General features: G+C 37.5%; 4 protein-coding genes and 1 pseudogene across 4 annotated transcripts; all 5 read right to left on the bottom strand.

The window, feature by feature from the left end:
* Positions 1–3,859: 3,859 nt before the first annotated feature.
* LOC110576489 (olfactory receptor 52A1) lies at positions 3,860–4,798 on the bottom strand. The gene has a single exon (XM_021685678.1). The coding sequence runs from the start codon at positions 4,796–4,798 to the stop codon at positions 3,860–3,862; it is 939 nt and encodes a 312-aa protein (XP_021541353.1).
* A 16,942-nt stretch (positions 4,799–21,740) lies between these two features.
* On the bottom strand, positions 21,741–22,676 carry LOC110576422 (olfactory receptor 52A1-like). The gene has a single exon (XM_021685626.1). It carries the CDS (start codon positions 22,674–22,676, stop codon positions 21,741–21,743), a length of 936 nt encoding a protein of 311 aa, XP_021541301.1.
* A 10,101-nt stretch (positions 22,677–32,777) lies between these two features.
* Positions 32,778–33,738, bottom strand: LOC110576423 (annotated as a pseudogene).
* A 7,666-nt stretch (positions 33,739–41,404) lies between these two features.
* Positions 41,405–42,363, bottom strand: LOC110576424 (olfactory receptor 52Z1-like). Its single transcript, XM_021685627.2, is given in 4 exon segments — positions 41,405–41,766; positions 41,769–42,118; positions 42,120–42,327; positions 42,330–42,363. Coding segments are annotated over 4 exon segments (954 nt in total).
* An 18,792-nt stretch (positions 42,364–61,155) lies between these two features.
* Positions 61,156–62,121, bottom strand: LOC110576426 (olfactory receptor 51V1). Its single transcript, XM_021685628.2, is given in 1 exon segment — positions 61,156–62,121. A coding segment is annotated over 1 exon segment (963 nt). The 5' UTR covers positions 62,119–62,121.
* Between the last annotated feature and the right edge of the window lie 9,968 nt (positions 62,122–72,089).

Below are 72,089 nucleotides of genomic sequence, written 5' to 3'. Positions count from 1 at the left end.
AGCTGAACTTGAAAACTTTATGCTATGTGAAAGAACCCAGACATAAAATGCCATGTATTATATGATATATTTTCTTGAAATGTCCAGACTAGTCAAATCCATAGAGTCAGAAGGTAGATGTGTGGTTTTCATAAACTGCGGATAGGATGAGTAGCTAGTGCCTGGTGATGGAATGAGGTATCTTTATGGGATCACAAAAATGTTATGGAATTAGAGAAGAGAGAGTAACACAATTTTTTGAATATACTAAAAACCAATGTCTTGTACACGTTAAAGGGTGAATTTTACAGTAGTCCATGGACACTTTTCTACCAAGAAGAAGAAGGGTGGAGAGGAGCCAATGTTGCAAGTTATTCTGCCTAAATTGAACATTTAGATAAGGGCCTGCAAAAAGCCAAAAGGGTCAATACATTATTGCTCCTTCATCTGAAAGCAACACCAAGAGTGAAAGTCAATTCCAGCACCTGATGTGTCAAAACTCAATATTATGAAGACCCCTTTCTGCTTCTGAAATCACTCTTGAGGAATAAAGCCCTTGAAAATATTAATTCAATATATTTTTATCAGATTTTAAACACACAATAAAAAATGAACACAAATCAGAAAATGATCTAATGACGAACCATGAGAGACGATGGACTCTGAAAAACAAACAGGGTTCTAGAGGGGAGGGGGGTGGGAGGATGGGTTAGCCTGGTGGTGGGTATTGAGGAGGGCACATTCTGCATGGAGCACTGGGTGTTATGCACAAACAATGAATCATGGAACACTACATCTAAAACTAATGATGTAATGTATGGGGATTAACATAAGAATAAAAAAAAAGAAAATGATCTAATGAAACAATAAAGTAATTCAACAAAAGGATATACAAGTGGAAAAAAGCTGTAGTTATTGCACTCTTTATTAATGTTAATTATAAAGAGAATCATATTTCACCCAGCAGACCATCAAAAGCTTAAAAATCTCAATCACAACCAGTGTTTGAGGATTCAGACATATAAGTGTTATTAGTCATTGTTATAATTGATGCAATCTCTTTGAAGGATCATTTTGAAGTTTCTAGAAATCATTAAAATTACCAATACAAAATATATTTTTCTTTTTCAGGCAATTTCCCATTCGAGAATGTATTCTATAATTGTCTCAGCCCATGTGTGGGAGGATAGAGAGTCCTGGTTATCCTCTTGTCCTTGCAATGACCCATTTGTTTTCCTTTTTTCCCCTTTTAAGGTCTCAGATTGGAGCTGGTCCTGATAATTTGAAGGCCACAATAATGGGACAATCTGGACTCTAGACCAGATATTTTATGCCATATTGACAATTGAGGGTGGAAGAAATAATTTCCAGTTTCACATTCTGTCTCCCCATTGGTTTCCTATTCCCACTATTTTTAGGATCACCATCAGGACTAGTAATTGTTAGATATATTTCAAACTTCTCCAGATAAGCTTGGAATTAGAGTGGACCACCTATCCTGGCCTGCTGTTTGTTTTTGGATAGCCCACTAGCTGAGAACAGTTTTTACAGATGAACTCTTGAGATCAATGTGGTGATGAGGAAAGTCTAACTTTCGGTCCCACTTAAGCAGAGTGTTATCCCCCAGAAAAAAAAAAAAAAATGAATTCCATTCTTCTACTTTAGACTAAATTATGGAAAAACTACCCAATTAGGATTATCATTACCCATATAAGATTTTGAATATCATTAAAATTTTTGTGCAAATATGCTTTCTCTCTTGCTATCCAAATACCTACTTAGTAGTTTTGAAATGCCTCTTTGCCCACAAAGCTTAAGTTATGTATTTGTTTCTTTTCATAGAAGGTTGCTGAACCCTGGCTAAAACATTAAGAAATTACGTCTGATACTATCTCAGTTTTATTCCTAAAGAAACTATGTTATCTAAAAACAACAATCCTATTGACAATCCATTATAATAATATCATACATTAATCATATAACAAATATTGACATTGAAAACATTTTTCAAAAGATGTCCCAAGACATCCCCTAGATTTACAAATAGTAATCCTCTGCAGTCATTGATATGTGATGAACCTGAATCCATTAAACAAGCCAGAGTATCACCCATTTATATGACATGCAGTCTATTTTATAGATGCATTGATTTTAATGCCATAAATCAAATTATGGATATCTGCACACATATGCATATTTTCCATCATTGTTCAGTATATGATCTATGATCTGGAGTTTTCAGGAATAGTCCACTAGCCTTAAGCTCTGAAATTGTTAATCTTAGTTAAAATACCCCATATCTTCATTAATTTAGTACCCTTACCTGATTAAAAAGCATGATGCCTTATATCTACCGAGAAGATATGCCATCACATGCCTGATAGATACACACACACACACAGACACAGACATTTACATTTATACATGCACACAAAAAACATGTGCTTACCTTATGGAGAAAACCTTTAATGACACATAATACTTTCAGAATAAAGTTCAACATCTTTGCAGAGTGTCCTTGGTCATTCCATTTTTTTTTTTTTACTTGGAGTATAGCTAACACACATGTTACATTATTTCCAGGGGTACAGAATGGTGATTCAGCAAGTCTAAACCTTATGGTGTACTCACAGCAAGTGTAGCTACCATCTGTCACCATACAAAGCTGTTAGAATACCCTTGACTCTGTTCCTAATGCTGTACTTTTTAAGCCCGTGACTTATTCATCCCATAAGTAGGAGCTGTATCTCCTGCTCCCCTTTACCCAGTTTGCCCTCCATGACCATGTTTGATATCATAGTATCTGTGTCTCTCCTAATCGTATCTTACATTGAAAAAAAAATCTGTGTTGTTACATTAAGCACATTCTCTAGTTCATGTCTCCTCTATCATCTACATGGCATGGTGTGTCCTTCCTTACTGGGCCAACCATTCATTATTTCTCAGGAACCAGGCTTCCTAATTAAAAACCAAAAAACATAATTTTAACTCTCCTGCTGCTGCTTTCAGTTGGATTTCAATGTTCCCTTACCTCTCACTCAGTGCATACAATTACAACTTCTTGTTCCTTTCCCTCTCTCTTTGTTTCTCTCTTCTTCCCTCCCAAAAATACAAGAAAAATCCATGAAACTTAAGCATTGTGTCAAATTTACCATTCTGCCACTATTCCCTCTTACAATATTTAATATACTGTGCTTTAATAACACTTGACAAAGTAATAAAGAAAGAACTGGTGTAGATAACAGAAAAGTATGGATGTGCAAAATGGAGCACTTGATTTCTCATGATTTTTGCATCTAGAAATTCCTGAATGACTCTAGAGATATACTGAAATTTTTATATTATTATCTCATTACATCTATAAAGGTTTGGTTTTTGTTTTTACATTTGTTTGTTTGTTTTGACACAACATACTTAAAATACACTTCCTCAAAAAAATTTTTTAGAGGACTAAAACATTCAAGACATACCAACACCTTGTTTTTATTGAGTACATGGACACTGTAGAACAATGGGTTTGGGTGCACTTAATTCAGTAATAGATGCATATTTGTAAATTCTTTGGGAGAAGAATCCATAGAAGAGGAAGCTGAACTAGGGACTAAAAAATAGAAGAGAAAAGGAAACATCATATCTTCACTATTTTGTCTTTGTGTTTCTCTTCTCATTATGCAGTAGCATCCAGAAACCCACTGAGTGATAGTTGTCACAGAGTATGATGATGTGAAAACAATCTAAAATGCAGACAAATTTCACAAAAGAATTAAACAGAAAACTAAGCCACCTCAATTAATGTTGTTTTTGAAATATTTTATGAAGTTTTGGGATATTGTTACTATTGCATGAAGGGGAAAGCTGCTGGTGTTAATCACAGTAGATTTTATGAACACAACATCTTTACCACATGAATGTGGATCTGCTTGGTCTTGGCACCATAGACAAGTGGATTGAGAAATGGGGGGACCAGCAAGTAGAGGCTAGAAAAGAGGATATGGATATAAGGGGGAACATGAGCACCAAACCTATGTGTGAAGAAGGAGAAGAAGGCGAGGAGGTAGAACTGGAGGAAGACACAGATGTGGGCGATGCAGGTATTGAATGCTTTCCACCGAGCCTTCTTCTGGGGCAAACGAAAAACTGTGATAAATATCTGTATATAGGACAAAGTGATGAAGGTGAGGTCGAACCCAGCAACAGCAAGTGCCACAAACAAACCATAGATTTTGTTGACCCGCACATTTTCTGCAGCCAGTTTCACGATGGCCATATGCTCACAGTAGGAGTGGGAGATGATGGTTGTATGGTAAAATTGAAACCGGCACTTTATGAGTACTAGGCATGGGGCTACCAGAATGGCAGCCCTGAGTGTTACCACAGCCCCTATTTGGGTGATCAGCTGGTGGGTGAAGATGGTACCATGTCTTAGTGGATAACAGATGGCCACATAACGGTCCAGGGCCATGGCCAGGAGGATGCCTGACTCTATGCACTGAAATGAGTGGATGAGCCACATTTGAAGCAAGCAAGAATCAAAATAAATCTCTGGCACATGAAACCAGAATATGCCAAGCATCTTGGGCATAATGGTGGTTGCAAGTGCAATATCTGTGACTTCTAGCATGCCTACGAAAATGTACATGGGCTCATGGAGACTGCGCTCTGACTTGATGATGATCAGAAGCATGGAATTTCCAATCATAGCAATGAAATATATGGCACAGAATGGAATCCCGATCCAGCACTGCACAGACTCTAGACCTGGGATTCCTATTAGTGTCAATACAGAAGGCATGAAGACTGTAATATTGGAGATGGGCATAATGTCTTTGCGTCTCCAGAAGCAAATGAAAGAAGTATCTTAGTCAGTGGTGCTTTCTCTTCTACTCCTATTTTTTATCCAAAGTCATCATAGTGAGTCTCTCTGATTTTGGCTGAACTCTAAGATTATATCATCCATATCATTTATATTATTGAAGGAAAAATATCCATAGATAAACCCCACTGTTTTCAGGAAGGACATCCAGAAGCACTGTAGCACAATAGTGATTATGTGCATGGCAGGCGAACTGCATTAGAACCAGCCAGGTCACATGGGTAATGGGACTAAACTGATGACATGTTATGTCATTCTGGACTGTGGACAAAATAATTACACTTGTTTATTTTGCTTGGAAAGGGCATTTGAGTCAGAGTTTGATGAATTTCTCCATATCCCACATTCCGGCTACCTAATAGTACTGTTATTTCCCACTGTCTCTGGGTCTGGAACTGACACTTTGGACCAGCAAATCCTACTCTGACCAGTACATTAGTAGAAAAAACTGCCTATGAAAAGAAGAGAGAAACAGCTGACACCTAAGAGCACAATATATTTAGATATCTTTATCTATTTATATCATTTGTACCTATGTAATATTGGATGTCCTTTCAAAAGAAAGTAAAGGAACAACTTTGGAAAAGATCATCCAAACCCACGCAGTTTTGACGAGAATGGGTCAAAATTTCATGCCATTTTTACATCTCTAGTATGACTACATTTTATTTTTCCCATATACAAAGAACTGAATTCCTGAAAATTTGTTGTGTGCTTAAAATACCTGACATTCTGTAAAACACATTTCCGAACACCTAGAGGGGAAGAAGAATCTCTAGAAAGCAAGGAAGTTCAGAGTGACAAAATATACAGGCAAGAGAACTCATTCTTGATGACTACAGGGTATAGGAAAATGAATAAATTGGTTATTCATGGAATAGAGGCTGGATCTTGGGTTTGAACTGTTCAGAGCTACAATTAGTGTGAAATTGGCCAAATTAGGTTTATTCATTCTTAATGAAATATAGATCATTTGAACACTTATATCATTTTGTGAGCTCAGTCACAAGAAATGAATAGAAAGTAAAGGGGTGAAAGGATAGGTTCCCCAACAGGAGTCATATATAGAAGTACAAATACAAGACAGAGAGTGGATTTGGGATAGTAGAAAGATTCAGGAGAGGGCTGTAGAGCAACTAATGAAAATTTAATCACCTCAATTGATGACTGAATTTTCTGAAAACTGGGCTCTTAGTCCTTATATGAGAGTTCTTCTCTGATAAAGATCAGTATTGCATGGAGCACTGGGTGTTATACGAAAACAATGAATCATGGAACATTACATCAAGAACTAATGATGTGCTGTATGGTGACTAACATAACATAATAAAATAAAATAAAATTTTAAAAAGATAAAAAATAAATTAAAAAAATTACGTATCTGGGGCACCTGGGTGGCTCAGTCAATTAAGCATCTGCCTTTGGCTCAGGTCATGATGTTGGGGTCCTGGGATCAAGTTCCATATCAGGCTCCCTGCTCAGCAGGGAGTCTGCTTCTCCCTCTGCCACTCCCCACCCCGCTGTGCTCTCTCTCACAAATAAATAAATAAATAAGCTTTAAAATTTACCAATCTAAAATCATGAAATTCTCAAGTTGTACAGTAGAAATATTTGCTACCCTGTAAAAAACAGGGTTCAGTTCTGTCATTCTTTCCTAGACTCTCCAACAGTGTTGCTTTATTTCAGCAAGCTCATGATCACCTAACCTTATACTGAATGTCACCAAATATGCCAGTTATTCAAGAATAGCTGTGGTTTTTGCAGCTAAAACTCTAGTGAAGGGTCATAGTCAGAGTGATCATTTATGAAAAAAGGTTGTATTCAGCCAACATGTATTTAGGATAGACTAATCAGTCAGTCAGCTAAGTTTTGATTTCCACTGTTTTGCTCTCCAGTGCTTCATTCTACACATCTATAGATCACAGATTGTTTCTCATAGGATTGACTTTTTCCTTTCTCCTAGTTAATCAGATTTAGAATAGGAATCCTTTAGTAACAATCCCATTGTCTGACTTATTCAAGAGAAAGGAGCTGCCATGGGAGCATTACCTGATAGGTACAGATGGTACAGACAGTGGGAAGGCAGGTGGGAGAGGACGTGAGTACAGGGCAGATGGGAAAGAGTGCTTATCTTTAGAAATGCTGGTAGTGAAACATTAAGGGGTAAACTTCCTCTCCCTTTGTTGTTGGGAATGAGTTATGCTCTTACCAGACACCTGAAGACCATCGTCAATCTTCATAGCATCATCACTCATTGCTCAGCTGTCATCCACTCTTCCTCCTCCTGAGATTCCCATCTCATTCCCTTGTATTTGTGCTGGTAATGCCCCTTTCTTCTATCTGCACCTTCTAGAACAGCCCCTTGTAAACATCATGATCTCTGATCCATTTGCTACTGGGACTATCTACCAATATGTGGATGTCTCTGGGATAGCCTTTCCTGCTTTTTTTCTGTCCCTGCAAAGCAGACCTGCTCTTTCTTCTGTAAGTCTGTCTGAGATCATGTGGGTGAGTTCATCCTCCAACAAAACTCAAAGCAAGGTCTGTAATTTGCTAGACACAGCATAAATTTATTAAGCTTAAATTGGCCACAAATTATAATGTTTCCCAGTGAATGTGGAGAAGGAGGAGGGCTGAACATGAGATTTCCTAACCACTAGCCCAAGCCACCAAGGACCCACTAGCTCAGAATGAAGCTCTCTTGGGTCCATCCACAGTTAATATCTCTGAAGTCAATTTAACAACTTGCAGAGTCATCTTGGTTTCCTCATTTCTTTTTCCCCACAAGGTAAATGCAGAGAAATTAATATACTCAATTTATATTTTTTAAGTTTCTTACAAGATAAGGAGATGTGTAGAAAGTAAGTAATAAAACTTAACTTTTGTCAGTTTTTTTGCTGTTGTCCTCATTTGGAAAAAAATCTAAAGAACATTTAAATGTGTAGGCTGTTCCTATGCCAATGAATTCTATATAAATAAGTATCCTTGTGACCCTTCTTTCACTGAGACATTTCTGGAAAGGAAATCTGCATCCACAATGGCTCTTTACCACACATTTAACTCTCATTCTCCTGCAGTCTCATTCGTTGGATTTTTATCTTATTGAAGCTATTTTTGTGAATTCAGTAATATTCTCAGAATGACCAGTTATGATGGACATTTCTAAATCCTCCTGTACTGAGCTCTGAGCCAATTATTGCACATTTGATGAAATTTTTCTCCATCCCTCCCTTTGTGACTTTCTCCTTCTTTTCTTCCACTCTTCCTTCAGAATGCAGGTGTTTTATGCCTCATAGATATGGAGGAATCATGCCATTTGCTCTTGTTGCAAGTAAAAAGAAGATATGATAAATGCATTATAAATTTTAGAAACTTGGGGAGAAGAATTCATATATCTTTTATCATGAGAACAAATGATGAATTCAAAGAAACACTTATGCACATAGTACCTTTCTCCTTGACATGATTCACCTGGTTTCTAGACTTGTATGTTGCTAACCTTAAGAGGTACTTGAGGTAATGTTGAAATGCTGGCAAATTTAGGAAGTAAATACTTTCATCAATTACTGATTCAATTTCTTTGCTAGTTTTGAGTCTGTTCAAGTTTTCTATTTCTTCCTGTTTCAGTTTTGGTAGTTTATATGTTTCTAGGAATTTATACATTTCTTCCAGGTTGTCCGATTTGTTGGCATATAGTTTTTCATATTTTCATAATATTCTCATATAATTATTTGTATTTCTGTGGTGTTGGTTGTTATATCTCCTCTCTTGTTTGTGAATTTATTTATTTGGGTCCTTTCTCCTTTCTTTTTGATAAGTCTGGCTAGAGGTTTATCAATATTATTAATTTTTTTCAAAGAACAAACTCCTGGTTTCATTGATGTGTTCTATTGTTTTCTTAGTTTCTATATCATTTATTTATGCTCTAATTTGTATTATTTCCTTCCTTCTGCTGGTTTTAGGCTTCATCTGTTGTCCTTTTTCTAGCTCCTTTAGGTATAAGAATAGGTTGTTGGAGATTTTTCTGGCTTCTTGAGGATAGGCCAAATACTTTCCTCTTATGACCACTTTTACTGCATCCCAAAGGTTTTGGGCCATTGTGTTTTCATTTTCATTTGTTTTTATGTATTTTTTTTATTTCTTCTTTGATTTCCTGGCTGACCCATTCATTTTTTTATTCTGTTCTGTTAGCCAACATATAATGCAGCATTAGTTTTTCATGTAGTGTTCAACAATTGATTTGTTGCGTATAACACTCAGTGCTCATCACATGTGCCCTCCTTAATACCCATCACCCGGTTACCCCATCCCCCATCCCTATCCCTTCTGTAGCCCTCAGCTTGTTTCCCAGAGTCCAGAGTCTCTCACGGTTTGTCTCCCTCTCTAATTTCTTCCCATTCAGTTTTCCCTCCCTTCCCTCATTGTCCTCTGTGCTATTCCTTATGTTCAACATATTAGTGAAACCATATGATAATTGTCTTTCTCTGCTTGACTTATTTCACTTAGCCAATCCCCTCCAGTTCCATCCATGTCGATGCAAATGGTGGGTATTCATCCTTTCTCATGGCTGAGTAATTATCCATTGTATATGTGGTTCATACCACATTCAATTTTTAGTAGCATATTGTTTAACCTCTGTGTATATGTGGTTTTCCCAATTTTTTTCTTCTGGTTGACTTTTAGTTTTAAGCATGGTGGTCAGAAAAGGTGCATGGTATGATCTCAATCTTTTTTGCATTTGTTGAGGTCTGTTTTTTGACCTAATATGTGATCTATTCTGGAGAATGTTGCAGGTGCACTCAAAAAGAATGTGTATTCTCCTGTTTTAAGATGGAATGTTCTGAATATATCTATTAAGTCTGTCTGGTCAGTAGGATGGAGGAGAGCATTTGTAATTTCAGGTAAAATAAGGGATGGAGACAAAAGGGTAACGGACCTTAAAAGCTTTTTCCAGAATTTTCTATGTGAAGGAGAGAGATACAATGGTACTGATTCTTGTTGAATGGAATTGATTCAGAGGTCAGATTGACATGTGAGCTAATAATCACCTTATTCTTGAGTCACCAATGAATAATTTAGACTAGTTTATCATTTCCTACCTTATTTTTCTCTTCTATGGATTTTATTTAAATTTTGACACTCTCCAAAGTTTTATCCTCGGTTCTTTTTACCCTCAAACTAATTTGCTTGTAATTCTATCTACTCCATATAATGTAGTTATCAACTTCCTTATAGCAACTTCTATAACAATATTTCCAACATGAATTTTCTCACTCCATTTATTTTGTACCAGAGACATAGGTTCAGTATATATTATCCAACTTCAATTTATGCTGCATATACTTTGAAAAACTATCCCTGATCACCTCATTTAGCATCACAGTGGGTAAAAAATACTTTTCCACTTTATCATAATTTTTGGAAGTAACTTGAAACTTAGATCAATACTTAATATATTTTTGCTTCTTTCCTTCTCTTTTTTCTTTCTTTCTTTCTCTTTCTTTCTTTCTTTCTTTCTTTCTTTCTTTCTTTCTTTCTTTCTTTCTTTCTTTCTTCTTCTTCTTCCTATCTTTCCTCTTTCTTCCTTTCTTCCTTTTTTGGTTAGGCTAGTGAATATTATCCTAAGTAAAAGGTCATCATCATATCTTGTTTACCAAAAATGTATATAAGTATTTATTATGAGTGCCATATCAATGTGGCAATCCATGTCTTCAGCAGAGTAAAATCAATTAGACCCAATATAAGTTCATCTCTTCTTTTAACAAAACTGCAGTCAACAAAAGACTCATATTGCCAAAATCACTAACAGATTATATGGAATATAGTCAACAAAATAACTTTAATGTTACTTTCCATAAATTAAAAGGTGATGATTTTATTCAATACACTACTTAAGTACTCACTATGTTCCAGTTATTTTTTGGAAGCAATTGAAGAATAAGTAAAATATATTTATTCCATATTTTGAAAAATCTAGATTGTGGTGAGAGCTTGAAATTCAAAACTAATATTTGCCATTTATAGACTATGTACTATATCATTCACCTTCATAAAATCTTTAGACATTTTAGGGTATTTTATCTTCTTTAACATATGGTATTCGCATTATTAGCATATACTATATTAATGAAAAACTAACATTTTTGTTGTAATAGGTGAATCTACTTGGATCCAATTCCATGGCATACTGATTCAGAAAGAACCAAAAATAATTTTTGTCATCTGAGATTTTACAATTGTACAAGGATATGGGATATACATCAGTGGGTAACTATACCAGGCAGAGTTGTACAGAAGCATACAGCAAATTTCAAACAGTTTGGGGGCACTTGGTTGACTCAGTTGGTTAAGCTTCTGCCTTTGGCTAAGGTCATGGTCTCAGAGTCCTGTGATTGAGCTCCATGTCATCGGGCTCCTGCTCAGCAGGGAGTCTGCTTCTCCTTCTCCCTCTGCTCTTCCCCACAGCTTGTGCTCACTTTCTCTCTCAAATAAATAAATAAAATATTTAAAAAGTGTTTAAACCAGTTTGTGTCTGTTTAAATTCTGATGGGAAAAAACTCCCATATACCCTCCATATTTTTACCAAATAATTATAATACATACATTACACACATTTACAGTATGTTACATGTCTGATATAAAATCACATTTTCAATGCCATATCATCCACATACTGGCTAACACTCTCTGCAGTTTGGCTCAAAAGTGTATGCTACTGTCTTTATCAGCAACATTCATTTGGGAGACTTAACACGGCCATGTGGGTCAGAGTTGTCCTAGAGAATCCTTACAGGATAGTGTGCAAACTGAAGCTCAATAGCAGTATGTATCATGAATAATCAGAAAAAGAGAAAGAAAATGAAGAAGGTAGAAAATAAACAAAGGGAGCTGGTAAATAAAATGGAAAAGCATGCCTTCAACCTAACAGACGAAAAATCATGTGAAAAAGGTAGTTACTTTTCTTCCTGATGGTTTTATAACTCCAACTTCAGAGGCCTAATTGATATTCTTCTAAAGCAGGTTTTTTCCTTCTCAGCACAACTGGCATTTTTAGTCAGATAAATTTTGTGTCCTGGGGTAATTCTCTATATTGTAGGAGGCTTAGCAGCATCCCTGACTCCCACCCACTAGATGCCAGTTGTTCTTTCTTGTCATGAAAATAAAAAATGTCCCAGGCATTGCCAAATGTCACCTGCGTGTATGGGGAGGGACACAACATACCTGGTTACTAACCATTGTTCTAGAGTTTTATACTGGAGAGGAATAATCTTTAATTAAATGAGAATCAATGTTTTGTACCTTTATTCAAAATAGGCAGAATAAATCTGGCTAGCAAGGGGACTCATTCTTCAATAGGTCTTAGCCAGATAAAAGAGATGGAAGGGCATACCCAGAGGAAATATTTTGGACAAAATCAAAGGAACATAAAACATACAGTGGGATTGCAAATCAATAAGTAATTTTCACATGTCAATTGTTTCATAAACAGAGATGATGGTTGTTGAGGCTAAGAAAAAGGGACGAATAACAAGTGTAAGGTTCCAATTTCTAATAATAATTTCAAAAACTTAGGTGGAATAACAAGGTTTTTTTTTTTTCCTTTAAAAATCCACTCTGCCCTTCAACAGATGAATGGATAAAGAAGATGTGGTTCATATATACAATGGAATATTACTCAGCCATCAGAAAGGATTAGTACCAACCATTTGCATTGACATGAATGGAACTGGAGAGGATTAGGCTAAGTGAAATAAGTCAAGCAGAGAAAGACAGTTATCATATGGTTTCACTCACATGTGGAACATAAGGAATAGTGCGGAGGACCACAGGGGAAGAGAAGGAAAACTGAATGGGAAGAAATCAGAGAGCGAGATAAACCATGAAAGACTCTGGACTCTGGGAAACAAACTGAGGATTACAGAAGGGATAGGGATGAAGGGATGGGGTAATCAGGTGATGGGTATTAAGGAAGGCACATTTGGTGATGAGCACTGGGTGTTATATGGAACTAATGAGTTATTGAACACTACATCAAAAACTAATGATGTGTTTTATGTTGACTAATTGAACATAATAAAAAATAAAATAAAATAAAAAATAAAAATCCACTCTTCTAGTAGATTGGTAAGTAGCTTAAAAGATGAGAGCTGGCATAGAGAGATGAAGTTAGAAGGATACTTGTCATAGTCCAGATGGGATAGGATGAAGTGAACTGCACACATTAGAGGAGTAACATGGAAACAATATTTGTGCTGCTTGATGACTTCGTGGATGGAAATCATGGGAGGTGAGACTAAGATGTCCCTGGGTTGAGGGTAACAGTACTGGATGAGAAAGACAAGCTGGAAGCAATCGTGTGTGTACAAATATGTACATGTTTAGAAGAGGGAGGACACATCTTCAACCCTTGAAATTCAGGGGCCAGGAAAACAATCAGGGGTCTCATTTTCAGAATGAGCTCTGAATCATTAGTGTTACTTACAACTCCAATTCTGACTCAGGCTGATTCCCAGAACCTAAAAGAATGAAAGGATTAAGGTCTAAATCCACTCTCCCTACAATCTCTGGAAATTGGTCCCTCTACATGGTCTCTAACATTCACCCTTTGATCTCTGCCTCAAGCCCCCAGGGATAGATTCTCTTTGTTTCTGAGATAGGTTGTCCAGTGCAGGACAGCTCCAAATGTCAGGTAGCTTTTCTTCCTAGTGAGCCTCCCTCTTCATTTCTCATAAAAGTCCTCAATCCACCTTCCAAAGATGCACATCACCGGTGGGACATGGTGGTTAACTGAGTGTATCTGAAGTCAGTCAGGACAGTTTAAATCCTTAGGATACTCCTTAGCTTTGCATGCTCTTCAGGCAGTTCTAAAACTTGTCATTGTTTCAATTCTTTATTACTGAGGAAAAGTTAACAAGTAGAAACACACTATATGGTGACTGTGAGGATGAAATGATGCAAAACATTTAAAATACTTAGAAAGGAACATATTGTTCCTAATACAGGAAATGTATTATTCTTTCTGAATGCCAGCGATTCATTCATAGAAATTACTCTGTCCTTCCCATGACTAACTTCAGATACTTGATGAGCATGTCACTAGATGAGATTTACCCTGAATGACTTGAGGGCATCATTTCTATTGAATCTTTCCCAGTCTAAACAGGTATAATTTCCTGACCTTTACCCAAGAAGCTTTCTGTGCATTGATCAACCCTGATCCTTCTCTATGATCCTCCTATATGTCAGACTCGCTTTAAAATTTGTCACCCATTGGGTGATTAACTGACTCAAAAATATTCTGAACAGCCTGAGGAAAAATCTTCTTCACATTTGAACAGTCAGCTACTGTAAGATTCCATTGCTTTTTTTTTTTTATCATCCTGGCATCTTCTTGGATCACATGGGTTATATGTTCTCTTTGAAACCAATGTTCCATTTCCCCACATTCAGTGCAGAATCTCAAGCCCAAAGACTTACCAAGGATCATCTGTGGTATCATACACAGAAGTCCTAAAGTGGGAATCTTGGCAGTTCAGATAGTGAGGATGGCTGTTTTGTACTAAAGGAAACAGCTGGGTGATTGGTTTTCACCAATGGCTGGTGAACCTTTAGGATGGTGAAAAAGGAGGAACAATATGGCTCAGAACTTAGAAGATTGATTGTCTGAATGCAATTCTGCATCTTTAAAATTCTCAAACTGGTCTCTCTTTGGGACTGGGAACCAAAATGACCCTCCTTTTAAAGATTCCTAAAGAAGACAGTGCCCCAAGACAATACAAAACAAGATAATGATACTTATTTATAAAAACAATGAGCCAATAAAAATAAATTGAAACATCCTGAGATATTTAGACATCACTTTAGAAAAGCTGACAGAATTTAAATAAATATTTCTGTAATCTAATTACAGTCAGAGAAATACTGATTTCTTATTTAGGCTTCATAAAAGGGGTTGACTTAGGAAAGTTCACCTCAGAGCTTCAATAATCTTTTACTTTCTGAGTTTCTCCCACATGAACTTTGGTGACACAAATCTTTCCTTTATCAAATGAGCTCATTAAATTGTCCCAGTAATGTTCAAAATTCTAATTAAATGATGATACTCATTTTCAAAAATTGTAGTGTCATTCACAATATCTATATCAACTTCCCAGCTGGGAACTCTAATTCATGGCCAGTATCTACTTAGCTGAAAGATGTTTATGCCTGACAAAAGGGATATAATTTTCATTGTCAAATAGAAGGAGGGAAAAGATTCAATTTCTCTGCATAGTACCAGAGCAAGTATCACAACACTGCATTACATGCATCTGCTTGAAAGACTTCATAGCCTTACTTGGAGTCAGACTGTTTTTGTCTTGTGTCATTGGGTCTGGCCCTATTTAGTAGAGCTGTTCTTTTTGCACTGAAAGAATCTCTGCCTCCTAACTTGTCTTTAAGCTGCCACAAAATTATATTCATCCTAGAAAAATAAATGGTATAGACTGAGGGCATTGTGTGCTGGGTCAGCTTACACTGGCTTAAGAGAGCTGGTTGTGTGCATCTCTTCCCAGTTCTGGAATCAGTGATGTCATGTGGTTGTTTGAAATCATCCATAGCTTAATTAGTTACACTAGAAAAAAGAACAAACAATGTGTGTCTGGGTGCCAACCACCCAACAGAGTAGCAACACATGGGCTCAAAATAAAATAAGATGTTTTCAGAGAAAATCAAATGAATAATTTTCAGATGGATTATGAAGTATGTTGAGGTGTGGTCAGCAGGTTCATGAACACTGTATACCACTCTTCATATAGAGTGTAGTTAACAATGTAGACTTATTGAGTGACTGCCAAGGTACTTTTGGAATAATGCAAAAAAAAACCCCTTAAACCTCATAGAATCACAATGTTGTTGAATTTTAGGGACAAAAACTTGTTAGATACTACTTTGTAAAGACCACTGGGGCTCTAGGGGAATGAGATGTTTTAGAAACAATGCAACTCCTTATTTCTGGCAGATATGGTTCCTTAAAACTCCCAATATATGAAATAGAAATAATTACCTTTGTAAGCATTTTAATATAACTCTATTTCTCCAAGAAATGCAGTAGAAATAAAGAAATAAAATGTTCAGAAGAAGCTCTTATTTCTGCATGTCATCCAGAGAAAACCAGAAACAAAACACTTAAGCTTTTAAAATAACAGTTAAAAATCCAAATTGAATAACTTTTACTATGCTGATTGATAAAATTAATCAAGTGAGAAGAGATAAGTGTACATAAAAAATGGAAAATAGAAAATAAAAGGGGCCTGGTCATGATATTATTTGTGGAATGTCTGACTTAAGATGAGAGTCCTTACCACACAGAGAGGGGAGGGGTCACGGAAAAGCTTGTGTGGCCAGAGTTTTGTGCTGCCAGGTGCCAAGAGTAGACTTGGGTACATTCATGCAATGGAATTTCATTCAGAAGTAAAAAAGAAGTGAATTTCTGATTGATGCTACAACACGGATGAACCTTGAAAACTTCATACTATATGAAAGAAGCTAGACATAAAATAATACCATGTAACTTATGATGTACTTACTTGAAATGTCCAGAATAGTCAAATTCATAAGGACAGAAAGTAGAAAAGTGGTTGCTAGAGACTGAGGATAGGATGAGTGGGAAGTGACTGCCAATCAGAATGGGGTATCTTTATCGGGGTGATGAGAACGTTCCAGAATTAGTGTGATAGTTACACAATTTTTGAATGTACTAAAAACCAGTGCCTTGTGTGCTTTGAAGGGTGAGTTTGATGGTATTAAGTTATATCTCAATTAAAAAAGAAAAACCTATTTTTTAGTTCAATGATTTTCTCTTTTTCTTGATCAAGTTTCATGTTGAATTCCTATAGAGAATTTTTTCAATTCAATTATTGTATTCTTCAGCTCCAAAATTTGTTTGATTTTTTAAGCTGTTTTTTGTCACTGTTTATATTGTCATTTTGTTCACAGGACATCTTTATGATGGTTATTTTTGGGTTTTTTTGTTTTTGTTTTTTACTTATTTTTAAGTTTTTAAATTCCAGTTAATTAACATACAGTGCAACATTAGTTTCAGGTGTACAATATAGTGATTCAACATTTCCATACATGTGCTGCTTTTTTTCAATTCTTTGTCAGTTAATTCATATAATTCTGTTTCTTTAAGATTATTCTGACTATTTATTTTGTTCTGATTGAGCCAAGTTTTCACGTTTTTCCATGAGCCTTGTGACTTTGTGCTAGGATCTACACCCCAATGTTCACAGCAGCTACACATTTGAAAGAATAGCCACCTCTTCCAGTTTTCTACTGTGAACAGCCTTCATCATTTAACCTGGCTAGAGATTCTAATATTATAATCTATGATCATTATTACTATTATGATTTTTCTACACTGGGCTTGACAGAGTTTTTTTCAGACTAGTTTGTGGGTCTTTTTGATATGTCCCAATCACATTTTGAACAGTTTCTTACTTTCTGGCACAGCATTATTATTCTAACTTATATTATGCTTTCCCAGTTCAGGATCCCCAAAACAAGGGTTTTCCTTGCTACTGATTTATCATGCTATTAGTTCTCTTCAGTGGACAGAGCTAAGGAAATATATTTATAAAAATAAATGTACATACACACAAATATATAATTATATAATTGTGTTTATATGTACATATTTATGTATCTCTCTATTAAAAATAATTACCATGCTTATAATTCCAATCAGGATCCAAATCTTCAATGTTCATTCTAGACCCATCTCTTTGCATGTCAGTAACTGTCAATACTTCCATACACACCTGCTGCTCATCATGACAAGTACCCTCCTTAATCCCCATCACCTATTCAACCCATCCCCCCACCCACTTCCCCTCTGATAACCATCAGTTTGTTCTCTATAGTGAAGTGTCTGTTTCTTAGTTTCCTGCTCTTTTTTTCCTTTGTTCATTTGTTTTGTTTTTTAAATTCTACATATGAGTGAAATCATGTGGTATTTGTCTTTCTCTGACTGACTTATTTCACTTAGCATAGTACTCTCTAGCTCTATCCACATCATTACAAATGGCAAGATTTCATTCTTTTAGATGGCTGAGTAATATTCCTTTATATATATATATGTATATATATATATATATAGGAGGTGTGTGTGTGTGTGTGTATATATATATATATATATACCACCTTTTCTTTATCCATTCATCAGTCAATGGATATTTGGGCTTTTTCCATAATTTGGTTATGTTGATAATGCTACTATAAACATTGGGGTGCATGTATCCCTTCAAATTAGTATTTTTGTATCCTTTGGGTAAATACCTAATAGTACAATTGCTGGATCATAGTGTAGTTCTTTTTTTAACTTTTGAGGAAACTTCATACTGTTTTTTAGAGTGGCTGCACCAGTTTGCATTCCCCTTCTTCTGGATCCTCACCAGTATCTCTTGTTTCTTGTCTTATGTTGTTAATTTTAGCCATTCTGACAGGTGTGAAGTTATATCTCATTGTAGTTTTGATTTGTATTTCTCTGATGATGAATGATGTTGAGAATTTAAGCTTATCTTTTGATACATGTGCTACCTACAACTCCATCAAGATATAGAACATTTCCATCACTTCAGAAATTTCCCTTTTCAAGCTCCTTCCCAATCAATGTCTACTACCTCCCACCCTTGCAGAAGAAACCACTACTTTATTTTTTCTGTTATATTAATTTTGCCTGCTCCAGATCACCTATAAATAGAATCATAAAAATATGAGCTGTTTGTCTTATTTACTCAAAAACTTTTTTTTTTGTATTTAGATGTTATTGGGTGTGTTAGTCTGATCAAGAATTGTGTCCACTTTTGTGTTTTTATTATGGAGTTGTAAGACTTATTTCTGTAATTTAGACTCAAGTGTTTTGTTAGTATATATCATATGTATATTCATATATATTCATATATATATTAAACAATCTCACAATCTGGGTATTGCTTATTAATTTTTTCAAACTATGCTTTTCTTGAAGTAAAGATTATTAAAAAGATGGTAGCTTATAGCTTTCTGTGTCCTAATAAGGAAATCTTTGCCTATCCTCCAGTCATCTAGATATTCTATTTTTTTCTAGAAGCTCTATTTTTTTTTAAAGATTTTTATTTATTTATTCATGAGAGACAGAGAGAGAGAGAGGCAGAGGGAGAAGCAGGCTCCCAAGGAGCAGAGACCCCGATGCGGGACTCGATCCCAGGACCCTGGGATCATGACCTGAGCCGAAGGCAGACGCTCAACCATCTAGAGCCACCCTGCTCCCTAGAAGCTCTATTTTTAATTTATCACTACTTTGTATGGGTATAAGACAATCAAGATATTATACCATATTATATATATAATATACAAAAATATATTTATATATATAACATAAAAATTTATATATATGTATTTAATAATTGTTGCAGTTCCATTTGTTGAAAAGGCTTTCTATATTCCATTGAATTGATTTAGCATCTCTGTAGAAAGTCAATTGACTATACAAATGTGGGTTAGGTTGAAGATTATTCTGTTTCATTAACCTATGTCCTTATCCTTATGCTGATACTACACTGTCTTGATTATTATAGTTTTATAGTAAATACTAATTTCAGGTATTATAAATGCTCAAAATATATTCTGCTTTTTAAGATTGCTTTGTGTATAGCCCCTTTGTATACCTGTAGAGTATATAGAATTAGTTTCTCAATCATGACAAAAAAGTTTGCTAAAATTCTCTTCAGGATTCCTGAATCTTTATTTTTTAAATAACTTATTTTATTTAAATTCAATTAGTTAATGTATAGTGTATCATTAGTTTCAGATGTAGAGTTCAGTTATTCATCAGTTGCATATAACACTTAGTGCTCATTACATCATGTACCCTCCTTAATGACCATCACCCAGTTATCTCATCCCCCTACCCACCTCCCCTTCAGCAACCCTCAGTTTGTTTCTTATACTTAAGAGTCTCTTATGGTTTGTCTCCCTCTCTGATTTCTTCTTATTTTTCCCTTCCTCTTATGATCCTCTGTTTTTTTTTTCTTAAATTCCACATATCAAAAGATGCCTCAGAATAGCCTCTAGATTTATAAAGTAATCATCTTCAACAGTCATCTGATAAAGCCCAGTCCATAAAACAAAGCCAGAATATCCACACCCATGTGACATGCAACTATCTAATATTTTTATATATACATTGATTTTAATGTCATAAATCAAAGTATGGACATCTGCACATATGTGAATATTTTCCATAATTTTTAAAAAGGTGATCTATGAGCTGAGGTTTTCAGGAACAGCCAACAAGCCTTAAGTTCTCAAGCCATTAATTTAGAGAGAACACTCTATATACTCATTAATACAATAGTCTTGAGTGATTAAAAAGCATAATGTTTTATATCCACTGAGAAGATATGCTGCCAAATGCCAAGTAGGTACACACCACACACACACACAAACACACACACACACACACACCTGCCTTTCTTATAGTAAAAGCACACCAATGACATATGATAGCTTTCAAAATAAAGTTCAACAAGTTGGCACAATGTCCATAATCATTCTTGATATTTGTATTTGTCTTATCTCTACAAAATGTACATAACACTGAAAAAAACCTGTGCAGTTTCTTGATTCTCTATTTAATCTCCAATATCATCTACCTGTCATGAATGCCTTACCTGCTTAGCCATTCATTTGTCTTTCCTTAAGAATCAGACTCCTTACAGAGAAAGACAAATACCATATGATTTCATTCATATGTGGAACTTAAGGAAAAAAACAAGCAAAAGGAAAAAATAAGAGAGAGAGAGAACTCAAGAAAGAGACTCAACTACAGAGAACAAACTGATGGTTACCAGAGGGGAGGTGGGTGGGGGGATGGGTGAAATAGCTGATGGGGAGTAGGAGTACACTTGCTGAGATGAGCAAGGTGATGTATACAAATGTTGAATACCATATTGTATACCTGAAGCTATAACACTGTATGTTAAATAACTGGAATTAAAATTTAAAAAAAAGAAGAATCAGACTCCCTAATTAAAAAAAACAAAGAAAATAAAAATAACTCTACAGACTGCTGCTTTCAGTTGAATTCCAGTGCTTCACTCTTTGCTAACCCACATTCCATTGGTACCTCTACTACTTTTCTCTCATTTTCCTCTCTCTGTCTCTCTCTTTCTCCCAGAAATATAAAGCTATGGTGGCTATAAAATAAAAAAATGTAAACACTATGTCAAATTTACCATTATGCCTCTATTCTTTAGTATAGCATTTACAATATTGTAGGTTTTTTATAACACTTGATGAATTAAGAAATAAGTAATGGTGAGGGTGCAGAAAAAGTAGTGAAGTGTTAAAAGGAAAACTGGATTGCTCAGGATTTTTGTATCTTAATGCCCTGAATGACACTGCAAATGTTGAAATTTGAAGACTATGTCTCATCAGATACATAGAGTTTTTACTTCTTTGTTTGGGTTTTTTTGTTTGAGTAAGAATTAAAAAAAAAAAAAACTGAGTCATGGATGCATTTAAATTCATTGAGAGATACATATCTGTTAATCCTTCTGGAGAAGGATACTTAAAGGAGAAAGGTCAAGCAGGAACTAAAAATTAAGAAAAAAGGAAATGATACATGTTCACTATTTTGCTCTTTCTACATTACTTAATCTCATTACCCAGTAGGATCTAAATCCCATGACCAATAGGTATCATGGGCTATGATGTAACAACCATCTAAAAGGCAGGCAAATTTCACAAAAGAAATAGAAAACTCAAGCATCACAATTAGCATGCATTTTTTGCTGTTTTATTTAGTTTTGAGAGATTGTTACTATTGCATAAAGGGGAAGGCTGTGGGTGTTAATCACAGTGGATTTTATGAACACAACTTTACCACATGAATGTGGATCTGCTTGGTCTTGGCACCACAGACAAGTGGATTGAGAAATGGGGGGACCAGCAAATAGAGGCTAGAAGAGAGGATATGGATATAAAGGGGAACATGAGCACCAAACCTATGTGTGCAGAAGGAGAAGAAGGCAAGGAAGTAGAGCTGGAGGAAGACACAGATGTGGGCGATGCAGGTAGTGAATGCTTTCCACTGAGCCTCCTTTTGGGGCAAACGAAAAACTGTGATAAATATCTGTATATAGGACAAAGTGACAAAGATGAGGTCGAACCCTGCAACAGCAAATGCCACAAACAAACCATAGATTTTGTTGACCCACACATTTTCTGCAACCAGTTTCACGATGGCCATATGCTCACAGTAGGAGTGGGAGATGATGGTTGTATGGTAAAATTGAAACTGGAACTTTATCAGTACTAGGCATGGGGCTACCAGAATGGCAGCCCTGAGCATTACCACAGCCCCTATTTGGGTGACCAGCTGGTGAGTGAAAATGGCAGTATATCTTAGTGGATAACAGATGGCCACATAATGGTCCAGAGCCATGGCCAGGAGGATGCCTGACTCTATGCACTCAAACGTGTGGATGAACCCCATTTGAAGCAAGCAAGAATCAAAATAAATCTCTGGTACATGAAACCAGAATATGCCAAGCATCTTGGGCACAATGCTTGTGCCAAGTACAATATCTGTGACTCCTAGCATGCTTAGGAAAATGTACATGAGCTCATGGAGACTACGCTCTGAAATGATGATGATGAGAAGCAAGGAATTTCCAATCAAAGCAAAGAGATACATGGCACAGAATGGAATCCCGATCCAGCACTGCACAGACTCTAGACCTGGGATTCCTATTAGTGTCAATACAGAAGGCATGAAGACTGTAATGTTGGAGATGGACATAATGTCTTTGGATCTCCAGAAGAAAATGAAAGAAGTATCTCAGTCAGTGGTACCCTTCTTCTCTACTCCTTTTTTCATCCAAAGTCATCATAGTGAGTCTCTCTGATTTGGGCTGAAGTCTAAGACCATATCATCCATTTCACATATATTATTGATGGAAAAAAACTGACCCATAGATGCATATCACTGTTTGGACAAGGACATCCCCACGCACTAGTCCATAAGAAAAGGTTATGTGCATGGCAGGCCAAATGCATTAGAACCACCAGATCATCTGAGTAAGGCAATCAACTGCTGACCTTTCTATATGTCCTTCTGGACCTGTGGACAAAATAATAATGCTTGTTTATTTTGTTTGTAAATTGTACATTAATCAGATTTTCATAAATCTCTCCCTATCCAAAATTGCAGCTAATCCTTAGTGCTCTATTTGTTTTCCACTGTCCCTGAGTCAGGAACTGTTAGTTTAGACAAGCAACTAATCAGACTCTAACCTGTATACTGGTATGAAAAGCTTCTTATGGAAGAGAAGAATGATAGAAACAGCTTCACCCAAGAGCATAATACACTTAGATATCTATGTCTATATATTACATATCTGCATAAGAATGGGTGTCCTTTTAAAATAATGTGATGTAGAGCTTGAGAAAAGATGATTCAAATACATGTAATTTTTACAACCTGGATCAAAGTTTCGTGCTATTTTTTACATTACTAGTAAAACTATTTTATTTTGTCTCTATTACTAACATGGAATTCCTTACAATGAGTGGCATGCTTAAAATAGCAGAAATTCTGTAATACACATTTCACAATTACTAGAGGCAAGAAATATCTAGGAGGCAAGGAAAATCTGAGACACAATGTAGAGGCAAGTGGACTCATTCTTGCTTACTAAAGGACATAGGTAAATGGGTAACCTAGCCAGAATAGAGGTTAGTTTCTAGGGTTTAAAGTGTTCAGAGTTATCATTAGCAATGATAATTTGGTAATTATCATTACCAAAGATTGGTAAATTTAAGCTTGTTGATGTTTAAGAATATACATATCATTTGAATGCTTCGATCATTTTGGAGCTCAAGCTTCAAAAAGGAATAGAAAATAAAGGGGTGAAAAGATAGTTTCCTTAAAAGGGAGTCCAATCTAGAAGTAGAAAAGGAAGACAGAGGGCAGAACTTGGGACACCAGAAATGATTCAGGAAAGGGCTGTAAAGCAACTAAAGATAATTTGATTACCACAATTCACTGATGACTGAATATTCTAAAAATTTGGGCTCTAAGTCCCCAAATGAGAGTTCTTCTCTGATAAAGATCATTGCTTTGAAAAATTGCATATCTAGAATCATGAAATTCTCAAGTTGTACAATAGAAAAATATTTGCTATCCTTTAAAAAACAGGGTTCAGTTATGTCATGCTTTCCTAGACTCTCCAACACTGTTGCTTTTTTTTTTTTTTTAAGATTTTATTTATTTGCGAGAGAGAGAATGAGAGACAGAGAGCATGAGAGGGAGGAGCGTCAGAGGGAGAAGCAGACTCCCCGCTGAGCAGGGAGCCCGATGTGGGAATCGATCCTGGAACTCCAGGATCATGACCTGAGCCGAAGGCAGGCGCTCAACCAACTGAGCCACCCAGGCGCCCTCCAACACTGTTGCTTTATGTCAGCAAGATCACAATCACCTAACCATATACTGAATGTCACCAAATATGCCAGTTATTCAAGAACAGCTGTGGTTTGTGCAGCTAAAACTCTAGTGAGGGATCATAGTCAGAGTGATCATTTATGAAGAAAGGTTGTATTCAGCCAACATGTATTTAGGATAGATTAGTCAGTCAGCTAAGTCCTTGATTTCCACAGCTTTGCTCTCCAGTGCTTCATATTACAAATCCATAGGTCACAGATTGTTTCTCATAAGGTTGACTTTTTCTTTCCTCATAGTTAATCAGAATTAGAATAGGAATCCTTTAGTAACAATCTCATTGTCTGGCTTATTCAAGAGAAAGGAGCTGCCATGGGAGCATTACCTGATAGGTACAGACGGTGGGAAGGCAGGTGGGAGAGGACATAAGTGAGTACAGGGCAGGTGGGAAGGAGTGCTTATCATTGGAAAAGCCAGTAGTGAAGCATTATGAGGTAAATTTGGGGATAGTGAGACTTCCTTGCCCTTTGTTGTTGGGAACCAGTTCTGCTCTTATCAGACACCTGAAGACCATCATCAGTCTTCATAGCACTATCCCTCTTTACTTACCTCTTATCCATCTTTCTTCCCCCTGAGATTCTGGTCTCATTCCCTGGTATCATGTGCTGGACAGTGCCTCTTCTGTCTGCACCCTCAGTAACAGAACTTCGTCAATGTCATGAACTCTGATCCATTTGCTGCTGGTGCTATATCCAATATATGGACATCTCTGGGATAGCCTTTCCTGCTTTTGTTCTGTCCCTGCAAAACAAATTTGACCCTATTCTGTAAGTCTGTCTGAGATCATGTTGGTAGATTCATCCTCCAACAGAACTCACAGCAAGGTCTGTTTCATGCTGAGGCAGCAGCATAAATTTATTGAGCTTGAATTATAGAAGAAAGCTGCTGACTACCAATTAAAATGTTCCCCAGTGAATGTGGGGAAGGAGGAGTTCTGAATATGAACTGAGATATTTCCTTACCACTAGCCCAGTCCAGGAGGGGCCCAGCAGCTCAAAATGATACACTTTTGGGTCCATCCACACCTAATGCCTCTGAAATCATTTCTATAACTTGCAGAATCTCATTGCTCTTCTCTCTTCTCTTTCCCCAAAGGGTAAATTAATATACACAAGTTGTATTTTTATGAGTTCAGTTCCTTTTTTGTTGTCCTCATTTGCAAAAGACATCTATTTATAAATGACATATAAGATAAAGGGCTAGTATCTAAAATCTATAAAGAACATATCAAAATCAACAGCCAAAGAACAAATAATCCAATCAAGAAATGGGCAGAAGACATGAACAGACCTTTCTCCAAAGAAGACATATAAATGGCCAACAAACACATGAAAAAATTTTTGCTCAAGGTCACTCAGCATCAGGGAAATACAAATCAAAACCACAATGAGATACTACCTCACACCAATCAGAATGGCTAAAATTAACAAGTCAGGAAACAACAGATGTTGGCGAAAATGGGGAGAAAAGGGAATCCTCTTACACTATTGGTGGAAATGCAAGCTGGTGCAGCCACTCTGGAAAACAACATGGAAGTTTCTCAAAATGTTGAAAATAGAGGTAACCTATGACCCAGCAATTGCACTACTGGGTATTTATCCCAAAGATACAAACATAGTGATTGGAAGGTGCACCTGCACCCCAATGTTTATAGCAACAATGTCCACAATAGCCAAACTAAGGAAAGAGCCCATAGAGTGTGCACACACACAAAATGGAATACTTCTCAGCCACCAAAAAATGAAGTCCTGCCATTTGCAATGATTGGATGGAACTAGAGGGTTTTATGCTAAGTGAAATAAGTTAATCAGAGAAAGACAATTATATGATATCACTGGTATGTGGAATTTAAGAAACATAGGATCATAATGGAAGAGAGGAAAAAATAAAACAAGACGAATACAGAGAGGGAGACAAACCATAAGGGATGCTTAATCATAGGAAACAAACTGAGGGTTGCTGAAGGGGATGGGGTGATGGGGTAATTGGGTGTTGGACATTAAGGAAGGCACGTGATGTAATGAGCACTGAGTGTCATATAAGACTGATGAATCACTGACTTCTACCTCTGAAACCAATAATACATTATATGTTAATTAATTGAATTTAAATTTAAAAAATGGAAAACAATTAAAAATAAAGTAAAACATAAAAAATAAATCTAAAAAAACAAACTAAAAAACAAAGAAACAAAAACAAAGTGGTTATACCATTTTACACTCTCATTAGTAATATATGGAAAAACATCCAAAGAACACTTAGATGTGGGCATGTTCCTATTGCATGAATTCTATAAATATCCTTATGACCCTTCTTTCACTGAGACACTTCCGGGGAAAAAATCTGTATCTACAATGGCTCTTTACCATATATTTAATTCTCATTCTCTTGTAGTCTCATTCCTCAGATTTTTATTTTGTTGAAGCTAAGTTTGTAAATTCAGTAATATTTTCAGAATGTCCAGCTATGATGGACAGTTCTAAATCCTTCTGTACTGAGCTCTGAGCCGGTTGTTGCCCATTTGATGAAATTTTTCTCCATCCCTCCCTTTCTACCTTCCTCCCTCTTTTCTTCCACTCTTCCCTCAGAATGCAGGTGTTTTGTACCTCATAGATATGGAGGAATCATGTCATCTGCTCTTGATGCAAGTAAAAAGAAGATATCATATATACTTTCAATGTTTTAGAAATATGGGAAGAAGGATGGATATATTTTTCATCATTAGAACAAATTATGAATTCTAAGAAATACTTATGCACATGGTACCTTTCTCCTTGACATGATTCACCTGGTTTCTAGACTTTCTTGTATGTTGCTAACTTAAGAGGTACTTGAGGTAAATGTTAAAACACTGGTGAATTTAGGAAGAATCCTTTCAGGAGGATGGAGGAGGCATTCACAGTGGATTTCAGGGAGAAGAAGAGATAGAGGTAAAAGGGCAAGGGACTTTAAATGCTCTTTCTAGAATTTCGTCTGTGAAGGAGACAGATACAATGGTACTGATTCATGTTGAATAGAATTGATTCAGAGGTCGGACTGGCACATATTAACTAATCATTAGCTCATTCTTGAGTCACTAAAGAACAATTCAGGCTAGTGTATCATTTTGTTTCCCTCCTCTTCTTCTCTTCTACTGATTTTATTTAAATTTTGGTCCCCCGCCCCCAATATTCTATCCTGGGTCCCTTTCACTCTCAAACTATACATTATTGCTTGTAATTTAATCTCTCAAAATAACTGAGGTATCAATTTTATTATGCCAGCTCTTATAACAATATTTTCAGCACATATCCTGATTCTCTGCCTGGTTTGGCATGTCATATCCAAATTTCAGTTCATGTTAAACATATTTTGAAAGACAGTCCTGACCATTTCCTTTGCCTGAAGAAGGGAAACAACTTTTTTCCACTTTGTTGTAATACCTGGAAATACCTTCACAAATAGATCAATACCTATTTATTTTCCTTTTTGCCTGAATTTCATGGGTTTTTTTTTGGGGGGGGGGGGTAGGCTAATGAACAATCTCTAAAGGATCATCATTCAAAATTTTTTCTTAAAAAAATTGATATGTATTCATTTTGAAGCATACACCATTATGACAATACAGTTTTTTAGCAGAGTAAAATCAATTACATCTATTTCCTGTCCATCTTTTTTTTTAAAGTAATCTAGTCAATAAGTGATTCATATTGTCAAAATCACTGATAAATCATATGGAATACAGAATCAAGAAATTAATGTCTATCTATGAGGTCAGTTGATTCTCAAAAACAATATCAAGGCTGTTCAATAGAGAAAGACTAGTCTTCTCTACAAATAATACTGAAACAACTGGATATCCATATCAAAAAAATCAACTTTTTTTCTATACAACAATTAACTTGAAATGGATTATAAACCTAAACGAAATATCTAAAATTATAAAATTGCGAGAAGAATCCAGAACAGTTTTTGTGACCTTATAATTATGCAAACATTTCTTAGAAAGGACCAAAAAGCATAAACTAAGAGAAATAAATGATAAATTAGACTTCATTACAATTTAAAAATACGTTGTCCTGGGGCGCCTGGGTGGCTCAGTCATTATGCGTCTGCCTTCGGCTCAGGTCATGATCCCGGGGTCCTGGGATCGAGCCCCACATCGGGCTCCCTGCTCCGCGGGAAGCCTGCTTCTCCCTCTCCCACTCCCCCTGCTTGTGTTCCCTCTCTCACTGTGTCCCTCTCTGTCAAATAAATAAAAAAAAAAATACGTTGTCCTTTCAAAGATGCTATTAAGAAGATTAAAACAAGCCATGGACTGGAGAAAGCACTTGTAAAACACATATCTAATCAATTATTTGTACCTAGGATAGATAAAAACATTTTCAATAAAAAAGACAAAGTCAATTTTTCTCTAAAATTTTTCTTTAGTAACTCTTTAAATCTATTTTCTCATTATACCGTGATATCGGTGGCACAGCAGAGAGCATATTGCTAAGACAGGTTATCACCTCAAAATGAAAAATCTAGAGGCAAATTACCTTAAATTTTATTTATGGAGCTAGAAATATTTAGTCTATTTAGATATATTTAGGAATATTTATTAAGCTATGCCCAAAAGATTTGAAGTTACTGTACATACACACACAAAAAGATAATGAATCGGTCATAAGCTCATGAAAAGAGTCTCAGCATATTCAGTCATTAGAGAATGCTAATGAAAATCACAATGAGGTGGGGCACCTCGGTGGCTCAGTCGGTTAAGGGTCTGCCTTTGGTTCAGGTCATGATCTCAGGGTCCTGGGATAGAGCCCCGCATCCAAAGGGCTCCCTGCTCAGCAGGGAGTCTGTTTCTCCCTCTGCCCCTTCTCACCACCTGTGCTCTCTTTCTCTCTCTCTCAAATAAATAACAAAATCTTTAAAAAAAAATCACAGAGAGATGTATCTACACACCAGCTACGACAGATGAAATTAAAGACCGGTTTTGCTGAGTACTGGTGATAATGTGGAACATCTGGAACTCTCACATACTGCTGATGGGAATGTAAAATTGTAGAGCCACTTAGAAAGTGGTTTGAAATTTGTTTTAAAAGTTATCCTTACACATAGCATAAGACTCAGCATTCCCACTCCTGGTACTTACCCAAGAGCCATAAAAATGCTAGCTTGTGCAGGATTTCTACCCAAATTATCATAACAATATTGTTCATAGCAGCCTAAAATGTTGGACGTGTGGTTTCTTTTCAAAAATGTGTTAACATTGGGCTTTTATTCCTAAAAGGTAAAAGTCGTCTGGAACTGAGTAGTAGCGCCTTCTTCATAAAGGGAAATGCCTCTTCTTTATGCTTCAGTCCTCACTAGTTTCTAATCTGTTTCATTTTTGTGATGTTTCTGGGCTTGTTAGTATTTTAGTTTTTTTTTTTTCCTCCTGGCTTTTCAGATTGATAAATATAATTTTGGCATCATGTTCCCTCTGTGCCACTGACAGCATCTTATGCTGCAAACAAGGCCAGTGAACTTCTGACATAGTTATATCCTCTTTTCCTGTCAGAACTTGATGGCCTGTTTGCACTCACACACTCAAGCTGTTTACCAGTATTTCTTGGTTTCCTTCTCTTCTCTGCTCATCTATAAATTTGTGGCTTTTCAACTTCCTCTACATAAGTGAATATGAGCCCAACTGATGTGTCACTTACAGATGAAAGCATTAGCATTCTGGTGTTTACTCACCATCTTTTCATTCTCCTGCAGCGTCTATTCTAAGAGCTTTGATTGAAATGTTAAGAGGTTCCATCAACTTCTCTTACTGATACTTATTTGGTGCATAAATTCACCCTCCACCCTCTACCCACATTGTAAATGTAGCTGAGAGAGAGAGAAATTTTATGTTTAGTCCCTTGAGATTTGGGGGCTATTTGTTACTGTAGCATAAATTAGCCTAAGCTGATTTGTACAACAATGAGATGAGGCAGATTCTTGGTGCGATCCTCAGAGTAAATTAAGTAGGTCACCTGCAAGAACTAAACTCACAATGAATGACATGTAATAAAACATTACAAATAAAATTGAGTTGCTGTTTTCAACATTTCTCTATCATCAGTGTAAGAATGGAAGTTTGACCCACAGGATCATGGGTGATGTTTCTGGTGGTAACGGGATTGAAGAAGAAGAAGAGAATCCCTCGGAAGCCAGACTGGTTTAAGTGGAGACCCACTATATAAAGATCCTCTTGAAGAAATATTTAGGGGTCATCATTACAGGTTATAATTAATCATAATTAATTATATTATATTTGAATTTTAAGATATGGAACTACTCATAATATGATTGGTTGAAAAATTTAGTTTTTTGTTTGTCTAGTTTAGAATCCAGATTCTGCCACAGGCTAACTGTGATTTGGAGCATTACACTTGACTTTGCTATGTTTCTATTTCCATATCTGCATGATGGAGAAAATACTGAAAATGGTTTTATATATCTATTCTATGGATTAAATGATCTTCATCTATGTAAATCACTTAGTATGGTACCCCATATAGAGCTTCTGTCAAATAAATGCAGGACTTTAATTATGATGGTTTTGAACTTAAAATTAGGATATAGAGCTACTATCGGGCAGTGTGAAATTTAGCGGGGTGTTTCATACATTTCTATCAGGTATTGTGAGAAAGTAATGACTAATAAAATCTAAGTACTTATGGAGAAAATTCTACCAGGAACTTTACTAATTGCTTTATTCACATCATTGTATTTAATTTTTAAACCCTCAAAATGAAACTCTATTTTATTCCCCTATTTACAAATGAGGAAATTTAATTCAAACAGGTCAAATCACAGAAAAGTCCCACACATATTGAGTTAAATAGCTAGAGTTTGGACTTAACTATATCTGATTCAATCATCCAACTTCAAATTACAGACTTAGTTCTTGCAAGTACCACCTTTTCACTGTGTGTCTTCAATCAAGTTACATAAATTCTCTCAACTTCTTAATTTATATAATGAGAATAATAATACTAATGAATTCACAGGATTGTCATGGAGATCACCACTAATTATTATTATGGAATGGCTTCTGAACTACCTTGAAAAATTAAGAACTAGGTCAGTAAAAAATATCCTTGTCCATTTTCATGATTCCACTGAATTGAGTACTTTCAAAGATAGATACCTAAAAAATGGAAGAGAACTCAATAAATCGAGTGAATTGGTTAAAAACTGAAAAATAAATGATATAAATAATGCCACCCATCACCTTATATACTTATCACTTGGTTCTAAGACAGGGATCTGTCTTAAATCCTTGGCTGACTGGTAATTAGCCAAGACTCTGTTTATGAAAATATTCATTCTGGTTTGTGAAAAGTCAAAACCATGTGGAAAAAGAAGTTGAATCTTGCAGACCCTGTCTAGGAAGTTTACCTCAAGTTGTTCCTTCCCTCCCTGCCTTCCTGTTGATCACAAGCATGTCTACTAATGTCTACTACTGAGTGATTCATGTTAACCAAAGCTATTACAAAAGTTAAGGAAGGCACGTGATGTCATGAGCACTGGGTGTTACATGCAACTAATGTATCATTGAACATTATATCAAAAACTAATGATGTACTATATGCTGGATATTTGAATTTAAATTAAAAAAAGTAGAGGCTTATTTTTTTGAGTCATTTCCTACTGAAACCACTATTTTCGGGTCATTGTTTTTTGAAGCCATTGGCTAATTAAATATAAAATGGTTTCTTAAAGTCAATTCTTTTTACTTTATATATTTGTTGTGTGGATTAAATTATCTTAATCTATGTAAATCACTTAGTAAGCTACCAGTTGAAAGTTATCTCTGCTTCATGACACACATTCAATGAATACTTAATATCAGCACAGTATGTTTTTAAAATTTTTTATTGCAAAAGCTTTGAACATGCACAAAACCAACATTATAATTAAACTCCATCTACCCGTCATCCAGCTTCTATAATTGGCAACTTTATGCTATTCTTCTATCTCCCACACTCCATATACTCCCATACTGTACACACTCTTTTATGTCCTCACAAAATGTATCACAAATATGTATCACTAAATTGTGTGTATTTGGAAATACAAACCTCCCTAGGATCCATTCTACCTATTCCCAAGGGGAAAAACAAGTGAATCAAGTATTTAAGGTTTGAATAGTCAAACAGTGTCCTCACCGGGGTAAAACCTGGGGACTGTGCCTCCTTCTATAAGCTTACATCAAAGTAATGACATTCTGTGTTTTCAGGGAGAAAGGGTGAGGCTATTTTTCTTTTCTCCATCTACTAAAGCTCACAACTTTCTTATAAACAATAATAAAGTATGAATTTGTTCCCATTTGGTGGACTAATATCCAGGCAATAAGGTCTGATCCAAATTCCTACGTTCTTAGGGTATTACTTGTCTGGATTAGACCCCACGCCTCTTTCTAGGCAGTGTACGAACAATGCTATTGCGAATTTCCTTGGTTTTCATACTATAGACAATGGGGTTGACCACAGGTGGGAAGAAGAGGTAGGCATTGGCCATGACAGTCTGGAGAAGTGGAGGTAAGTGCCGTCCAAAGTGATGCAGCAAGGAGAGGCTGATCATGGGCACATAGTACACAAGAACAGCACAGATGTGTGACACACATGTGTTGAGTACCCTCCACTGCTCAGCCCCAGAGGCTATTCCCCATACCGTGTGAAGAATCAACACATAAGAAACCACAATGAGCAATGAGTCCAGCCCAAATGTGGCGGTAACGACAAACAGACCCAGGATGCTATTGGGGTGGGTGTCTCCACAGGGCAATTTGATTAGATCCGAATGGAGACAGTAAGAGTGTGTGAGGGTATTGTGGCAACAGAAAGGCAGGCTCTTCAGGGGGAAGAGCAGTGGGAACATGAGCACCAAACTTCAAAAGGCAATGGTGGCACCCATCCCAATGATGCAGGGAATTGTCAAGATGGTTGTGTAGTGCAGTGGGCTGCAGATGGCCACAAAACGGTCTACAGACATAGCCAGGAGGACACCTGACTCCATGATGGTAAAAGTGCATGGAAAACATCTGGAGCAGACAACCACCAAAACTGATATTAATTCCATAGAGGAAAATTCCTAGCACAGTGGGCATAGTGGAAGCAGAGACCCCAAGTTCAACAAAGGCTAGCATGCCCAAAAAGAAGTACATGGGTTGATGCAAACCAGGGTCAATCTGGATGATATGAAGAATGATGCAGTTTCCTAGGAAGATGATGATGTACATCAGGCAGAAAGGGATGGATACCCAGACGTGCTCTGCCTCTAGCCCTGGAATGCCAACAAGAGTGGATGTCGCAGGTGTGAATGCAATAGACCCATTGAAAATGTCATGGTGAGACTTCATTCAAAGACACAGGGAAGCACATGGGGAGTGGAGAATATAAATCTCTGGTCAGTTATTATACATGAAATTTCAAGCTCTTGATAGTCTTATTTAAAACATTTCCTTACCAAAGAGATGGAAAACTTATTTCTGAAACAAGGACACATGGAAACCACCCTTTGTGGAAGAGAAATCTGTTTAGATATGTGGAAGAGTATTTCTCCATGGGCTACATGCCAAACACAAAAGGCATGAACAGAAATCTCCACTGGGCCATTTGTGGCAGTGAAAGGCAGTGATAATAAGCATGGAAATGACAGTTTTCCATGGAAATTGAAGACTGAAGAAGGATCTGGTAATTTTCTGCAGTTTGTACAGGAGTGAGTGTAAGTAGCAAAAGGAATATAACACAGTAATAAAGAGAATTCATTGTTCTAACACTTAATAGACTTGTGATCTTGGGAGAGCCACTTAAGTGAGATCCAGGTATTTGATATAAACACAATAATAGTTACATAGGATAATGTATGTAAATTGTTTGTCATTATATTTGGAACAGTAAATACTCAACACAGGAAATAAAAGGAACAATTAAGTATTAGAAAACAGGGCTAGTTTCTCCCAGTTTTTAGTATTTTCCAATGTCTTTTTTTTTTAACTTACCAGTTCACTCTTTCTCCACCTACTATCCATGGATGATGGTGAAAGCTTCTCTGTCTCCTGCTGGAACCTGGGGTCCAAAGCCTTCAGGATCTCACAAGCTGAATATGATGGCAAGGATGGAGGTTAGGGCTATAGTTCTTTATCTGGGAATAAGTTCATTAACACTAAACTCTACTCATCTGTAACAGAGCCTTGGGTGTGAAATGAGGAACCAGAGGTAGAATTCAGGATGAAGCTTGGGATAGAGATGGTGCATGAAGTTGAAGTCTTTTTCTCATACTGGGCTGGTGCTCTTGGTTAGGTATAACCAGTGGAGTGCTAATAAATGTTTAAAAACCAGCTCTCTCAGTAAAATGACCTGATGTGTACCAGTTACCAATTTCTTTAGTTTAAACAATCACACTGTGAGCAATTGCAAGCTATCTATGTGATGCCACCAAATGGAGACCTGAGATATTTATAAGCAGCTTTCCCAACTTGGTGCAAGGCAGTTACCAGGATAACATTAAACATAACTCAACTGATCCTAGATATCAGATACTTTCTTACCAGGTGAACTGGCAGCAAGCATATCAATCCATGCCTCCCTTTTCTTGCTGTTTCCTTCTAACCAGGCCATAAGCATAGTTACTACTTTCCTTTATATGCACTTAGCTGATCAGCATGGGAGGCAGGATGAGACAGAATCCCTCAGGGAGCAATTAACCAAGAATAATTATCCTTGGAAATTTCATCTGGATTCCAGAGAAGGGAAGAGAACAAGTCCTGCTGACAGGCTTGCCAAGAAATATATGTTAAGGGTATATAGATACAAAAGAAGAAAAAGAAACAACAAATAATTAATTTTATCATTAATTATTATTTAAATAGAATATTTGTTTGCATTTTTAATTTTTTTTTCTGTTGTCTTTTGATTTTTTGTCCTCTAAAATATATATAGCATATGTAATTTTATGTAGTAAACATTTTTCTTTATGACAAATACTTTTTATTCTTAAATATATTTTTTATTCTTAAATAGCTATTCCATACACAAATTCAAAATAGATACAATTATGAAGATACAAAGATAGAACTGCAGATGGAGATGGGAAGTGATCTAGACAGTTGATAGAGTGACAGTAACAGTGATAGAGACTTTAATAGAATTGAGAGAAAGTGAGGAGAGAGGAGAGAACTTTAATTCCATCTGGAATTTGTTTAGGAGACATGGGTAACTAAAGATTTCATTTAGTTATTCACAAATATAGAAACCATTTTAACACATGTATTAATAGATAATCTGGTGTTTCCTCAACCAGTTTGCAGGAATATATGTTTTATTTTAAATTTGTATATTAATATGGATCTATGTCTTGACTCTGTATTCTGCCTTTGGCTCTAAACATCTATTATGTCATATTCACACTGCTGCAATTATTCTTTTTATAATGTATAAGTTCATATCTAACTGGTCAAGTAATTTTTAAAAAATTTCTTACTAATGCCTATGTTTCTTCTTTTAAATAAACAGTACAGGGCGCCTGGGTGGCTCAGTCGTTGGGCATCTGTGTTCGGCTCAGGTCATGATCCCAGGGTCCTGGGATGGAGCCCGGCATCGGGCTCCCTGCTCCGCAGGAAGCCTGCTTCTCCCTCTCTTACTCCCCCTGCTTGTGTTCCCTCTCTTGCTGTGTCTCCCTCTGTCAAATAAATAAATAAAATCTTTATAAATAAATAAGTAAATAAATAAACAGTACAACCCAGCATGTATAAAAATAGAGCAATGGCACATATATAAACATTAAAACCATAAAATTCTTAGGAGAAAACATAGAGGTAAACTGTCATGACCTTCGATTGGACAATAGATTCTCAAATGTGACACCAAAGCATGAACAACAAAATAAAAACCATAGATAAATTGGATTTCATCAGAATTAAAAATTTTGACATTATCAGGTGACAGTATCAAAAAATAAAATGATAACCTACAAAATGGGAGAAATATGTGCAAATGATATATCTGATAAGGGTTTAATACCCAGAGTATATAAAGAACTCAAACAACTCAAAACCAAGAAGACAAACAACCCAATTTAAAAATAGGCAGAGGACTTGGATCAGTATTTTGCTAAAGAAAATATAGAAATGATCAATGACACATGAAATAAAAATTAAAACCACAATGAAATACTACTTCACACTTACTAAAATGTCTAGAATTTAAAAAATTAAAAACTAGTAAGTTGTGGCAAAGATAGGGAAAATTGGAACCATCATACATTGCTGGTGGGAATGTAAAATGATGCAAATTCTGTGGGAAACTGCCTGGCAGGTTCTTTTTTTTTTTTTTTTTAAAGATTTTATTTATTTATTTGACAGAGAGAGACATAGCGAGAGCAGGAACACAAGCAGGGGGAGCGGGAGAGGGAGAAGCAGGCTTCCCGCAGAGCAGGGAGCCCGACGCGGGGCTCGATCCCAGGACCCTGGGATCACGATCTGAGCCGAAGGCAGACGCTTAACGACTGAGCCACCCAGGCGCCCCTGCCTGGCAGGTTCTAAAAAAATTAGGCATAAAATTACATATAATGTAGTAATTCCACTCCTAAGTATGTACCCCCAAATTAAAAAGAGGTACTCAAACAAATACTTTTATATGGTTGTTCACTGTAGCATTATTTACAATAGCCATATGGTGGAAATAACCAAAGTGTACATCAACAGATTAATGTATAAAACAATGTATATACATACAAATGGAACATTTTTCATCCATATAATGGAATACAGTTATGGATACATGCTACAAGATGGTTGAACTTTGAAAACATTATGTTGAGTGAAATAAGCCAGACACAAAACATAAATATTATATTATTCCACTTATACAAGTAAGCAAATTCATAAAAATGTAAAGTAGATTAGAGGTTACCAGGGGGATGAGGAGTTATTGATTAAAAGGTATAGTTTCTCGAAGCAATCTGATCTGTCAATCAAAGAAAGACAAATAGCATATGATTTCACCGGTATATGGAATTTAGGAAACAAAACAGATGAACATGTGGGTAGGGAAAAAAAAAAAAAGAAAGGAGAGAGGGGGAGACAAAGTATAAGAGACTCTCAATGATAGGTAACAAACTGAGGGTTGATGGAGGAAGGTAGGTGGGGATGGGCTGGATGGGTGATGGGTATCGAAGAGGGCACTTGTTGTGATGAGCCCTGGGTGTTATATGTAAGTGATGAATCACTGAATTCTACTCCTGAAACCAATATTGCAGTGTATGTTAACTAGAATTTAAGTAAAAATTTGGAAGAAAAAAAAGAAAAAAAATGTGTGTTTCTTTGTTTTAATAAAAATATATTTCTTCCCCCCAGCCCTGAAAAAAGAAAAAGAGATACAGAGTTTCTATTTTGGGTGATGAAATATTTTGGAATTGGTGGTGATAGTTATATAACATTGTAAATATTATTAATTTCACTGAATTGTACACTTAAAAATTAGAGGGGATGGGGTGGGGGGCGGGTTAGCCTTGTGATGGGTATTAAAGAGGGCATGTACTGAAAGAAGCAAACAATGAATCATGGAACACTACATCAAAAACTAATGATGTAATGTATGGTGATTAATGTAACATAATAAAAAAACAAATAAAAAAAGAAGGAAAAATTATCATAACAAATGTTATGGCACATATATTTCACCACAATAAAAAAAATTTTTAAAAATCAGGATGCAAGCAATAAAATAGATTAGCACTTAATTGGAATTATGTTGAATTTACAGGTTTCTTTGGAGTCAATATTATTACAATAAACAATATGCAATGAACATTTCCTACATTTATTTCAAACACACATACATTTTTGCTTACTAATTTATTTATTTATTTTTTATTTTTTAAGATTTTATTTATTTATTTGAGAGAGAGAGAGTGGGCAAGAGCAAGAACATGAGTGGGGGGGGGGACAAAGGGAGAGGGAGAAGCAGACTCCCTGCTGAGCGGGGAGCTCTGACACAGGGCTGGATCCCAGGACCCTGGGATCATGACCTGACTTGAAAACAGACACTTAACCAACTGAGCCACCAGGCATCCCTTGTTTACCATTTTAAATGACATCATTTTCTATTTAATTTTTCCATTCATCATAGCTGCTGTAAAACATTATTGACTTTCCCCCAGCTTTGTTGAGGATAATTGACAATAAAAAATCGCTTATATTGGATGTGTGTAACTGATGACCCAATATAGGTATACATTATGAAATATTCATCAAAACCAAGCCAATCAACATATCCATCACTTCAGACCTGTACCATTTCCTATCTTTTTCTCTTTTGTGATGAGAATGTCCAAGATCTACCCTCTCAGCAAATTTCAAGTACACAATACAGTATAAAAATTTATGGATTTGTATGCTGCTTTTGTGGAACTCCATTGACTTTCCTATGCTTTATAAAGACTAGGAAAATAAGTAAATAAATAAACAAATAAAAATCAATTGATAAAATCTAGAATTTGTTTTTTTTTTCTTCCCCAATTCTTATATTTCTTTAACTTGTATTAGCTAAAACCCCAATTATAATACGATATTCTGCAACAGTCTTGACACTGGGTATACTAGCCTATTTAGCCTCTTCACACTTTGGGATACATTTTCTTAACGCCCTATTCTTTATGTCACTGAATTTCACCATAGCTGAGACCACTTAGGGCAGAGCAAAAACCATAAGAAGGAAGATTTATTCTTCTGACTCTGTAGTCTCTCTAAATCTACCTCTGGGGAAAGCTATTGCTCAGCCACCCAGATGACATATTCTTTAATTCCCTGGGTCTCAAAGTCTGATATTAAATTACCCAGCCTCCTCCTTTTATGAAAGACTGTTCTCACTTTAACAATCTCTTAGTGCCCTGTTTTGTTTAATTGCATCTGCAAGAGTATGTCAGTTTTCTTTAAGTTCCTCCAGAGCTCTCCATTTCTATCTTGTGTGGTATTCCATCTTTCTTAGTCATTGTTATCCAGCTGAAGATTTAGTGGTCAGGAGACAGTAGGATACAGAGCATCACCTTCAAAATTTCCAGGGCAATAACTCAGTAATGGTGCCTCCAGCAGCTAAGCAGAGACAGAGGTCTCCTAACTCCTTCAGCATCTACACATCCCTGAGCCCTCAACCTGAAAGTTTCTTAAAATTAAGGCTGTCAAGAACCATGAGAGACTATGGACTCTGAGAAACAAAATGAGGGTTCTAGAGGGGAGGGGAGTGGGGGGATGGGTTAGCCTAGTAATGGGTATTAAAGAGGGCACGTACTGAATAGAGCACTGGGTGTTATATGCAAACAATGAATCATGGAACACTACATCAAAAACTAATGATGTAATGTGGTGATTAACATAACATAATAAAAAAAATAATGATGATGATAAAAAAAATTAAGACTGTCAATTCAATCATTGTTTATCCTATCATATTTCATACATTCTGGGTGGGAAATTGGCATTTTCTTAATTCCCCACTGCCAAAATCAATCATTAAAAAGTCTTCTTCTCTAAGGCTCACTTAAACCACTCATTTAAGCAAATATTTTGTCAGCACATTATAATCTATTTACTCTCCAACTACCCTTCATTCCTTGGAGAATTTGTCCCTGAACCAGAATCTTATTTGCTGCAACTTTTTGTCAACATTTTATGTGACTTCCATATCTATGATGACGACCCATTCCGACCATTTTTCTACGACTTATTGTTAGTAAGGCTAGGTTCAGTTTGGTGGGTTGGGTTCTTTAGAGTTTCTGTTCATAAAAATTACCATCATCATCAAAATAAAATTTATATTTATTAAATGCCAAGTACATCATATGTCATATTTCATTTAATTATCAATCCAATAAAGAAGGTACTAAAATAATTCCATTTTATCAGTCAAAAACCAATAGTTACATAATAGGACAATTTTATACAGTTAGTGTGGGACAGGCAAACAAGGATTTCTAATATCAGAATATTTTTTAACTCCTAAAATAGATTTCCTTACTGAAATTCAAGTGAATATAGCATATATTTCAATCCAAGATAATTATCCAGGATTCCAAGGGTCAGATTTCACATTCTCACAGCATGTGATACGCCTTGAAAAGGAGAGATTATAAAAATATTTACTTACTTTTTCAGATTGTGAGAATATCTTCTTGAATGAAGAAATTACGATACAGTCTGGAGACAAATTGTAGAAAATTATATGTGGTGTGATAAGATGATAAGAGCCTTTTTATGTAAGATTAAGTGTAAACATCCTATTCAATCTTTTATTGCCTTTTAATTTTGGCTTGGGTATGGCATTTTTAATCTTTTACTTTCTCCCTCAGTGATGCTTCATTGATGATTTAGGCCTGAAGTCCCCAAAATATATGGAAGAAAGTGTTAACTTTTAAGGTGTCTACATTGTCTCAGATGGGTTCATTTAATTTATTATTTGTTTTAATTCAGTATTATCTGTTCATACAATAAACCTATACTCTGTACCTATTTCATTGAGTAGACTTTATATAAATGGCTCAGAAAATATCTCATTTTAGAACTCACATTTTAATTTGAGAAAACCGTGCAGATAATTATAGTTTAGTAGCTTCATGCTACTGGCCCAAGTGTTTCCTGATTGCAGTGGGAGTGTTTCATATTTCAGCAAAATTTTAACTGTCTTTACAAAAGCTCAGCAACTCACCATTTTCACTTCCCAGCTCTACCTAAGAAAGTTCCATTTGGGTTCAACCCTAAAATATATACTTCTTTACTCAGAGTTCTCTTATGTTTGCTTAAGAATAAGTTACAATGCAAGATAATAGCATGTCTAAGAGAATTGAGAATATCATTATTTTTTCAAAGTCTTTAAGTGCTTTAGGAAAATGCATTGGTAACTTTGGCACTTACTGTCCTTTTAAGTGTTAAGGATTATTTATGGATTTCATTTATTCCCATTACTCATTGAAATAGTGTGTGTGTGTGTGTGTGTGTGTGTGTTTTCTTGAGAAATATCCAGCATTAGGCATTAATTGATGTGGGAGAAAAGCAAAATTACTCGGTCTTGAATCTGTTTGGTCTTGACCCCATAAATGATGGGGTTTAGCATAGGGGGCACCACCACATAGAGGTTGGCTACTAGGATGTGGACATGGTGAGGGATGGTTTTCCCCCCAAAACAATGGGCAAAAAATGAAAAGAATGCTGGGGCATAGAACATAAGGATGACACAGATGTGGGAAGCACATGTGTTGAGGGCCTTGAATCTGGCAGCCCAGGAAGGTATCTGAAACACTGTGCAAAGGATCATGGTGTATGACATAATGACGAACACAATATCCAGTCCTGTAGACAGTAGGGCCACAGTCAGGCCATAGATGATGTTGACCTGATATTGTCACATGCCAATCTGGCAATACCCATGTGCTCACAGTAGGAATCAGGAACGATGTTTCTCCCACAATACCTAAGTCGGTGTACCAGGAAGATGAATGGAAGGCAGATGATAAAGCTCCTGACCATGGCTGTTATGCCAATCTTCCCAGTGACTGAAGAGGTTAAGATTGTGGTGTATCTCAGTGGGTGACAGACGGCCACATGACAGTCAAATGGCATGGCCAGGAGAATAGCAGATTCTGCCACAAAGATGAAATGTATGAAGAACATCTGGGACACACAGCAACCAAACGATATATCCATGGACTGGAACCAGAAGATGGCCAACATCTTGGGGGCTGTGGCTGGAGAGAAGTACATCTGCCGAGGCCAGCATGGAAAGGAAGATATACATGGGGTCATGGAGACTGCGCTCAGTCACAATCATGAAGATCAAGAAGACATTGCCTATGAGAGCCAAAACGTACATAGAACAGATAGGGATGGAGATCCAGGTGTGAGAATCTTCCAGTCCTGGGATTCCAGTCAGGACATACCATATATCCTGAGGACTGGGTGATTATAAGAGGAAGAAGGAATCTGTGGCAGCATATTCCACACCTAGTACCTTGAATAAAAACCACAGGGCTGACTGAGGATTAAGCAGCACCACCTTAGGGTGAATTATGTCTGATCAGATCTTTTCCCTCAATATGTTCTCCGTGGAAGGACAAGGAGATGTATTAACTAGCCTAAAATTGTACTCTGACCCTTTCCATGGAAGAATTAACACATATCTTGAAAAAAAAATGTTAACATTTAATAAGTGCTTAGTATGTCTCATAGTACTTGCCAAACATAGCTCATTAAATCTTCACAATAGATTGTTGAAAAGACCTTTACAATAATCCTTCACATGGATATTGTTAGTATTCCTATAAATGAAAAACTCCCACAGACTTCTTGGCCTAGATCCCACTGGATTCAGAGTCAAACAGCATAAATTTGAAAGCTCTGATCTCAGCCACCATCCAATACTGCCTATAGAAATAAAACTAGATACAAAAACATGTCATCAAAATTTTCACTGATGATGTCCCTGATTAAAATAGATACATGTGAAATTGGTCATACTGCTTATGGCAGAGAGAGGGAATTTTTTTACCAAAATAGTTTCCAGGCATTATATACACATAGGCCCTCTTCAGCATTGATTGACCACTGAACTGATGCTAAGGCCTATGTTGGGCATTGAGGATCCACAGGTGAATTAATTGAGTCTGGTCTGCTAATCAACATGTTTCTTAAAATTATAGGATGAACATTAAAAACCTGAAGTATATACAATGTCAAACTCAGTTAGATTCTTAAATGGATATGCCCTGCATGTGGTGAGGAAAACTATTCTTTCCCTTTTGGATTACTGATTAAAAATTAGACAACATATTTATTATTTCAAAATACCCCACAGCAGCAAATACTAATATTTCACATTATGAGGTAGAGGTCCACAGTCCCTCAATAAAAGGGAGGGAAGGTAATTTATCGGTTACTCTTTTTCTGTAGTTCCAAAAGAATGTGGATAAAATCAGGAGAGAATGTGGGTGAAAAGCAGGCTAGGAGATGAAACATGTGAGTGGGATGTGTGCGTGAGGGGGTGTATACATATTAACACACACATATAAATGAGGGTAGAGACATGGATCCAAACAAGTAGATGACAAGTGACTTCCATCCTCCCCCAAAACCCCATTCTCAAATAAAAGCTAGCTCAACTCATTTGCTGAAGAGGAACATGGACTTATGGGATGTTTGCCTTTTCATCCCTTGGTTGCACTGGAGTCAGATCATTGTACACTCTCATTTTACCATCTATGCATTTATTTTTTAATTAAGTGGTCAATGTTCTGGCACTTCATTTCATAGGATTAAAATGTGTGAACACCATTTATTTCTTTTCTTTTTTTAATTTGAAGTATAATTTATATACAATGTTGCATTAGTTTCACGTGTACCACACCGTGATTGGACTATTCTATATTTTAGGTTATACTCACCACAAGGATACTTCTCATATGTCACCATGCAACGCCATTACAATACCACCGGCTATATCCCTAAGCTTGACTTTTATTCCTGTGACTTATTAATTCCACAACTGAAAGTTTCTATGTCCCACTACCCTTCACCCATTTTACCCATCCTCTGTCTCCCCGCCCCTTCTAACAACCATTAGTTTGTTCTCAATAGTTAATTAAACCCCATGTTTTGAGTTATAGTGTAGAATATATAATACGGAAATGGTCACCCCATTAGGCCTTTCCTTAAGTTGATCTGTGATTCTTTAACAATACTGTAATATAATGTTGAGATGCTTAAGTCTCTGGATCTCCTTTGATTACATATACCAATTATTTAACCATTTCACATACAGCTAAAATTAATTGTTGAAAATTTCTTTTAAATGGGATTGTGGGGGGGCTCCTGGGTGGCTCAGTCGGTTAAGCGGCTGCCTTCAGCTCAGGTCATGATCCCAGGGTCCTGGGATTGAGTCCTGCATCGGGCTCCCCGCTCTGCGGGGAGCCTGTTTCTCCCTCTCCATCTGCCTGCTTCTTTGCCTACTTGTGCTCTCTCTCTATCTCTCTGTCAAATAAATAAATAAAATCTTAAAAAAAATGAAAATGAAAATAAAAATAAATGGGATTATGGGGTTCAGAGGGTGAGAGAAAAGATTAATGTGGGTGTATGCCTGACCCAGACCTGTGCCACAGCCATGCATGTGAGTCAAGTCCAGCTATGGGGAGGGGGTGTGTAGTGAGCAGGGCTTCATAAGGACATCAGAGATGGGGAAGAAGAGAGTCTAAGTGTTGAAAGAAACACAGAAATGGCAGTCAAAGAGAAATAAAACAAATTTTGCTTCTTCTGATCTTTTGGGACACCAGTGATCTGATTTATTTTATTTGGTTTCATTCTGGCATAGCATTATCACCTGCAGCTACCTAACTTATAGCTCTGGGGCTCCCTGAAGCATTTCTTTATAATATTCCTATTGTCTATTCTGACTGAATCATGAATATATGCATGGAGGCAGTGTGGGGCTATTAGGGACCATGTAAGTCTGGGGCCCATAGATTGGATTTAAATACTGGTTGAGTCATATTCTGACTACATTACTATTAAAAATTACTTAATTTGAAGCTTAGTCTTCATATATAAAATACCTAAAATAAACATCAATTTAAAAAGTGAGTCAATTCTGAAGTTAGTATTGTAGGATGGTTGCCATATAAATCGGACACATTTTTATCTGAGATACACCCAGCCACAGATGAAATTAGGGCACTTCCAAAATTATCATCATTAAGATCGAAATTGTTTTACTATGAACTAAGTTCAATTTTTTGGGCTTCAGGCTTATGATCCACTGGACAGAGATTGAACTGGTTAGAGTAGCCACACAGGCCAAGACTTACTTTCTCACACTAGACACATGATACCAACTGCAATTTTCACCCCAAATTGGTCATGTTAGTTTTATAAGGGGCAGGCAGTTCAGCACGGTGAACTTAGTGAGCTTAGAAATGGAGTTTTATTGTTGCCCCAGCACCAGAGTACATCTTTGTTATATAGGGAGGGGAGCCCAAATCTGAGCCTCAGCTTCTTACTCTGTGCTGAGCCCAGCACCTGCTATATGGTGAATATCTAGTTAACCTATGGGAAAAAATGCATGCATGGATTTGTGTATATACACATATCCATGGTCTTCAACTACTAGGCTTGCTTATCTCCTGAGCCTTATTCTTATTACTGGACCTTATAAATTCACTGCATCCATGCCCAACATTCAGAGCCACATAACAAAGATAAACAACCAGTGCATAAATATATTCAGAGAGAATAAAATATACTTGTGCTCTTTGCAGATGACCCATTTAGGAAAAGAGCCTCAAGAGGCACTACAATTGCTTGGGCAGTCCAATCACCTCCGCACACAGTACCTCAGAGCTCAGGGTTGAGAGAAATGCAAGATGATCCAGTTCTAGGAAGACTGAGCAGCTTCTGTGGTTTCCTAAGATTGTCTTCCTTTCCTTTCCTTTCTTTTCCTTTCCTTTTCCTGGTGTCTTTTTCTACATGTCCTTGCTGAGCAAAATTCAGCTTCTTATCTATATTTTCTAGGATCCTGAAGATATTTAAGTAGCAGAGAGGGAAAAAAAGAAAAGCCAGACGATGTTCGCAACATGGTGAGGAAATGGGGAGCTGGGTATTTATACCTCCTCTGGGCATTTCTTGGGCCCAGGATCTTCAGCCCCCAGAGGACAGAACTTGACTCACTCATGGAAGGAGAGGGCCCAGAGCTGGCTTCGGGAAGAAGCGCCCCCAGTCGTCTCCATGTACTGTGTGTGCAGGTTGTCCTCTGCAGAGCACTCTCGCACACCCAAGTTGACACACACATGCCATTAAATATTCAGGTCCTTTGTGTGGCAGAGACTCCTTCTAGTGCAGTTATAGCCTGTTGCCATGGAAGCATCTGCAAATGGAGATGGTCAAGGCCACATGTGGAAGCATTGTATGGTTTTTTTTTTTCTTTTTCTCTTCCCTGTGATTTTCTTTTTTTTATTATGTTAATCACCATACATTACATTATTAGTTTTTGATGTAGTGTTCCATGATTCATTGTTTGTGCATAACACCCAGTGCTCCATTCAACACGTGCCCTCTTTTTTTTTTCAATACGTGCCCTCTTTAACACCCATCACCAGGCTAACCCATTCCCCCACCCCCCTCCCTTCTAGAACCCTAGAGTTTGTTTTTCAGAGTCCATAGTCTCTTACGGTTCTTATCCCCCTCCGATTTCCCCCCCTTCATTCTTCCCCTCCTGCTACCTTCTTCTTCTTCTTTTTTTTTTTTAACATATAATGTATTATTTGTTTCAGAGGTACAGATCTGTGATTCAACAGTCTTAAACAATTCACAGCGCCCACCATAGCACATACCCTCCCCAATGTCTATCATCCAGCCACCCCATCCCTCCCACCCCCCACCACTCCAGCAACCCTCAGTTTGTTTCCTGAGATTAAGAATTTCTCATATCAGTGAGGTCATATGATACATGTCTTTCTCTGATTGACTTATTTCGCTCAGCATGATACCCTCCAGTTCCATCCACGTCATTGCAAATGGCAAGATTTCATTCCTTTTGATGGCTGCATAATATTCCATTGTATATATATACCACATCTTCTTGCATTGTATGCTTTTTAGAAGGCTCCTAAAACTGCATTCTGGCATCTCATTTACGTTAACATTTTAAGGCTCCTTGGCTTTCTCTCTCTTCCATTGGTCACATGGTAGAATTAGCATCAGAAGGGTCAAAAATGACATTAGCTACTTATAAAGATCTTTATTTGGATTTTTTTATTTAAATTCAATTTAGACAGAATATACTACATCATTAGTTTCAGATGTAGTGTTGCTTAATGCTCATCACCCAGTTTATTTGGATTTTTGTGTTCTCTGCCTGAGCTTCTTTTTCTATCTCTTTTCCTTTTTAAACTTTCTCAGTCCTTATAACTATTCTTTAAATGCTTTGGGATTATCTGGGTTTTTTGACAAAAGTTATAATTATAATCTTAGGTTCAGTTTTGTTTTATTGTTTGGTTTTGCTCTTATTACTTTTCAGAGAATCCTTTCCTACATGTCTAAAACCTTTTTGTCTTTATCTATCACTGACCCTTATACTATTTTCTCTGTTGGTTATTATTCTTTCTCAATTCCTATTACAATATTTTTACCAATCTCTTTTGGACCCTGTGGAAGGTAATCTGAGAAGCAGACTGTAATCACTCCCTTCTCTATGGGTGCATGCCTCTGCTATATAGGGTAGCCTGGGTCTCCTCTCCTTGAACCTGGGATGACAGTTGTTTTGACCAAATAAAGTAGCAGGAATGATGGTGATGTTCTCAGGTTCCTGAGCCAAAGTAATAAGTCTGGCAACTTCGACCTTGTTTTTTGTTCAAAGCCAGCCACCCATGTTAGGAACAGGACCACACTGGGGTTATACCAATAATATGAAGAAGCTATCCCCATGGGGAGAGTATGACTATGTGGATGAGCCAGAAGGCACCAGGCATGGGAATAAAATCTGTGGACCTTTCAGCTCAGTGGAGTTCCTAGCCAAATGCTGCCTACTGAATGACCAAAGTCATTCCTCATAGAAACAAAACCATATGGTCAAGCCCTACCAGGATTGTTGACCCACAGAATTATGAGAAAGGATAAAGCATTGTTGTTTGAGGCCCTCAGTTTTGGGGTGATGTGTTACACAGCAGAAAACAATAAAAATATAGTAAATACTTCTGATATGATTTTGTATTTTTCTTTCTGTCCTCACTTCAAATAGTTCTTAAATCATATGATCTATTTCTTGTCTATTTCTGTTCTGTCTTTATTTTCTTATTTTATTCCCATGTCTACAAATTATTCCTAAAGATAGATTCGAGGGATATATTATACTTTCTCTATGACACATGTGTATGTGATTGTGTGTATGTGTTTTCAGGTAGGGGAGATGGAACATTTATCAGCAGAAGCACTTTCATTTTAATTATATATTTTCTATAGAAACTATTCCTTGGAAAGGTCTCATGGTTTCCTGGAATGTCAAACACAGTCCTACATAGAAGGGTCGGGGGATTTACAAGTTTATCGTCTCCTTTAACTGACATATAGTTCTTTAAAAAAAATTGTTAATTAATTTATTTATTTATGTCAGAAAAAGGGAGCACATGAGTGGGGGAGGAGCAAAGGGAGAGGGAGGGAGAATCTTCAAGAAGACTCGCTGCCGAGTACAGAGCCTAACTTAGGGCTCCACCTCAACCCTGAGCTCATGACCTCAGCTGAAATCAAGTTTCAGATGCTTAACGGACCATGCCACCCAGGCGCCCCAACACCAATTTCTGTCATCGTTTGTCCTGCCACAAAATCAATACTTTCTTTTTTTGGTTGTTATTTTTTAAATTTTATTATGTTATGTTAATCACCATACATTACATCATTATTTTTTTTATTATTATTATGTTATGTTAATCATCATACATCACATCATTAGTTTTTGATGTAGTGTTCCATGATTCATTGTTTGCATATAACACCCAGTGCTCCATTCAACACGTGCCCTCTTTAATACCCATCACCAAGCTAACCCATCCCCCACCCCCTCCCCTCTAGAACCCTCAGTTTGTTTCTCAGAGTCCATAGTCTCTCATGGTTCATCTCCCCTTCTGATGTCCCCCTTCATTTTTCCCTTCCTTCTCCTAATGTCCTCCATGCTATTCTTTATGTTCCATAAATAAGTGAAACCATATGATAATTGACTTTCTCTGCTTGACTTATTTCACTTAGCATAATCTCCTCCAGTCCCATCCATGTTGATGTGAAAGTTGGGTATTCATCCTTTCTGATGGCTGAGTAATATTCCATTGTATATATGGACCACATCTTCTTTATCCATTCATCCATTGAAGGGCATCTAGGCTCTTTCCACAGTTTGGCTATTGCGGGCATTGCTGCTATGAACATTGGGGTGCATATGGCCCTTCTTTTCACTACATCTGTGTCTTTGGGGTAAATACCCAAGAGTGCAATTGCTGGGTCATAGGGTAGCTCTATTTTTAAATTTTTGAGGAACCTCCACACTGTTTTCCAAAGTGGCTGTACCAACTTGGATTCCCACCAACAGTGTAAGAGGGTTCCTCATTCTCCACAACCTCTCCAACATTTGTTGTTTCTTGCCCTGTCAATTTTTGCCATTCTAACTCGTGTAAGGTGGTATCTCAACATGGTTTTGATTTGAATTTCCCTGATGGCTAATGATGATGAACATTTTTTCACGTGTCTGTTAGCCATTTGTATGTCTTCTTTGGAGAAGTGCCTGTTCATGTCTTCTGCCCACTTTTTGACTTGATTATTTGTTTTTTGGGTGTTGAGTTTGAGAAGTTCTTTATAGAACTTGGATACCAGCCCTTTATCTGTAGTGTCATTTGCAAATATCTTCTCCCATTCTGTGGGTTGCCTCCTTGTTTTGTTGACTGTTTCCTTTGCTGTGCAGAAGCTTTTTATCTTGATGAAGTCCCAAAAGTTTGTTTTTGCTTTTGTTTCCCTTGCCTTTGGAGTCATGCCTTACATAAGTTGCTGTGGCCGATGTTGAAGAGGTTACTGCCTCTGTTCTTCTCTAGGATTTTGATGGATTCTTGTCTCACATTGAGGTCTTTCATCCATTTTGAGCTTATCTTTGTGTATGGTGTAAGAGAATGTCGAGTTTCATTCTTCTGTATAAAACTGTCCAATTTTCTCAGCATCATTTATTGAAGAGACTGTCTTTTTTCCATTGCATATTTTTTCCTGCTTTGTCGAAGATTATTTGACCATAGAGTTGAAGGTCCATATTTGGGCTCTCTATTTTGTTCCATTGGTCTATGTGTCTGTTTTTGTGCCAGTACCATGCTCTCTTGGTGATCACAGCTTTGTAATATAGCTTGAAATCAGGCAATGTAATGCTCCCAGCTTTGTTTTTCTTTTTCAACATTTCCTTGGCAAATTGGGGTCTTTTCTGATTCCATACAAATTTTAGAATTATTTGTTCCAGTATTTTGAAAAATATTATTGGTATTTTTATCGGGATGGCGTTGAAGGTTTAGATTGCTCTGGGCAGCATAGACATTTTAACAAAGTTTATTCCTCCAATCCAAGAGCATGAAATGTTTTTCCCTCTTTTTGTGTCTTCTTCAATTTCTTGCATGAGTATTCTGTAGTTCCTAGAGTATAAGTCCTTTACCTCTTTGGTTAGGTTTATTCCAAGGTATCTTATGGTTTTTGGTGGTATTGTAAGTAGAATCGATTCTCTATATTCTCTTTCTACAGTTACATTGTTAGTGTATAAGAAAGCAACTGATTTCTGTGCATTGATTTTGTATCCTTCCACATCACTGAATTGCTGTATGAGTTCTAGTAATTTGGGGATGAAGTCTTTTGGGTTTGCCACATAAAGTATCATGTCATCTGCAAAGAGAGAGAGTTTGATTTCTTCTTAAATGAAACACAGGAAAGTACATATGTAGATAAATTTTGTCTACTTACCACAAACTTGACAAAAACCTATAACCAACATTCTGACCAGTAAAGAGAACACTGCCAGCCTCCCCAAAGCCAATAGAAATTCCAATTCCATAGGGCTGGACTAGAGCTCTAGAATATGCATTTCCTACAAGCTCCCAGGTGGTGCTGAGGCTGCAGGACAAGAAAGCACACTTTCAGGAGAAAAGCTTTAGGACATCAATTTCCACTGCAAAGGGATTCTGAACTGGGTTGGTATAATTTTTAAAATTCTAAGAGAGTATTCTCAGAACATGGGACTATTTCCATCTCTCATCAGGAGGTCTCTATTCATTCTTCTAGCAGATTCTCCCTTTTTGAAGTAGTGGTCGCAAATATCCTAGGAAACAGAGATACAGCATCAGGTAGAAAATCGTCTAAGTCTATTCAACAGTAAAGTTCTGAGAGACCTAAGAAAATTAGGATGTATAGTATACAGTGAACATCAGCCTGTGGATTTATTACCAGGGGATTATTTTCACTAAAAACATGTTCCCTCACTTCTAAGAATCACTAATCTCTCCCATTCTGGACCTTAGCTTCCTGACGTGAGAACAAAATGAATACCAACAGAGCCTCGACTTTCTGATTTCCCACATCTTGCTTTGGTCACCTCACCTGACCAATATCCTTTAGCTCTCTCCTTATTAGTTGTGACATTAGTTAAGGGAGCAGTGGACCATGACATGACAGACTTTTTGTAAGAAAATCAACACGAAAAATACATGTGCTCCCCTAAACTCACGGTAGCTGTTTCAATAGTGTTTCCCATCCATGCTGAGTGGTAGCCTTGCAGGCTGAGCATGACGCCTGGTCAACTCCTACCAGGCTGTTATTTCTCACTGGCTCTTTAGGCCACCACCTTGAACAATGCCCCCAGAGACTATCTACTTCTTGGATAACAAGTTTCTTACTCCTTACAGGTTGGCTTTCTGGAAGCTTCTGTTTTGTTTCTAAAAAGGCTGCAAAGTGGCAGATGGTGAATTTAACACCTGTGTTAGGTCTATCAATTCTCAATGTCAGGACCTGGGCTGATGACTCTAAAATTGCCTTTCCTTCTAGGCTTTACTTGACTTTATGTTAGTGCTCCAAGATAGAGGCCTATGTAAATCAAATGTCCCTAACCTGATCCTTTCTGTGTAAGACCCAGTAATCAGCAGATGTATTTTCTTCAGCTTCCTTCACTCATTTTCCTTCTCTCATTTGTCCCTCTTCCACTAGGTCTTGGATTTTAAACACTCTGAACTTTTTCCCATGTCTCATCATCATAGTGTAAACACACTTCTAAAGCTAGCTGTGATTTCTGAGTGTGTCCCAGATATTTTCATGTCCACTGTTCACAGCCGTTCTTTCCAACTATTTTGGCCCATATTTTATAAATTGCCATAATCTGAGGTACAGATACTCAGAGCATCTGTATGAGTACCAAGTCCTCAAGCGAACCCTCCCACTCACCAAAGGAAACATGACTCTCCAGCCAATGGTTCAGGTGTGTTACATATGTCACTATTCCCTTAACTCAACATAAGTTCATGTCAGTACTCCCAGCATGCCTGGCCAGGGCAGGCCATGTCCCGCTGCCACAGAGGCCCCCCTGCTTCCCCAAGACTGAGTCAGTGCTGAGGAGAGGTGATGATGCAGTTCAAGGCCTTGAAGGGAAGCTTGTCTAGCCACTGAGGGACATGTGCCCAGACATGGTCTGTGAGGCACAACATGACCTCCAAAGTTCCAGCAGCTAACTGCTATTTTCCATCTATAACTGGACGATATGAGTTTTGCCAAACTGGCATGTTCCAAGATGCTTTGTTCTGTCCAGGAACTATTTCCCCACTTTTAAGCTATTGGAGACTAAAACCTATTCTTTTGTTTTCTACACTGATGACTTAATTGAGTGGGGCACTAAAAAGGAGGGAAAGGTAGAAACATAGGGTTTTAAATGCAAATTTAAAATACATAGGTTGAGGTTTGTATCTAAAAAATATTAAGCAATACTTGCTTCTCTGATGGAAAATTTCTCTAATGCATTCATTTGTTGAATGGTATTTAACATTTCCTCCTTCAATATCTGAGAGATTATAGAAATATTAAATCAATTTTTCACGTGTATCTCTGCACAGACATCTGATTTCTTTCCTGCTTCCCTTCTTTTGAAACTTGAACTAAAGTTTCTAAATTATTTACAGAAGGAACCTGTTTATATATTTTTAACTCAGAATCAATCATAAGCATAAAGTTTCATCACTCAGAATATTCCACTCTTTGATTAAAAAGCAAAGTGTTTAGAGCAAAATCTACTTTCAGCCCAATGGCAATGTTGTCTTCATATAAAATATAACAAGGGAGGATTCTGATTTTAAGCAGAAAGGGTGAAAATTGAATCCAAAGTCAAATTCTATTATATGTCCTCTTTTTTTTTTTTTGCCATAGTAATTTTTTTTTATTCTTATGTTAATCCCCATACATTACATCATTAGTTTTAGATGTAGTGTTCCATGATTCATTGTTTGTGCATAACACCCAGTGCTCCATGCAGAATGTGCCCTCCTCAATACCCACCACCAGGCTAACCCATCCTCCCACCCCCTCCCCTCTAGAACCCTCAGTTTGTTTTTCAGAGTCCATCATCTCTCATGGTTCATCTACCCCTCCGATTTCCCCCGCTTCATTCTTCCCCTCCTGCTACCTTCTTCTTCTTCTTTTTTTTTTTTCTTAACATATATTGCATTATTTGTTTCAGAGGTACAAATCTGAGATTCAACAGCCTTGCAAAATTCACAGTGCTTACCAGAGCACATACCCTCCCCAGTGTCTATCACCCAGTCACCCCATCCCTCCCACCCCACCCCCCACTCCAGGAACCCTCAGTTTGTTTCCTGCGATTAAGAATTCCTCATATCAGTGAGATCATATGATACATGTCTTTCTCTGTTTGACTTATTTCGCTCAACATAATACCTTCCAGTTCCATCCACGTCATTGCAAATGGCAAGATCTCATTCCTTTTGATGGCTGCATAATATTCCATTGTATATATACCACATCTTCTTTATCCATTCATCTGTGGATGGACATCTTGGCTCTTTCCACAGTTTGGCTATTGTGGACATTGCTGCTATAAACATCGGGGTTCACGTACCCTTTTGGATCCCTACTTTTGTATCTTTGGGGTAAATACCCAGTAGTGCAATTGCTGGATCATAGGGTAGCTCTATTTTCAACTTTTTGAGGAACCTCCATACTGTTTTCCAGAGTGGCTGCACTAGCTTGCATTCCCACCAACAGTGTAGGAGGGTTCCCCTTTCTCCACATCCCCGCCAACATCTGTTGTTTCCTGCTTGTTAATTTTAGCCATTCTGATTGGTGTGAGGTGGTATCTCATTGAGGTTTTGATTTGGATTTCCCTGATGCCAAGCGATATTGAGAACTTTTTCATGTGTCTGTTGGCCATTTGGATGTCTTCTTTGGAAAAATGTCTGTTCATGTCTTCTGCCCATTTCTTGATTGGATTCTTTGTTCTTTGGGTGTTGAGTTTGATGAGTTCTTTATAGATTTTGGATACTAGCCCTTTATCTGATATGTCATTTGCAAATATCTTCTCCCATTCTGTCGGTTGTCTTTTGGTTTTGTTGACTGTTTCCTTTGCTTTGCAAAAGCTTTTTATCTTGATGAAGTCCCAAGAGTTCATTTTTGCCCTTGCTTCCCTTGCCTTTGGCGATGTTTCTAGGAAGAAGTTGCTGCAGCTGAGGTCGAAGAGGTTGCTGCCTGTGTTCTCCTTTAGGATTTGGATGGACTCCTGTCTCACATTGAGGTCTTTCAACCATTTGGAGTCTATTTTTGTGTGTGATGTAAGGAAATGGTCCAGTTTCATTCTTCTGCATGTGGCTATCCAATTTTCCCAACACCATTTGTTGAAGAGACTGTCTTTTTTCCATTGGACATTCTTTCCTGCTTTGTCAAAGATGAGTTGACCATTGAGTTGAGGGTCCATTTCTGGGCTCTCTATTCTGTTCCATTGATCTATGTGTCTGTTTTTGTGCCAGTACCATGCTGTCTTGATGATGACAGCTTTGTAATAGAGCTGGAAGTCCGGAATTGTGATGCCGCCAGCTTTGCTTTTCTTTTTCAACATTCCTCTGGCTATGCGGGGTCTTTTCTGGTCCCATACAAATTTTAGGATTATTTGTTCCATTTCTTTGAAAAAAGTGGATGGTATTTTGATGGGGATGGCATTGAATGTGTAGATTGCTCTAGGTAGCATTGACATCTTCACAATATTTGTTCTTCCAATCCATGAGCATGGAACATTTTTCCATTTCTTTGTGTCTTCCTCAATTTCTTTCATGAGTATTTTATAGTTTTCTGAGTACAGATCCTTTGTCTCTTTGATTAGATTTATTCCTAGGTATCTTATGGTTTTGGGGGCAATTGTAAATGGGATTGACTCCTTAATTTCTCTTTCTTCTGTCTTGTTATTGGTGTATAGGAATGCCACTGATTTCTGTGCATTGATTTTATATCCTGCCACTTTACTGAACTCCTGTATGAGTTCTAGCAGTTTTGGGGTGGAGTCTTTGGGGTTTTCCACATAAAGTATCATATCATCTGCAAAGAGTGAGAGTTTGACTTCTTCTTTGCCGATTTGGATGCCTTTGATTTCTTTTTGTTGTCTGATTGCTGTGTCTAGGACTTCCAATACTATGTTGAATAGCAGTGGTGATGGTGGACATCCCTGCCACGTTCCTGACCTTAGGGGGAAAGCTCTCAGTTTTTCCCCATTGAGAATGATATTCGCTGTAAGTTTTTCATAGATGGCTTTTATGATATTGAGGTATGTACCCTCTATGCCTATACTCTGAAGAGTTTTGATCAAGGAAGGATGCTGTACTTTGTCAAATGCTTTTTCTGCATCTATTGAGAGGATCATATGATTCTTGTTCTTTCTTTTGTTAATGTATTGTATCACATTGATTGATTTGTGGATGTTGAACCAACCTTGCAGCCCAGGGATAAATCCCACTTGGTCGTGGTGAATAATCCTTTTAATGTACTGTTGGATCCTATTGGCTAGTATTTTGGTGAGAATTTTTGCATCCATGTTCATCAGGGATATTGGTCTGTAATGCTCCTTTTTGATGGGGTCTTTGTCTGGTTTTGGGATCAAGGTAATGCTGGCCTCATAAAATGAGTTTGGAAGTTTTCCTTCCATTTCTATTCTTTGGAACAGTTTCAAAAACTGTTTATTAATTCTTCTTGAAATGTTTGGTAGAATTCCCCTGGGAAGCTATCTGGCCCTGGGCTTTTGTTTTTTTGGGAGATTTTTGATGACTGCTTCAATTTCCTTAGTGGTTATAGGTCTCTTCAGGTTGTCTATTTCTTCCTGGTTCAGTTTTGGTAGTTGATACATCTCTAGGAATGCATCCATTTCTTCCAGGTTATCTAATTTGCTGGTTTAGAGTTGCTCATAATATGTTCTTATAATTGTTTGTATTTCTTTGGTGTTGGTTGTGATCTCTCCTCTTTCATTCATGATTTTGTTCATTTGGGTCATTTCTCTTTTCTTTTTGATAAGTCTGGCCAGGGGTTTATCAATCTTGTTAATTCTTTCAAACAACCAGCTCCTTCTTTCGTTGATCTGTTCTACTGTTCTTTTAGTTTCTATTGCATTGATTTCTGCTCTGATCTTTATGATTTCTCTTCTCCTGCTGGGTTTAGGCTTTATTTGCTGTTCTTTCTCCAGCTCCTTTAGGTGTAGGGTTAGGTTGTGTACTTGAGACCTGTCTCGTTTCTTGAGAAAGGCTTGTATTGCTATATACTTTCCTCTTAGGACTGCCTTTGCTGCATCCGAAAGATTTTGAATAGTTGTGGTTTCATTTTCATTGGTTTCAATGAATTTTTTTAATTCTTCTTTAATTTCCTGGTTGACCCATTCATTCTTTAGTAGGATGCTCTTTAGCCTCCATGTATTTGAGTTCTTTCCGACTTTCCTCTTGTGATTGAGTTCTAGTTTCAAAGCATTGTGGTCTGAAAATAGGCAGGGAATGATCCCAATCTTTTGGTACCAGTTGAGACCTGATTTATGACCTAGGATGTGATCTATTCTGGAGAATGTTCCATGGGCACTAGAGAAGAATGTGTATTCCGTTGCTTTGGGGTGGAATGTTCTGAATATGTCTGTGAAGTCCATTTGGTCCAGTGTGTCATTTAAAGTCTTTATTTCCTTGTTGATCTTTTGCTTAGACGATCTGTCCATTTCAGTGAGGGAGGTGTTAAAGTCCCCCACTATTATTGTATTGTTGTCGATGTGTTTCTTTGTTTTTGTTATTAATTGCCTTATATAATTGGCTGCTCCCATGTTAGGGGCATAGATATTTACAATTGTTAGATCTTCTTGTTGGATAGACCCTTTAAGTAGGATATAATGTCCTTCCTCATCTCTTATTACAGTCTTTGGTTTAAAATCTAATTTATCTGATATAAGGATTGCCACCCCAGCTTTCTTTTGGTGTCCATTAGCATGGTAAATGGTTTTCCACCCCCTCACTTTCAATCTGGGGGTGTCTTTGGGTCTAAAATGAGTCTCTTGCAGACAGCATATTGATGGGTCTTCTTTTTTAATCCAGTCTGATAGCCTGTGTCTTTTGATTGGGGCATTTAGCCCATTTACATTCAGGGTAACTATTGAAAGATAGGAATTTAGTGCCATTGTATTGCCTGTAAGGTGACTGTTACCGTATATTGTCTGTGTTCCTTTCTGGTCTATGTTGCTTTTAGGCTCTCTCTTTGCTTAGAGGACCCCTTTTAAGACTTCTTGTAGGGCTGGTTTCGTTTTTGCAAATTCCTTTAGTTTTTGTTTGTCCTGGAAGCTTTTTATCTCTCCTTCAATTTTCAATGACAACCTAGCTGGATATAGTATTCTTGGCTGCATATTTTTCTCATTTAGTGCCCTGAATATATCCTGCCAGTCCTTTCTGGCCTGCCAGGTCTCTGTGGATAGGTCTGTTGCCAATCGAATGTTTCTACCATGGTAGGTTACATATCTCTTCTCCCGAGCTGCTTTCAGGATTTTCTCTTTGTCTATGAGACTCGTAAGTTTTACTATTAGATGTCGGGGTGTTGACCTATTTTTATTGATTTTGAGAGGGGTTCTCTGTGCTTCCTGGATTTTGATGCCTGTTTCCTTCTCCAAATTAGGGAAGTTCTCTGCTATAATTTGCTCCAATATACCTTCTGCCCCTCTCTCTCTTTCTTCTTCTTCTGGGATCCCAATTATTCTAATGTCGTTTCACCTTATGGTATCGCTTATCTATTGAATTCTGCCCTCGTGATCCAGTAGTTGTTTATTTCTCTTTTTCTCAGCTTCTTTATTTTCCATCATTTGGTCTTCTATATTACTGATTCTCTCTTCTGCCTCATTTATCCTAGCAGTTAGCGCCCCCATTTTTGATTGCACCTCATTAATAGCCTTTTTGATTTCTACTTGGTTAGATTTTAGCTCTTTTACTTCTCCAGAAAGGGTTTCTCTAATAACTTCCATATTTTTTTCAAGCCCAGCTAGTATCTTTAAAGTGATGATTCTGAACTCTAGATCTGACATCGTACTAATGTCCGTATTGAGTAGGTCCCTGGCAGTCCTTACTACCTCTTGTTCTTTTTGTTGAGGTGATTTTTTCCGTCTTGTCATTTTGTGCAGAGGAGAATAGATTAATGAGAGACAAAATGCTAGTAGCGTAACAATGTCCCCAGAAAATATACTCTAAACAAATCAGAAAAGACCTGAAGCAGTGGAACAAGAAACAGAAAGAGAGAAAAAAGAGAAAAAGATAAAGATAAAAACAAACAAAAACAAACAAAACAAAACAACAACAACAAAAAAAACCCAGAATGTGATCACATATGATCAGGCTGGTATATAGATCAGTGCCACACACTAGATTTGGGGTGTATTTTGGTCTTTTAGAAGAAAGTGCCTCCCAAAATTTTAAAGAAATAAAAACTTATATATGTACAAAAATAAGGGTTGATATGATGAAGGGATGGAATATGACTGTAAAGATGGAAATTATAAAAAATTTTATAAAAGGAATTGATAAGAAGTTGTTTGAAAAAAGAAAGAAGAGGATTTAAAAAAAGAGAATAAAGAAAAAAAAAGGGAGAGAATGTGATCAGGCAGGGGAATAGAAAAAACCATATACTAGAGTTTTAGGGTATATTTTGATCTCTTAGAAGAAACTATCTCAAAATTTTAAAGAGAGAACAACTTATATATATATGCCAAAAATATGGGTAACTACTATGAAGGGATAGAATATAACTCTAAAAATGAAAAATAAAAATGTTTTTCAAAAAAAGGGATTGATAAGATGTTGGTTGAAAAAGGGAAAAAGAAAAATTCAAAAAAAAAAAGAAAAAAAGACAGTTAAAAAAAAAATTAACTTTGAAAGACTAAAAAATCATGGTAAAAAAGCCATGAGTTCTATGTGCAGTATTCCCCTAGCGCTGGAGTTCTGCTGTTCTCATTGATCGGTAAACTTGGTCTTGGCTGGCTGTTCTCGCTGATCTTCTGGGGAGGGGCCTGTTGCCGTGGTTTCCAAATGCCTTTGCCGGAGGTGGAATTGCCCCGCCCTTGCCCCCTCCCGGCTAAGTAATCTGCTCAGGTTTGCTCTCTGGAGCTTTTTTTCCCTGCGACCTTTCCATACAGCTTTGGAGGCCGAGAGTGAGAATGGCGGCCTCCCAATCTCTGCCCCGGAGGAGCCAAGAACTCGGGGCCCCGCTCCTCAGTGAGCCCCCAGAGAAAAGCCGTCAGTCACTCCCGTCTCCCTGGTCTCCAGCCGCACTCCATGCTCACCCGGCCTGTGACCGCGTGTTTCTATCTCTGGCACCTGACCCGGGTGGAGTCTCCAAACCCAGCAGATCCCTGTGGTGCACTCCCACGCGGCTCCTCCCGGGGGAGGAAGGTGAGTCTCTCCGGATCTGCCGCTTGTTGGGTCCCTGCTGGAGGAGCAGGGGCCCGACTGTGCCACGGATCACGGTTTATGGCAACCCCGAGCTGAGAGCCCGCGCCTGGGCTTCGCCTCTGCAGCCGGCTTCCCTGTTCCGTTACCTGGGAGCTCTGCCACACTCAGGCACCCGGGGTCTTTCTGTGACCCTGAGGATCCTGAGACCACACTGTCCCGGAGGGTTCCAACCCCCACTTAGCCACTAGAGTGACGTCCCTCAGTGGAGCAGACTTAAAAGTTCCGATTTTGTGCTCCGTGGTTCTATCACTTGCCAGAAGCGGCCGATGGAGGCCCCTCCCCCGCCGTCTATCCTCCCGAATATCGCCTCGGATTCACTTCTCCACACATCCTACCTTCCAGAAAGTGGTCGCTTTTCTGATGAGAGAGTTGTTGCTATTCTTTTCTTCGATCTCCTGTTGAGTTCGTAGGTGTTCAGAATGGTTTGATCCCTATCCAGCTGAATTCCTGAGAGGAGACAAAATCCAGGTCTCCTACTCCTCCGCCATCTTGCTCTGCCCCCTATATGTCCTCTTTATACTCTAAACATGCAATGTCCAATATAGTAGCCATGGCATTGTCCAAGACAATGTCCTTTTAACATTTAAATATAAATTAACTATAATTAACAAGAATTGCAAATGCACTTGCCCAGTATACTATCTACATTTCAAATGCTCAATAGCCATATAAAGCTATTCTTATATGTTGGTCTTTATTATTCTATATTAGAGAATATCTCCATTATTTTAGAAAAATTCAACTGGACAATTCTGGTCCATACAGTTATCACAACATGCCTGTAAGGTGGGCACTTTCCCCATTTTGAATATTAATTAACTGAATCTCAAAATTAAAGCTCCAAGGTATCCACCTCTATAACTGAAACCTAGGATTTGAATCCAGCTTTGGTTCAATGCAAAGAAAGTGCTTGATTTCCATATTGGGCACATTACTTAGTTTTTTCCTTTCTTGAATATACTTATGGCAGGGACATAGTATGTCCTATTTGACACAAATCCACAGTTGGTAGAAAATTTATGAAATGTTTCAGATGGAGTCTCCCACCTTCACCCCTAAGAATGATTCACTTGCAAAACATAGGTTAAAATGGAACTTGTTTGTAGGTGATTTTCTGGATTTATGTTTATATATTTTTTAAAATCAAGAATCATAGACTCTGGGCTAAAGCTCTAATCCTAATAAAATTCATGTTTTGGTATTACATAGTGTGTGTTAATTATTGTTGCTGTTTTGTTCTTTAAAAGACCTGAGCATCTCAACATATTTTCAGAGAAAAGAGTCTGAGCATTCTGCTCTGAATCTGCTGGGTCTTGATACTGTACATGATGGGGTTCATCAAAGGTGGGAAAAGGATGTGGATGTTGCCCATAAGTACATGGATCACAGGGGAGAGACGTTTGCTGAAACGGTGCACCATTGTTAGGCAAATGATAGGGATGTAGAACACCAGAACAGCACAAATGTGGGAGATGCAGGTCTGAAATGACTTATGCCACTCCTCCTGAGAGGCAATTGCCAGGACTGCCCTAAGAATCAGGACATAGGAGTAAAGGATCAGAACAGCATCCAACAACAGCGTGAAAATGACCAGCATCAGGACGTAGTAGCTATTAAATCTGATGTCTGAGCAAGCTAGGCAGAGAAGGTCCTGGTGCAGGCAGAATGAGTGAGAGAGGATGTGGGAATGGCAGTAATGGAAAAATTTCAGATTGATGATGGGGGGTGTAATAAAGAAGAAACTCCTAACTACTATGGTGAGCCCAATTTTGAAAATCCTGGAATTATTCAGAATGGAGGAATAACGCAGTGGATGGCAAATAGTGATATACCTATCAAAGGCCATAGTAAGGAGGACAGAGGACTCCATGAAGGACAGACCATGGATGAAGTAGGACTGGGCAATGCAGGAATCCAGGCTGATTTCTCGAATGAACCCCCACAGGATGCCCAGCATCGTGTGCACTGTGGACAGCCCCATGCACAGGTCAGTGAGGGCCAGCATGTCCAGGAAGTAGAACATAGGCTGGTGCAGGCTCGGCTCAGTCCAGATCACATGCAGCACCAGGCAGTTTCCCAGGAAGACCATGGCATAGATGGTGCAGAAAGGAATGGAGATCCAGGGATATTGCTGCTCCAGGCCAGAAAATGCAGTGAGAATGACGGAGGAAGAATTCACGCTAGGGCTTCTCAAAGCAATCATTCTGGCACTGGGATGCTTCTTCCAGGCAGCAAGAAAGTGTTTTTTTTTTTTTTTTTTTTTAAGATTTTATTTATTTATTTGAGACAGAGAGAATGAGAGGGAGGAGGGTCAGAGGGAGAAGCAGACTCCCTGCCAAGCAGGGAGCCCGATGCGGGACTCGATCCCGGGACTCCAGGATCATGACCTGAGCTGAAAGCAGTCGCTTAACCAACTGAGCCACCCAGGCGCCCCAAGAAAGTGTTTTTCAAAGGAAATGCTCCAATTTCAGATGAGTTAGGTGAAATTGCTAAGTAAATAAAATTGTGCTTAAAGTTAACTAAGTGTAGGAAATGTTAGCCGAGTGACTCTGATCTTTAAAGATGTATTATCTGCTGCCTAGAAGAGAATAGTGTCCTCCTGATGTAATTTCAGAGCCATTATTCATCCACTGGCAGGTGCACAGGTGTCCTTAGAAGCCACAAGTGAAAATGAATAGACTAGAGGAGGAAACTAATTTCCAGAGAGGATATGTTGCCTGGGATATTTTCTCAGGGATTCTGGTCAAAGGACGTAGCTGTAAAATTGAGAGCTGAGGTTCTCAAAGTAATTATTAGTTTCCTCCCCTTCAATTCATTAAGGATTTAAAATGAAGAGTAAGATTTAGCGTTTAAGCATCCAAAATCTATTTAACTAATCACTGTGTACCCATAATTTTCCATTTTCTGCTGTCTCCAAGTGAATTCTTCCTCCAAACAGTCCTTAGTTAAGACATTGCTGTATTGTTCCACTCTGGATGACACAGCCAAGTACTTTTTCTCTGCAGTGACAAGCAGAGAGGCATATTTATGCATGAGACCTTTAATGAGTGATCTCCTATGAGAACTCTCACGCCGAGATGTTCAGCTTACCTATGCCCTTGTGACAGGGAGACTTGGGTTGAAGACTCTCAGCTTCTGACATCAGCCCAGTGTTCTCCACCCACTTATTCACTCACTGAATCAGTGGGCTCACTATTCATTTAATATGCATGTATTGAAGGAGTGAGCAATTTTTTTTCTCTTCCTTAGAACCTAGCATTCTAAAGATCAGAAAGAAGGCCAATGTGGCATAGTAAGTCCAGAATTTTAAATAGTCTCCTTGCAAGCATTAATTGTCTTCTTCCACACATTGTTTTCCCTCTTGGGGTTCTGGCCCTGGGAGTCATCATAAAAGAGTTAATTGCTCTTAGAGTGTAGGCAGGGATTTTAAGGTCCATACTGGTTTTTATGTTTCATTTCACCCTTCCAACATGTTCCATTAGCTTCAGAGTCTGGTTTCCCCTTGTGGACCATTCCTCATCTTTGTCATCCTAGCACAACAGGCAGCCCTCAGGCTACCCTTCTTCTGAATGCACCCTGTATCCCTATCTGACCCCTTCTAGAATCCCCTCCACTGTTATTTCTTGCCCTGATCCCCTCTCCATGTGAAATAACTTAGCCCACCATTTTTATTTGTCTCCTTCCTTGAATGATTGGAGTCTTTACCTTTTGAAAAAAATGTGTCCACCTTGAGCACTTCTTTTCTTTCTCAAAAGCACCATTTCTCTTCTTTCCAGAGATGTTTTTCCAAATGTTCTTTCTGCCTAAGATGTTCTTTTCACAGAGATAGTCTTTCCCATCTTCTCCCCAACCTCTTCCTCCTCTTTGTAAAATAATCTTGTATTTTTCCTCTGCAACTCAGCCATCACTTTTCAGGAAGCACCTTACCTGAGACAGATTTTCCCCACATATCTATTATGTTGGTAACATATATTTATCTTTATATAGCTTATTCAATTTATAATTTGATATTAATGAGACTACAGATTGACTAAAGTCTCTGTTACATACTGAATTGTAAGCTCCCGGATGGGGGGGAGGGGTAGTATTAATTTTTATTCTGTGTGGTAGGCTGAAATTTGCTCCTTAAAGTCCTCACCTCTGCCATGAGCTCAGACTCATGGATACAACCATGTACTTTATATCTTTGTCTGCATATTTAATCCAAAAATTCAGATTATAACAAAAAAGTATTTGGTTTTCCTCAGAAATCGATCATTTCCCCATTTCCTCTTGATATCATAAAAGGACTCCATGAATCACAGGATTGCTTCACAAATCACAGGATTGCTTAAAAAAACTCTCAAGAGGCTTTCTTGATTCTTCTCTTTCCTTCCTTCTCCTGGCTATCAAATCCTTCACCTCTTTCTTTCATTTCCAGCCTCAAGCATACCCACAACCTATCCACTTCTCACATATACACTATACACTACCACTGTCTTGGTATATAATATTGTTATCTGTTCCTTGGCTATTATAATAATTTACCAGCTATTTTTATTGTTTTTGCCCTTCCCCCTAAACATGTACTCTCCCCAGAGAAACCAAACCTATTTTCTTTTTTATTAAGATTTTTATTCCTTTATTTATTTGAGAGAGACAGAGAAGGAAAAAAAGAGGGGGAGAGAGAGAGAGAGAGAGAAGAGCAAATGGTAGAAGCAGACTTCAAGCTGAGCCCAGAGCCCAAAGATCCTGAGATCATGACCAGAGCAGAAATCAAGTTGGACACAACCGAATGAGCCACCCATGTGCCCCCAGACTACTTTTTTAAAACATCTGCTAGAACACATGAGCCCATGTTAAAACAAATCAAAACAACAACAACAAAAAACAAAAACAAAAAAAACAAAAATCACTAATGGATTTACACTGCTCTTGAAATAAAAAATATTTTATTCATCATGATTAGAAAACTTTAAATGTTCGGGCTTACCCACCTCTCCATCAACATTTTAGGCCACTGTTGCTTTTTTCCCCTAATCTCTGGGAATCCTTTCTTCCTCAAAATGAATTAAGAGTTTCCCTGTCTCAGAGTCTTTGTTCTTGATCTTCTCTCTGCCTAGAATTATCTACTCCAGGTACTTGCACAAAACCTCTTTTCATCATTCAGGATTCTACCACTCCACATGACAGCAATTACTTTTCTTCTTTGGTGAAGAATTCAATGTAACTTCCTCAGAAGAATTTTTGTAACCCCACCACAAGTGTCCCCATCCTCTCCAATAAATTACTATCCTCAAAATACCCTGCTTTGTGTTTATACCACATATCATATGCTGATTTTGCATGAGAGCTCCTGGAATTTCTAGAAAACCAGGTGCCATGTCTGGTTTTTGCTCACTGATATGCAAAGTGAGGTTTAGCATGGAGTGGCCATTTTTCAAATAATTATTGAATTACTTGAATTAGTCTATGAATTTGAGCTGTGCAATTACAGAGGCATAAAACAAGTTAAAGCAAATGCATTGTAAAAAATTCCATGAAATCTAAACACTCATATCTTAAAGTAACACATCTGATCCTTGTTGGCCACATGCTACCAAACGTTGTCCTCCTATACAAGGTTTATATGATACATAAAACAGATGCTGCCTTAGGCATTCCTGATAACCTTGGACACAACACTCAGACTTCCAAATATGATTCCTATCATCACAGCTTGACCCTCCATGGAGGCTTGGCCCTGGAATGGTGACAGAAGATTCAAACATTTTGTGAATATAGGCATGCATTGAAAACCATACTCTCACTCAGGCTTCTTCAGACTAGCCACTAAGGTTAATGGTGCTGCCTCAGAGAATAACAGCCTTTTAGCAATAAAAGAGCAATAAATATTAGAGACTGTTCCTATATTCTATTTTGAGATAGGATGGGAATCAGGAGAGGATAGTGTCAATGAGATGAATAAATGAACATTTCAAGAGGAAAGTAGTCATATATGTCAGATGCACAATATGCTCCCTTTGTATCAAAGTGGAAAAAAAAAAAACACAAAAAACCATAGAACATCATTTCCCAAAACATTCATGATGTGTGATGTCCCCTTCCAGTAGTGTGCATAATATTTCTTTCTGAATTTCTAGCAACCAGAGAAATGCCTGGCATGAAATATGTAAGTAGTGAGGACATGCAGCAGTGAATTGGGAGTCCAGGGCAGTGATGGGATTCTGGCATTCACTCTGTGCACTTTGTCTGGAATGTGGATTTGGAAAGCATATCTGTGATCAAATTAAACAGATCATTCTTTCAGAGGAATCTTTCCTTACATCCTCCAATTCAAACTGACCTACATGGCCAGGCATCTCTGTCTTTTTTTCTATTCTTTGGAAATGATCCTCTACATGATCACTTGCTGCCATTTTCAGATTAGGTAGGATAATGACCAATAGTCTTTATTTACATTAAAGGTATAGAGGAAGAGTGTTCGATGTAAAAGTGAGTCTTTATCATTATTTTGAATGAAAAATATTTCTGTTTGCCAGAATAGACCAGGTTTTTGCTTGTTTATTGGTACCATTATTTATATGACACCAACAAACAACCTGCTTTGGACAATAAATTGAAAGATCGCACTCTTTGCCAGGTAGTCCCTCTAATGGTCCCATCTGGACACCAGCAGGGGGCAGAAGAAGCCCATTGAATTTTCATCTTCTTAAGGTTGCAAGAGCAGGTTTGCTTTACAACTGGCTAAGTATAAGTGAGGCCAAGCCCTTCAGAGTCTTGACATGGCTGAAGAGATAAGAACGTTCTATAACACTAGTCCAAAAAACTGGACGTTCAGGGGTTCTCAGAGAAGTATGTTAGCATTGGTGGCAACTTTTTTACCACAAACCCAGTATAGGCTTAAAATCCCAGGTTACAGCAATGGTTACTATTGTTAATTTTGTAAATGTTCTCTTTATTAAGTATTATTTGTGCATCTGTTCTTACTATGTATTTTGCTTATTACATTACATAAGATGTCTATAAATAATACTCCCATGAATGAAATATTGAAAAATGATAATGCATAATTTAGAACCATGATAAAAAGTTCTATCACATGGTACATCTGTTTAACTGTAGTCATGTGGTTATCTGAGAAGTTTCCATCAAGATTTGTACCGTTTGATTGCATTATGACCTAAATGATCTCCATCAAGGAAATTTATCTGTTTTAAAACTTTTTTTTACATTTAAGACCATGTCAGACAACTGAGATAAAATCCAGACATAATAAGATCTTAAACCCTGAGTAAAAGATGTAAAACAAGCAGAAAAGTGCAAATGGGAAGTAAATCTCTCTTTAATGATACTAAAGTGAGGAGCTAAAGTTTTGAGGATAAATACTTGAAGTGTAACACATATTTTAAACTGTCCCCTGAAAATTACAGAATAGGCCAAGATGATCTAATTCAGTCCCCTCCTTTTCAAGATAATGAAACTTGCAGGGTCTTTCAAGGAAATGAACGACCAGAGTACACACTGCTAGGCTCCTGCTGCTCTCCAAGGCATTTGGATGGCTTCAGTGTGGCCACCAGAATCACCCTCTTCATTACTGCTCATCCTCCCTTGTGGTGAAGAACAGCTTGGTCAGCAATAATAAAATATACTGTCATATTAAATCATAACGTCTTCAAAAGAGACCTAGAAAACCAGTGGGTAATATATACATTTACAGTTATATCTAGAATTAAGATTTATTTGTGAAAAGGTATATTACCATGATCATCATGTTCACATGCTTGACAGAAATGTTATTACTAATGAAAGTTTGACTCCACATACCAGTGTTAATTTCCATTTCCACTTTCCTCTACAGGAAGAGGACATAAGAAGTAAATTAATTCCTCTAATTATTCCTACTTCAACCCCAACAGAGAGAACTCTACTTTGCTGAGAGTGGAGTCTAGGCCCAGATGACTGGCTACTGTGTCCCCAGAGCATAGGAGAGAAAGATATTGTAGACAAGACAGGAACTGGGGGAATCCCAAATGACTGCTCAAGACTCCTTCACAATAACTGGGATCCCACATCCCCAAGGGCAAAAGGGTCCTCCAGGGCATCCCTAGATAACATGGGTTGCCTGCTAGCCCTTCTGTGGTCATACAGGTGGGCCTCTTAGCTGCAATACCTAGTGCAGAGGGTAATGCTGGCCATATCTTAAAGTGGTCAGTTTGCTGAGGGGCAAAAATCAACTCACCCAGTGAAACTTTAACCTAAGCCACATGAGGGATCGGTGGGATTGTAGTCACAGTATCTCAGGGAAGGGAGTCACTCAAAGACTTCACCAGGTTGTTATTGCTAGGTATATTGTGAACTTGTAGCAGATGGAACATTTTAATTGCTTAGATTCCTACAATGCCTAGATCCTTGGATTCCTAGAATGCTCCAGAGGTGGTAAAGGCTCATTACCTGAAACACCAGAGCTAAGCATTTTAGAGTGTCTTGGTATCTATGGCCTTACAAATCAGGTATGAGGCAGACATATCTCTCAGAATGGAAATGGTAAATATTTGGAAGGACCCATTGTCCTAAAATGGGACAAAATTCTCAGGAGAAGCACTGGTACCATAGAAATGATTTGTTCATTTAATCCTTCATTGTCTTTATATTTTTTTCTTTTCTTTTTAATTCTTGTTGTTGTTGTTTTATTTTATTTTACTCTTGAGACTACATTATGTACAGGCACCTGGGTCCAGGCTCTACATCTAAAAAAGAAAGAAAGAAAGAAAGAAATGCCAGCATCACAGAGATTGCAGATTATAGATCATAGATTGTGAGTAATAGAGTCTGACGTGATATCTGTTGGACCACTTTTTTTCTTTTATTGTTATGTTAATCACTATGCATTACATCATTAGTTTTTGTAGTGTTCCATGATTCATTGTTTGTGTATAACACCCAGTGCTCCATTCAATATGTGCCCTCCTTAATATCCATCACCAGGCTAACCCATCCCCCGACCCCCTCCCCTCTAGAACCCTCAGTTTGTTTCTCAGAGTCCATAGTCTGTCATGGTTCATCTCCCCCTCCGATTTTCCCCCCTTCGTTTTTCCCTTCCTACTATCTTCTTTTTATAACATATAATGTATTATTTGTTTCAGAGGTACAGGTCTGTGATTCAACAGTCTTACACAATTCAGAGCGCTCATATGCCCTCTGCAATGTCTATGACCCAGCCACCCCACCCTCCCATCCCCACCACTCCAACAACCCTCAATTTTTTCCTTAGATTAAGAATTCCTCATATCAGTGTTGGACCACTTTTAATGCGTATCTATGGAAACACATGGAAACATAAATGAAGGTCACTTTAAAGAGTTTCAGAGGGATAAAATGGCCAGGAAAAAAAAAATATATATATAGTAGAAAGAAATACCCAACACCAGAAATGCCTTAAATATCCATCAAAATAGCAGCAGTGGTGATCTGGAAGGGGAGGTAGCATGGGTAAGTGTCTAAGAGGAAAATTACATGCATGATGCAGGTGCTAGCTCTCTGTCATTAGCCTCATTCTCCACAAAGTTAATCATTATCTGGTTTGTCTCATATATCGTGATTGATTCATTTTCCTCTTTTAAAAATGTTTATGTATTGAATGATATCATTTTCTGAATGTCTGACTTATTTATGCAACCTAATATTTATGAATTGCTTTCCTGTGCTTTCAGTTTTAGCCATTCTGACTGGTGTGAGGTGATATCTCACTATGGTTTTGATTTGTATTTCCCTGTTGGTAAGTGATGATGAACATCTTTTCAAGTGTCTGTTGGCCATCTGTATGTCTTCTTTGGAGAAATGCCTCTTCATGTCTTCTGTCCATTTTTTTTTTTAATTTGGGTTTTTTTTGGTGTTGAGTTGTGTTAGTTCTTTCTATATTTTGGGTACAAACCTTTTATCAGATATATCATTTGCAAATATCTTCTCCTGTTCCATACATTGTCTTTTAGTTTTGTTGATTGTTTCCGTTTCTGTGCAGAAGCTTTTTATTTTGATATAGTCCCAATAGTTTATTTTTGTTTCTGTTTCCTTTGCTTGAGGAGACATATCTAGAAAAATGTTAGAGAAATTACTGCCTGAAATCTGTTCTAGGGTTTTTATGGTTTCAGGACTCACATTTAAGTCCTTAATCCATTTTGAGTTTATTTTTGTGTGTGGTGTAAGAAAATGGTCCAGTTTCATTCTTTTGCATGTGGCTGTCCAGTTTCTCCAACACCATTTGTGGAAGAGACCGTCTTTTTCCCATTGCATATCCTAGTCTCCTTTGTTGAAGATTAATTGACCATATAATCATGGATTTATATGTGGGCTCTCTATTCTATTCCATTGATGTATGTGTTTATTTTTGTGCCAGTACCATTAGATTGGATTACTATAACTTTGTAGTATATCTTGAAAACTGAGGTTGTTATACATCCAGTTTTGTTCTTTTTCAAGATTGCTTTGTCTATTTGGGGTCTTCTGTGGTTCCATACAAATTTTAGGATTATTTGTTCTAGTTCTGTGAAAAATGCTGGTGGTTTTTTGATAGGGATTGCAGTAAATGTGTAGATTGCTTTGGGTAGTTTGGCAATTTTAACAATATTTGTTCTTCGAATTCATGAGCATGAAATATCTTTCCATTTGTGATCTCTTCTTGCTTCTACTTGTTTTGAGGGCAAAGATACCATTTTTTTACCTCTAGGACCTAGGACAGAGGTTTACATTTAACAGATAGGAAGGCTATAATTGCTTGTTGAATAAAACTGAATAAAACAAAAAAGAGTAGTGAGTCACCAAATTATTTCTGTGATGCACATACAAGAATTGTTAAAGACTCATGGTTAGGTGTGTGATTGTGTGTTTTTTCATGGGTGATCTGATATGAGAAAAACAGAAGAAAGAGAGCATGTGGGGAAATGTCATACCAACTTACAAGTAGGCCAAATGAAACTTCTAGCGAGTCTGTCAATTATCTTTACCAAGAAAGAAGTAGTCATTCTTCATCTGAGAGCACTTAGGGGAAAATCCTATCAATCCCTGCCTTTTCACAACCTCAGTTGTTTGTTTGCTTGATTCCAGAATACTCCTTGGCTTCCAAAACCCCGTTGGTAGATGCCTCCTTTGCTTCCTTGCATACTGAGTTATATCTGGATCCATGGTTCTGTGGAGTCCCCAACAGAATAGGTAGTTCACCCAAAGTCCAATGTCTGTAGAAGACAGGCAAGATTTGTAGGTGTGTGTCATTTAACAATTTAAGAAATTATGAAAGGCCCAAGAAGCCATTGGAAAAATGCTTCTGGACACTCGGGAGGGTGTAGACCTCTATTCGAATTTATCAGTAGCATTGCTTCTATGTTCTTATTTTCTCTTCTATTACTATCACAATACTCAGCAACAGTAAAGTATAAAGGAGATAATCAGGTGATCTATCCATCAGCCAATTGACTTGCATTTTTATATTGATTATTGATGTCTCTGTCTATTTGTTTCTGTTTTGTTTTATTTCAGTTGGGCTATTTTCAAACCCCTTCATCTTTAACATCTTTAACTTTTCACTTCTGATTGATTCCCCAATTCTCAAACTTTGGCATACAAATGACAGATGTTTCCCCAGCTTGTTGATTCCGGATGCATGTAACAATCCTACTTTCTTCTGGACCTGACTCCTATTAACATTGATGCCTTGATACTATTCTGGTCCTTAAAAATAAGGCTCAAAAATTCCATAGTGCTCAATATTTCTCTCCCAGCCTGAAACCTTTGGGATTTAGGAAGAGACATTAAATGAGTCAACTCACTCTTTGTGAATTATCACCTGGCATGAATTTTTGTGAAAAATAAAAATAGGGAAATAATATTTTATAATTCTGCTGTGTCAGGTGGTGCCTGGCATCATGTCTGGTCTTTCATATTCCATGGTAGACCTCCCAAGTTCCAACTGACAAGATTTCCAGGATTGAATGGGCCCACTGTTGGGTCTCCATCCCTGTTTTCTAGGTGTACCTGGCAGCAGTCCTGGGCAAAGCCACTGTCATTCACATTAGCACACAGACTCCTCCCTGAACCAGCCCATGTGCTACTTTCTGGTTATGCTGGCAGGAATTGACCTGGGTCTCTGTCAGTCACAGTACTGCCCACAGTTATGGGACAGCTATGGCTGAATTTTTTAAG

This window comes from Neomonachus schauinslandi, chromosome 11 (assembly GCF_002201575.2).
Source record: "Neomonachus schauinslandi chromosome 11, ASM220157v2, whole genome shotgun sequence".
NCBI lineage: Eukaryota > Metazoa > Chordata > Mammalia > Carnivora > Phocidae > Neomonachus > Neomonachus schauinslandi.
This window is presented reverse-complemented; position numbering and strand designations above follow the sequence as displayed.

What these genes read in the sequence shown, in the direction of transcription:
- LOC110576489 (XM_021685678.1), bottom strand. Translation starts at nt 4,798, where the DNA reads ATGCCCATCTCCAATATTACAGTCTTCATGCCTTCTGTATTGACACTA.
- LOC110576422 (XM_021685626.1), bottom strand. Translation starts at nt 22,676, where the DNA reads ATGTCCATCTCCAACATTACAGTCTTCATGCCTTCTGTATTGACACTA.